The sequence below is a fragment of the Pseudophryne corroboree genome, chromosome 6 (genome assembly GCF_028390025.1).
Source record: "Pseudophryne corroboree isolate aPseCor3 chromosome 6, aPseCor3.hap2, whole genome shotgun sequence".
NCBI lineage: Eukaryota > Metazoa > Chordata > Amphibia > Anura > Myobatrachidae > Pseudophryne > Pseudophryne corroboree.
This window is the reverse complement of record NC_086449.1, coordinates 513,864,179-513,936,267: the sequence shown is the minus strand read 5'-3', so window position 1 is coordinate 513,936,267 and position 72,089 is coordinate 513,864,179.

The window sequence follows — 72,089 nt, the reverse complement described above, 5'->3', positions numbered from 1 at the left end:
ATAACCATAGTGACCAACAAGGCACTATCATCAGGGATTTCATCAATGCACTATATTTTGTCAATAGTGTCCCTAACGTAATTAGGATCACTACTTAGGACTTTTTGTAAGAGGTTGTCCACAAAATTGGCAAAGAGTTGTAACAGCGAGCCCCTAGCCAATATGATAATGCACCTGGGCATGTTATTCAGACACTTATGCACCTTGGACAATGTGTATAAAATTGGACACACAATAATGAAGCTCGCCACAGAGTTAGTCACCCATCCACTACAGACTGCATTGGTCATACTGTAGTTGGGTCAATTAGTCTTTTGATATGACTAATTGGGATGGAGGGTAGTTTAATATAGGTGTTGGTGTCAGCAAGTGGACAACAAATGTAATCTTAATCTAAGACCACAACAGCCTCTCTGAGTAGGTGATATATTGTCAAATCGTGACTTCTTACGGACCAATGACATATCATATTCTGACATATAAGCAATAATAATTACTGATATAGAGAGCACAAAAAATTTTTATTTAATGAATTAAGTATTAAAATTAGCAGTTTGATAAAAATGTATATACAGTACCATATAAACAAAATTATTATCTCTAAAAGAGTCCACAGTAGTTTATAACACAAATGGTACACAATTTAACAAAGTCCAGACTCTACCGTGCTTTATATCGGAACTCTGTTTTTGTGTTGGTTATTATTAGCAGGTACTGTATCAAATAGCCAAGTTCTTTAAATGAGCTTTAAACATGTAACATGTATTTGTAAAAGGCTGCGGTGGACCACAATCTGCAGCGCTCAGCCAGCACTGTGCTCGACTTCCCCCACCGCCGCACTCAATATCTCACCACTAGGTGTTCCAGCCATCCTATGCACACCGTTGTCAGCTTAGTCTCAGGCTTGGTGAATATGTGCTGTACAGACCCGTCACAATTAACGGGTCTGCACAGCACATACAGTATTTAACAAGCCAGAGACTAAGCTGGGTTCAAACTGACTGGGTTTCCTGAAAACAGAACAGGACACATTATCAGTTGTGGACAAACTTTTAGTGGTCAATTGACCAATTAAAATCATCACCCCTGCATGTGTTAGCAGTGTTCTAGATAGGCTAAGACTGCTTTTTAGTTTTGGTCCTTCACCTCCTGTCCCTTATTTTTGTGGCCACCTCTCCTTGTATGGGGCCTGTGCCTTTTCCTCCTGTGGGATCTTACTGTGACCTGGTGACAGCACCTAGTTGGAAATGATTCAGCTTGGACATTGTCAGATGTGGATTGGGAGGATCCTATGTCAACACTCGGTGAAGCATGTCATCTAGAGAATATATATGACCTCTGTTTAGATTATCCTGTATCATCTGTTAAACATGTATACACACAGTGGCTCTTATAGAAATTAGTTACAGTGTTATTTTTTTTATTTATTAAAGGCGATTAGTTTAGTTCTATAGTCATTGCACTGAGTGGAACAGTGTAAATAGATTCTATGGCATGAGAAATCATGCTTCCTTATGTAAAGTTTGATGGATTAATTTGGGTATGACGGATGCCAGGAGAATACTTCCTGCACAAATGCATGCTGCCCACGCTAAAGTTTGATGGAGGAGGAATAATAATAGTCTTGCTCTGTTTTTCATGGTTTGACCTCAGTCTCTAGTTTAAGTAGAGATGTGCAGCCGGCACTTTTCGTGTTTTGTGTTTTGGTTCTAATTACACGCTCGTGTTTTGGTTTTGGATCTGGATGCTTTTTGAAAAAAACATAAAAACAGCTAAAATCACAGAATTTGGGGGTAATTTTGATCCTACGGTATTATTAACCTCAATAACATTCATTACCACTCATTTCCAGTCTATTCTGAACACCTCACAATATTGTTTTTAGGCATAAATGTTGCACAGAGGTGGCTGTATGACTAAGCTAAGCAACACAAGTGTGCGGCACAAACACCTGGCCCATCTAGGAGTGGCACTGCAGTGGCAGACAGGATGGCAGATTTAAAAAATAGGCCCCAAACAGCACATAATGCAAAGAAGAAAAAGAGGTGCAATGAGGTAGCTGGATGACTAAGCTAAGCGACACAAGTGTGCGACACAAACAACATGGGACGTGCTGGAATTTGCCCAGATGTAATACATTCTCAATATTGGTGACACAGGATAGCGTACCCTTAAACCAAACACACACACACGGCAAATCCTGTAAAATTAATTTGGATAATAATAACCTTTTTATTTGAAGCTATTATAATAATATGCAGCACAGGCGAGCATACCTCTACACCACACTGGGCAAACCCTGTAAAAATTATTTGGATAATTATATAAGTAATGTATATAACCCTTTTATTTGGAGTAAATAATATAAAGCACAGGACACCACCACTGGACTTATGGCAGCACAAGACACCACCACTGGACTGATGCAGCACAAGACAGCACCACTGGACTGGACTTATACGGCAGTACCCCATGACTTATACGGCAGTGCCCTGGAGTTTTACGGCAGTGTCAGACAGGATGGCACTTTAAAAAACTAGTCCCCTAACAGCACATGACGCAAAGTAGAAAAAAAGGTGCAAGATGGAATTGTCCTTGGGCCCTCCAACCCACCCTTATGTTGTATAAACAGGACATGCACACTTTAACAAACCAATCGTTTCAGCGACAGGGTCTGCCACATGACTGTGGCTGAAATGACTGGTTTGTTTGTGCCCCCACCAAAAAAGAAGCAATCAATCCCTCCTTGCACAAACTGGCTCTACAGAGGCAAGATGTCGACCTCATCCCCATGCTCTGATACCTTGCCCCTTTCAATGTGTACATCCTCCTCCTCACAGAGTAATAATTCGTCCTCACTGGAATCCACCATCACAGGTCCCTGGAGGCAATTGCTGGTACAGGTCTTCCTGGAGGAATTTATAATTAATTTTGATGAACATCATCTTCTCCACATTTTGTGGAAATAACCTCCTACGCCGATCGCTGACAAGGTTACTGGCTGCACTAAACACTCTTTCTGGAGGGGCGCAACTTAAGTGAAATAAAGCCAGTTTGTGCAAGGGCATCCAAATTGCCTCTTTTTCCTGCCAGTATACATACGGACTGTCTGACATGCCTACTTGGATGCTGTCACTCATATAATCCTCCACCATTCCTTTAATGGTGACAGAATCATATGCAGTGACAGTAGACATGTCAGTAATCGTTGGCAGGTCCTTCAGTCCGGACCAGATGTCAGCACTCGCTCCTGACTGCCCTGCATCACCGCCTGCAGGTGGGCTCGGAAATCTTATCCTTTTCCTCGCAGCCCCAGTTGCGGGAGAAAGTGAAGGAGGAGCTGTTGACGGGTCACATTCCACTTGAGTTGACAATTTTCTCACCAGCAGGTCTTTGAACCTCTGCAGACTTGTGTCTGCCGGAAAGAGAGATACAATGTAGGCTTTAAGCCTATGATTGAGCACGGTGGCCATAATGTAGTGCTCTGATTTCAACAGATTGACCACCCTTGAATCCTGGTAAAGCGAATGAAGAGCTCCATCCACAAGTCCCACATACTTTGCGGAATCGCTCAGTCTTAGCTCCTCCTTCAATTTCTCCAGTTGCTTCTGCAAAAGCCTGATGAGGGGAATGACCTGACTCAAGCTGGCAGTGTCTGAACTGACTTCACGTGTGCCAAGTTCGAAGGGTTGGAGAACCTTGCACAAGACGGAAATAATGCTCCACTGTGTGGTTGAGTCAGGTGCATTCCCCCTCCTTTGCCTATATCGTAGGTGGATGTATAGGCTTGAATGGCCTTTTGCTGCTCCTCCATCCTCTGAAGTATATAGAGTGTTGAATTCCTCCTCGTTACCACCTCTTGTTTCAGGTGATGGCAGGGCATGTTCATGTGTGTTTGATGGCGCTCCAGTCTTTGGCACATGATGGCTTAATTACGAAAGTGGCCCGCAATTTTTTGGGCCACCGACAGCATCTCCTGCATGCCCGTCATTTAAAAAAAAATTCTGCACCACCAAATTAATTGTATGTGCAAAACATGAAACATGCTGGAATTTGCCCAGATGTAATGCACGCACAATATTGGTGGTGTTGTCTGATATCACAAATCCCTAGGAGAGTCTAATTGGGGTAAGCCATTGTGCAATGATGTTTCCGTAAGAGGTTGTCAGCGGTGTGCCTCTTACGGAAAGCGGTGATACATAGCGTAGCCTGCCTAGGAACGAGTTGGCGTTTGCGAGATGCTGCTACTGGTGCCGCTGCTGTTGTTGCTGCGGGAGGCCATACATCTACCCAGTGGGCTGTCACAGTCATATAGTCCTTAGTCTGCCCTGTTCTACTTGTCCACATGACCGTGGTTAAGTGGACAGTGGGTACAACTGCATTTTGTAGGACACTGAGGACACTTTTACTGATGTCTCTGTACATTCTCGGTATCGCCTGCTTAGAGACGTGGAACCTAGATAGGATTTGATACTGGGGACACAGTAACTCAAACAATTCTCTGAGTCCCACTGAACTAATGGCGGATACTGGACGCACGTCTAACACCAACATAGCTTTCAAGGCCTCAGTTATCCGCTTTGCAAAAGGATGACTGCTGTTATATTTCATCTTCCTCACTAAGGACTGTTGGACAGTCAATTGCTTAGTTGAAGTAGTACAAGTGGTCTTCTGACTTCCCCTCTGGGATGACGATTGACTCCCAGCAGCAACAACAGCAGTGGCAGCAACAGGTGTACCACTCAAGGATCCTCTGGAGGAATCCCAGTTTGGAGAGGACTTCTCAGTCTTGCCAGTGACATGGCCTGCAGGACTACTGACGTTCCGGACTGAGGAGGAAGTTGACGTTGAGTGAGTTGGTGGTGTGGCTTGCAGGAGCTTGGGTACAAGAGGAAGAAGGGATTTAGGTGTTAGTGGACTGCTTACGCTCTTACCCAAAGGTTCACAACTTGACACTGACTTCTGATGAATGTCCTGCAGGTGACGTATAAGGGAGGATGTTCCTAGGTGGTTAACATTCTTACCCCTACTTATTACAGATTGATAGAGGCAACACACGGCTTGACACCTGTTGTCCGGATTTGTGGAGAAATAATTCCACACCGAAGAGGTGGCTTTTTTGGTGTTTTGCCCAGGCATCACAATGGGCTTCTTCATCCCATGGACAACAGGTGTCTCCCCCGGTGCCTCATTTAAACAAACCACATCACCAACAGAATCCTCCTCGTCAACTTCCTCCTCAGCGCCAGCAACACTCATATCCTCATCCTGGTGTACTTCAATAGTGACATCTTCAATTTGAATATCAGAAACTGGACTGTGGGTGCTACTTCCAGCACTTGCAGGGGGTGTGCAAATGGTGGAAGGAGCCACCTCTTCCCGTCCAGTGTTGGGAAGGTCAGGCATCGCAACCGCCGACACACTTGGACTCTCCTTGTGGATTTGTGATACCATATCAGAATGCACAGTTCTTTTCTGTGCTTTTTCAAGCTTAACTCTTTTCATTTTTCCAGCGGGAGGATGAAGGCTTCCATCGTCATGTGAAGCTGAACCACTAGTCATGAACATAGGCCAGCCTTAGCCGCTCCTTGCCACTCTGTGTCGTAAATGTGATATTGGCAAGTTTACATTTCTCCTCAGACCATTTCAATTTTTTGGGGGGGTCTTTTTACTGAACTTTGGCTTTTTGGATTTTGCATGCCCTCTACTATCATATTGGGCATCGGCCTTGGCAGACGACATTGATGGCATTTCATCATCTATGTCATGACTAATGGCTGCAGCTTCAGAACTAGGAGGAAGTGGTTCTTGATCTTTCCCTATTTTATCCTCCAAAGTTTTGTTCTCCATTATTTTTGTGGCGTTATATAACAATATGCAGTACAGGAGAGCGTACACCACACAGGGCAAACACTGTGAAAATTATTTGAATTGAATAGTAATAAACCCTTTGTTTGGAGTAAATAATACACAGCACAGGACAGCACCACTGAACTTATTTATATGGCAGCAACAATGGACTGGATTTATACGGAATTATATGTATTTATATGGGATTATACGGCAGGATCACTGGCTTTATATGCCAGTACCACTAGATTTATATGCCAGTACCACTGGACTGGACATATATGCCAGTACCACTGGAATTATATGACAATATCACTGGAATTATACGGCAATATCACTGGAATTATACCCCAGTATCACAGGAATTATACAGCAATATCACTGGAATTATACGGCAAAATCACAGGAGTTATACGCCAGTATCCCGAGAAGTATATGGCTATATCACTGTAATTATACGCCAGTATCATGGGAATTATACGGCAATATCACAGGAATTATACGACAATATCACTGTAATTATACGGCAAATAACTGTAATTATACACCAGTAACCCGAGAATTATATGGCAATATCACTGTAATTATACGCCAGTATCACAGGAATTATATGGCAATATCACTAGAATTATATGCCAGTATCCCAAGAATTATACGGCAATATCACTGTAATTATACGTCAATATCACGGAAATTATACGGCAATATCATTGTAATTATACGGCAATATCATAGGTATTATACACCAGTATCCCGAGAATTATACGGCAATATCACTGTAATTATACGCCAGTATCACGGGAATTATACGGCAATATCACAGGAATTATACGCCAGTAACACTGGATATATGGCAGCAGAGGACACTACCACTGTGACTGGTCACTGGACTGATGCTGCACAAGAGAGACACTACCCCTGGTCTGATGCAAGACAACACAGCAAAACTGCAAGGGATTTATACAGCAGCCAGCAGCACTGGGGACATATAGCGGCAGAGGACACCAATACTGTGACTGGCTGGACTGATGCAGCATAAGACACAGACTACACTGGGCTGAGCAGCACAAGACCGCACTAGAATCGCCACCCCACTTTCTTGCCCACACAGACACTGAGGACGGAGACACGTCCTCTCACTACACTCTCCTTGATACTGGAGTGAAAATGTCCACGACGCGCGGCTCCTTATATGGAATCCAAATCCCGCGAGAATCCGACAGCGGGATGATGATGTTTTGCCTCATTCTGGTTTCTGAGTCAGGCGGGAGAACCTGAGCCGTGCTCGGATCCATGCTCGTGACGTGAAGTCCGGTAGGGTTCGGTTCTCTGAGATCCGAGCCCGCTCATCTCTAAGTTTAAGGAAGGGAAATCTTAATTCTAGAGCATAGAACTTTGTGGTAATAATTGGGAGAAGGTCCTTTCCTGTTTCAGAAAGACGATGCTCCTGAACACAGTGTGAAAGCCATCAAAAATAGCTTATCAAGCCCAAGTTTTTTAAGGAAAACTTAAAAGCCCTGCACTGAACCTTGACCTCAGGCTCAAGCCTATCAAACACCTTTCAGAGCCAGGCCTTACCGCCCAACATCTGTGCCCAACCTCACTAAAGCACTGGTGGATGAATGGATGGGAATCCCTGAACAATGTTCCAAGGTCTATTGGAAAAGTTTCCCAAGAAAAAGAAGGCTTTTATACCAGAAAAGAAGGAACCAGATCCATATTAATGCCTATGTCTTCGAACCAAGTTCTACATTGCTACAGCTGAATGACTATAATTTAGATTGAATTGTATGCCTATATAAAAGTATAATTTAAGAACAAACAGTGCTATATTTAAAAAAAAATAATATTGCACAGCAAAATCTATGTTTACAGTTAAAAATACTGTTATTAATACTAATGCAGAGAATATTTGACTGTTTGTACATCCTTTTTTTCAGAAGAAAAGGGAAACATCAGTTATGATTAATAATACATCCTGTCTTGAGGATCTAACACTTTATGGATCCCTGTGAAGATGCAAAGTAGGTTACAGAAGTCCTCAGATTGAACTCACACTGCAGTGTGATAGAAGCATGATGTTCTTACCAATCTTTGTCTTAGATGTAAATGACTTAGAAATGACAGTAAAAGATGCTTGGGCATGCAGTCCTTATAGTAGTTAGATGGAAACTGCTTTAAGATACTTCTGGGGCTGGTGAGTGGTTTCAGTATTTGGGAATATTATCACCTTATGCCATATGGCAGATATTAACACTTTTTATGGTGTATACTGCGGTATTTAAAATCTTTTCTTAACGATTGATGTAAGCATATAAATTTAAGGTTACCAATTTATCGATTAGATCGGCAATTTCCGAAATTAAAAAAGTGTTCTATAGTTTAAAAATGTATTACTTATATTGATTATGTAACAGAAGGGATATCATAACATCACAGCGCAATAGTTTTCTAAAACAGTGAAATACCAAACAAAAATTAAACACAGAACTGATAATACAGTTTTAGAAGTATACCATAGTGTATCTAAAACCATGTGTACTGTATCTTATAGTTATGACAAACAAAAAATATGAATAAAACTATATATATATATATATATATATATATATATATATATATAGGTTGAGTATCCCTTATCCAAAATGCATGGGGCCAGAAGTATTTTGGATATTGGATTTTTCTGTATTTTTGAATAATTGCATACTATAATGAGATATCATGGTGATGGGACCCAAGTCTAAGCACAGAATGCATTTATGTTTCATATACACCTCATACACACAGCCTGATGGTAATTATAGCCAATATTTTTAGTAACTTTGTGTATTAAACAAAGTGTGTGTACATTCACACAATTCATTTATGTTTCATATACACCTTATACACATAGCCTGAAGGTCATTTAATATAATATTTTTAATAACTTTTTGTATTAAACAAAGTTTGTGTACTTTAAGCCATCAGAAAAAAAAGGTTTACCTATCTCACTCTCACTCAAAAAATGCCGTATTTCGGAATATTCCCTATTTCAGAATATTTGGATATGCGATACTCAACCTGTATATATATATATATATATATATATACACATACAGGTTGAGTATCTCATATCCATATATTTCCGAAATACGGAATATTCCAAAATACAGAATTTTTTGAGTGAGGGTGAGATAGTGATACCTTTGTTTTCTGATGGCTCAATGTACACAAACTTTGTTTAATACACAAAGTTATTAAAAATATTGCATTAAATGACCTTCAGGCTGTGTGTATAAGGTGTATATGAAACATAAATGAATTGTGTGAATGTACACACACTTTGTTTAATGCACAAAGTTATTAAAAATATTGGCTAAAATGACCTTCAGGCTGTGTGTATAAGGTGTATCTGAAACATATATGCATTCTGTGCTTAGACTTAGGTCCCATCGCCATCATATCTCCTTATGGTATGCAATTATTCCAAAATACAGAAAATCGGATATCCAAAATACTCCTGGTCCCAAGCATTTTGGATAAGGGATACTCAACCCGTATATATATCTAAAAATAATAATAATAATAATAATAATAATAATAATAATAATAATAATAATAATTAAAATATATATATAACATAGTATTATACCAAGGAAAGTGTAACTAAAATATCAATTGTATTTAGAAGTTTAAAATAATTGTCCATGTTGCAGTAGTGAAAAGGTATATTCTAGTAATAACTGCAATAGGGATTATAACAGGTTCTATTCCCACTCTATGGGGTATATTCAATTAAAGTCGGATCCATTACGACATGTATTTGTCGGAATGGATCCGACAACCCCTATTCAATCCCCATCTTAATTCGACTTTTTCAAGTCGAATTTAAGATGGGACGCAGAGGAGGAGAGGGGGGGCGAGCCGCGGGGGGAAAGCCAGCGGGCATACAGGAGACATCAGCACTACAGTAGCGCTGCAGCAGGATGCCACTCAGCCGCCCGACCTCATGGCAGCTTCCACCCTCTCCAGCAGCATGCTGGAGCCAGGTGGAAGCTGCCGTGAGGTCGGGCGGGTGAGTGACATCCAGCTGCAGCGCTACTGTAGCACTGATGTCTCCTGTATGCCCGCCGGCTGTCCCCCCATCTCCCTGCAACTCCCCCCCTCCTCGCCTCCTCCGGGTCCGCATCTCAGTCTGACATCATTTTGATGTCGGACTGAGATGGTCGAAAAGGGGGCCAAAACCTGTCGGATTTGGCCCTGTTTTCGACATTAACACGTGGATCGGCAGCTACTCTGATCCATGTGCTTTTGAAAAATATTGAATAGGTCGAATCTGGATTCCACCAAAAAAAGTCGAATACTGCCGTCTTTTTGACAGTTTTAGACCTCAATTGAATATACCCCTATGGGTGTCGTGGACACCCACAAGTGGGAATAGTCCCTTTTAGTTGGCATGCCGTCTGTTGGTCTTGTTAGTGTTCAGGATGTAGGGGGAGGTTATGTGACCGTCTGTCTCCTGACCATCGGTCACATAACTACATCCCTTATAAACACATAAAGCAAGAAAAAAAAGGATTAAATAAACATACAGAAATGACAAAAACATACTGTATACACATACTGTATGTGTCTGAATATTATAAAAAAAATTAAATTACATGACTATTAAAAGAACATATTAAAGATCGAGTTGAAGATATACATATGGTTTAACAGATATAATAAATGTATTGTCTCTTATAAGTACCAGAGATAATTTATTTAAATGCAAACATTTCTATTCCAGCATTCAAATCCTGTGGCGCTAGTAAGATAGGGAGATATAAATCAACTTACTTTCTCTGCAAGACAAGGATTCTATACTGTTACCTCCTCTCCAATTATGTTTAACCATTGTGAAAATGTTTGACTACTGTAAAAGAAGAAGATCTCCAGGATTGTTAAGAGAATTTGTTTTTTGTAGCCTGAAAATTGCATACAGTAAATGCTCAGAAAGGCATTTTCTAAGGCTCTTTTCTACTGCCAATGTATTGTTTTAAACACTTGCATTGTATTAAATATATATATATATATATATAAAAGAAATAGCTTTTTTTAGTAATACCTACTGACTTTGCGTTGTCATATATAAACAAGTACAAACGGTATGTAGATTATTATATTAATACTCTGCATTTGAACATGAGTTTATAATGCAGTTAATAGGTGATATAACCAGATTTCCAGTGGATGAGTTACATGCATTTGTCACTAAGTGGCACAGAGTTTTTCCCATGTCATTAAAAACAAGCATTCATTTCAGTGCAGTTTGCAGCATGTTCAAACCCACAAAAATTAAAAGGATATTAAAATTAATTGGAAAATCTTTGCTAAGTGAATTGTGAATAATAGAAAAAGTTTGTCTCTCCCCTCTGATATCATGAATCAGTGGGGTCTCCTGACTAATGCTACTTCTATGGGATGCATCTGCTAAAAGGCCCAGTGGGGAACAGGGTGGCCGGCAAGGCATACTTGCCTACCTGACCCTCTCCATGAGGGAGAAAATGCTCTGTTCCTGGACTTTCCTGGTAATGTATGATTGCCATCACCTGTGGTGAAACACCTTTCTTATCAATTAACTAGCTCACCACAGGTGATGACATTCATACATTACCAGGAAAGTCCAGGAACAGAGCATTTTCTCCCTCATGGAGAGGGTCAGGTAGGCAAGTATGCGGCAAGGTGATGTCAGGTAACCCTCCTGAGGCCCTCGGCCTTGCTTTCATCATTTTCCTTCAGGTTAAAACATATACTTTATGACAAAAAATAAGTGTCAACATTAGACAGGTTTCTGTAAGAAGCTGACAGTAACATTGGATCTTTGCTAAAGATGAATTTGGGCCATATGTGTAAAAGCTTGGAGAGAGATAAAGTGGAGAGATCTAAAGTATCAACCAATCAGCTCTTGACATTTTGCAGACACAGCCTGATGGCAGTTAGAAGCTGATACTTTCTCTCTCTCCAAACTTTGAAACACGTGCCCCTTTGTGTTTTACTTAGTCATTTTTCTTTGTTTACATTCATGTTTTTTTCCCCTTCTTAAATAGCCAGAAATGGCATATAATAAGGAAAATAACAAAACAAATAGATTTTCCCCAAAATAATCTACATATAGAGGATAGGCTTATAATTTGGGACATTGATTTGCACATAAAAGGCCAATAGAACAGTCAGAAATATAAGTGTTGATATTTTACTGTACCTCTCTCTTGTAAAATATATTCTTATATTTGGAAGGTAACGATATAATACTTATATTTACTGTGTATTGAGTCTCCTGTCTGTAGATAGATATAATATGGGCCTTATATTGTCGTCCATGATTGGCACAAAGAGGCAATTTATTTGTAAGCAATTTATTTTCCACATATCCTGTTTCCTATTAAGAAATACTGGTTGTGTTTACTTATTCCATATTTTTATTGTTTATATATATTTACCTATTACTGGGGAGCAATATGCATTCAAATGATTATGTAGGCTTTATGCCAACAACACACAGCAGGCTGGAGAATTCTAGCATTCATTAAGAAGCAGGATACATATATTCCAAACTCCACTTTAAGTGCTGGCATTAAATAACAAGAATTATTATTGCCGCCAATGTGAACTCTGTACTTAAAATACAAATGCTGTGAGAATGAATAAATTGAATTTACAAAAATTCTAATTTTTTTTGCTCTTCACATTGTGGAAGTGCCAGCTAGATGTAGGGAATTGGAATATTATGCATTGGTAATGAAACGTTCTTTTCATCTTTGTAGCTAATTGACTGAACAAAAAGTGAACAATTTGTTTCATATCATGATTTACTATCACTTTTACTGATAAGATTCCTATTTTCCAGTCTTGTTTCTTATTCAAGTTCATGTTTAGCAGTATACTGGTGTACGTAGCACTGAGTCATAGCACTTACATTTTAGCAACAGGGTTGACTGAAGCACACCAGGATAAAGATAACGTTGCTAATACTCTGTCATAGGAGAAGGACTGTGAAATGCACAGCCGCAAGCTGGCTTCCTACTATTTCATATGTGAGAGATCTAGCTATATTATGCAGCAACCCAGAACAGAGTCATTGCTGATGCTGAAAAAGAATTCTGAGGCCCAATCTCGCCAATTAAATCACCAAAGTCTAAAGGAAGTTCTGCTTCATTTAATGAAAGTTCTCTGTGACATGTTATAGGTATGCAGCAATTGTATCTGTATACACACCTTCTCCACTACCATGTTCTATCAATGTCATGAACAACAATATCCATATAAAATAGATACCATATTGATAGTATAAGTAACATTTATTTAAACCTATTGATGAAATATATACATATTCAGTGTATTTGTTTAAAAAATATGTTATATTTCAATTGCAGTTATTAATGTGAGCAAGAACAGCCATAAAGTGTTCTTTGTAGTGTAAAAACATCAGTCATAGATATCAATAACTTAATGTATCATAGAAAATGGTACAATACTAGCAGCCATCATCAGCATTGCGTGAAATATGTAAATAAAGTTTTAAGGTGGAACAGGTTCTATTTCTAGTAATAACATCTTTTAGCTCCACTTTTGCCTGTCATTTAATTGAATGCTGTTACACAGTATGGGGCTAATTCGGATTCCTTAGAAGCAGCAGTGATCGCTGTACAGTAATGCAGCAGGAGGTCTATTACAAGCAGATGCCTCCTGCTGCAGTAGTGATTCAACTTGTGTCCCAAGATGCAGCATCAGATCACTCTCTCACCGTTGGGTGGCTTGCAGCACCCATGGAGCCACGCAAAGCCACCCGTTGCAGAGGAGAGGTCAGGAAATCTTTGTGCAACCATGGAGATCCTTAGCCTCTTCCCTTCCCCTAAACAGTGGCGACACGCCTCAGTTTTCACAAATGGAGGCCGTCGTCACCATCTTCCTCTCCCCGAAATGGCACTAGGCTGTCAGTCAGTGACAGTCATAGGCGGATCTGTGGGGTGGTCCGGGGGTGCATGGACCACCCATTAGCAAAAATAATATTTTAAAATTCATTATTTTTAATAATTTGTCCTCCCAGTCAGAAACGCATTTGCTGACCGGGAGGACACTCACGCTGCAGCAGCTCCCAGGCTCCGTTCCCCCTCCGTTTGTGATTTGCCTATAGCATTTGAGTGCGACGTGACGTAATGACGTCACATCGCACACAGCGCTCACCAGCTCCGCTACTCACCAGTCTGAGGGGAGCGCCGAGCCAAGGCACAGACTCCGGATGCTTCCTTCAGCTCTCGCCGCCTGCAGCCTGCTTCACCACTGTCACGGGCGGCCACCCGCCCGCCCGCTCTGAGTCTGACTCCCCGCCCAGCAGCCCGCCCGCAGCCTGCGTGGAAACCCAGACACTGTCAGTCACAGTCACTACAGTGAGTGATCTGACTTTTACTGTGTCCTGTCACTGAGTCTGCCACTCAGTGCTCTACCTGGTGAAATGTGTCTCAGTGCAATACTTGGCACAATGTGTCTCAGTGCTTACCTGGTGCATTGTGTCTCAGTTCTCTACCTGGTGCATTGTGTCTCAGTTCTCTACCTGGTGCATTGTGTCTCAGTTCTCTACCTGGTGCATTGTGTCTCAGTTCTCTACCTGGTGCAATGTGTTACAGTTCTCTACCTGGTGCATTGTGTCTCAGTTCTCTACCTGGTGCAATGTGTCACAGTTCTCTACCTGGTGCAGTGTGTCTCAGTTCTCTACCTGGTGCAATGTGTCACAGTTCTCTACCTGGTGCAATGTGTCTCAGTTCTCTACCTGGTGCAGTGTGTCTCAATTCTCTACCTGGTGCATTGTGTCCCAGTTCTCTACCTGGTGCAGTGTGTCTCAGTTCTCTACCTGGTACAGTGTGTCTCAGTTCTCTACCTGGTGCATTGTGTCTCAGTTCTCTACCTGGTGCATTGTGTCTCAGTTCTCTACCTGGTGTAGTGTGTCTCGGTTCTCTACCTGGCGCAGTGTGTCTCAGTTCTCTACCTGGCGCAGTGTGTCTCAGTTCTCTACCTGGCGCAATGTATCTCAGTTCTCTACTTGGCGCAAGGTGTCTCAGTGCAATTCCTGGCGCAATGTGTCTCAGTGCAATACCTGGCGCAATGTGTCTCAGTGCTGTACCTGGTGCAATGTGTCACAGTTCTCTACCTGGTGCAGTGTGTCTCAGTTCTCTACCTGGTGCAGTGTGTCTCAGTTCTCTACCTGGTACAGTGTGTCTCAGTTCTCTACCTGGTACAGTGTGTCTCAGTTCTCTACCTGGTACAGTGTGTCTCAGTTCTCTACCTGGTGCATTGTGTCTCAGTTCTCTACCTGGTGCATTGTGTCTCAGTTCTCTACCTGGTGTAGTGTGTCTCAGTTCTCTACCTGGCGCAGTGTGTCTCAGTTCTCTACCTGGCGCAGTGTGTTTCAGTTCTCTACCTGGCGCAATGTGTCTCAGTTCTCTACTTGGCGCAATGTGTCTCAGTGCAATTCCTGGCGCAATGTGTCTCAGTGCAATACCTGGCACAATGTGTCTCAGTGCTGTACCTGGCGCAATGTGTCTCAGTGCAATACCTGGCGCAATATGTCTCAGTGCAATACCTGGCGCAATGTGTCTCAGTGCTCTACCTGGCGCAATGTGTCTCAGTGCTCTACCTGGCGCAATGTGTCTCAGTGCTCTGCCTGGCGCAATGTGTCTCAGTTCTCTACTTGGCGCAATGTGTCTCAGTGCAATTCCTGGCGCAATGTGTCTCAGTGCAATTCCTGGCGCAATGTGTCTCAGTGCTGTACCTGGCACAATGTGTCTCAGTGCAATACCTGGCGCAATGTGTCTCAGTGCAATACCTGGTGCAATGTGTCTCAGTGCTCTACCTGGCGCAATGTGTCTCAGTTCTCTACTTGGCGCAATGTGTCTCAGTGTAATTCCTGGCGCAATGTGTCTCAGTGCAATTCCTGGCGCAATGTGTCTCAGTGCTGTACCTGGCGCAATGTGTCTCAGTGCAATACCTGGCGCAATGTGTCTCAGTGCTCTACCTGGCGCAATGTGTCTCAGTGCTCTACCTGGCGCAATGTGTCTCAGTGCTCTGCCTGGCACAATGTGTCTCAGCGCTCTGCCTGGTGCAAAGTGTAGAACGTGCTCTGCCTGGCGCAAAGTATAGAACGTGCTCTGCCTGGCGCAAAGTGTAGAACATGCTCTGCCTGGTGCAAAGTGTAGAACGTGCTCTGCCTGGTGCAAAGTGTAGAACGTGCTCTCCTGGCGCAAAGTGTAGAATGTGCTCTATCTGGTGCAATATGTATAATGTGCTCTACCTGTCGCAGTGTGTGTATAGGAGGTTCTACCTGGTGCAATGCGTATTAGCTGCACTACTGTGTGGTGTAATGTGAATTGCCACTATTATGTTGCTACACCCCTTCCCCACAAAGCAACGCCCCTAAATTTTTGCTGTGCACCTCCGGCGCGCACTGTCCATGCTTTCCATATAGAAAGGGGAGCACCAAGCATTACAATATGTACAGAAATTTTGCCCTTCTAACTTAATAATCTGCCACCCCGAATGAAAAATGTACCCTCCCTGTGATCAGCACCCTGCCCTGAAAAACTCCTAGAGTGAACACTAAGATATGAATGTTCCCAGAGTGACGAGAAATGGGACACGCCCCCATTTTCATTGACCACGCCCCTTGTGATACATGGCCATGCCCATTTTTCTGCACGCATCTCCGGCGCACACACCCAGTGCCGGTAAGAAATTTTTTCTACTTGGGACCACCCATTACCAGATCTCTAGTTTTGCCTATGGTGACAGTCTGCTGCTATCCTTCTTCATACATCACAGGACCCTTTTGCGCATTTGCAGATTGGGCCCTGCACATGCGCAAAGTACAGATAAATCAGTATTTTGCGACACAAAAAGCAACTACAGCCATATCTGAATAACCCCCTGTATTTGTAAATTCCCTTTTGTGGACTAGACATAGCTGGGATGAAAAGTGTTCATGCATTTGGATGCATTGTGTGTTTAGTGGTCTGGCAAGTTCATGTTCAGACAGTGAAATGTGCAAAATTTCTTGGCAAATACAGAATGAGAATGAAAATGTTGCAAAAAGTGTTCCAGAGACTGCCCTCAAGGTGGTTAAAGTACAGCTCTATTGCCATACCTGTAAGTTGTATTATGTGAACAAAAACAGATCTGATAATGTTATTGGACAGTTCAACCTCTCAGCATAAAATGGAGACCAGATCATTTCTGAGAACATATATAGAAGCTTATGCACAAAACAGTACATTTCTATGAGACATTAATAGGGGTATATTTTCCCTATCAAGCGATTAGGGAACAATTTGATTGTTTTTAACACAATTTCATCCTTATGTAAAATAAGATATTCTCATATATAACATTAAGTGACAACTATAATAAAAAGTCTCTGGGGTTGATGCAGAGTGAGTCCTACGCTATCTTGTGTAGTGTATGTTGTGTGAAATTGCTTTATGCATGTTCAGAAAAAGACAGTTGAGATGATCCGCAACAAGAAAACCCTTTATTACCATAAATATTGTTGAAGAATAAGTAAGTATACATAAAAGGGTCTACAAACCAGATACCTAAACTTGCTGTGGAAATCCGTCACAGGCAAAGGTTGGTGTTGCTCCCCAGAGTTAGAAAGTCGAAATAGAAGTAGAAAGAAAAGAAGACTCTATTTTGGGGGCACTCTTTGAAATACAAGACAGGGCTATTATTATCCTAGTTGTCTTAAAATATAACCTTTATTGATCCATTAAAATATAACAATGTAACGAACATAAACATAAAGAACTACACATTGATCTTCATAAAAGTACTACAACACAACTATTCATGTGTGTTGATTAAATAACCAATATTGTTTCTCACTGTTAATAAATCAATCAATACCCCCTGTAGGTATGCCACTTCCATATAATTTGTTGTGAACTTCACAAGTGTGGCTACACCCAGGATTAACGATAATGATAAAGGGTTATCCCCCACTAAGACTGAAAATTGTATTAAAGGTTTACCGTCTCAGCATACATAGACATCATAAATCTTCCATCCGTGTTTAGACTTTAGTCAAAAAGACTTTGCTGTATTTTCCTTTAGGTTTCATTGTAGGTTTACTCAACACCATAATTGTAACACTCCTTAATAATACTGTTACCAAAAGTGGTGACAATTTTAAAGAGCTTAAAAAACCTGTACCCAAGTAGCCATAAGTAGTTAAACATGAAAGAAAGTCACTGTGTATCACATTCCGTTTGTAAAACCATGGGTGGGCAGCAGGACCCGGGACCCTCCAACAGTCCTGGGCCCAGGTAAAGAGTAACCAGCCCTCCCTCCCCCTTCAGCGCCACTGGGCAGCTGCATAAAGGAGCAGCCACCTGGCCAATATAATTTAGCCCCCCCTCGACCCCCTAGTGTGTACCTGGCGGCTCCACAGATAAGCAGACATTGGGGAAATCAAAGTCACAGTGGTCCGATGTTCACAATGTTCAGATGGTGATGTTCTGATGTTTTCAAAAAAGTAAAATAGATATATATTTATAAACAAACATTCCATGACATGGTGGTCGCCCTTAATGCCCTGAACAGTCTGATACACATTACCGCCTCAATTGATCACAAAGATAATAGGTTGACGCACACTTTATTCTGTAAAACTACTGACCGCAACACCCCTTTGGATGACCCATCGAGCTTTCATACGGATGTCCTTAAGAATAAACTGCCTGTATTAAAATTCCTACGGGTTCTAAGGAATAGTTTGGAAAATGATTTGGCAGAGATACAACTGAAAGAGACCAGGCAGATGTTCCTATCGGGAGGGTATAAGAGAAGGGTTTTTGATGGTTGCCTCACCAGGGCTCGAAGATTGTTTGAGTCCAGGGCAAAAAAGCACAGTGGGTTGCAGAACCCGGAGAGGATAATCTTGGGAGTGAGATGTGACACAAGTCTACGAACAGTGCAGCGGTCGATTAAGCAGCATTGGCTGATTGTGGCATCTGATGTAAACATGGGTAACATTGGGACAGTGTTAGATGTGATTGAAATTTAAATGAGCTCCTGTATAAAACCAGTGGGAAAGCTATGCCATCAAAGAGAGAGACTTGGCTAACCACCATTAACGGCTGCTTTCAGTGCCTTGGGTGCACAACTTGCAGGGCACTGATTGTAGGTTCCTTCCCACATCCACAGACTGGAAAGAGGATGTTCTTACCGTATCATTTGGCATGCCAGTTGGATCATGTTATTTACTACTTGTTATGTCCATGTGGACTGATGTATATGGGCAAGACCATGAAGACTTTCAGAGTGAGAATGACCCAACATCGGTCCGACATACTGTAAAACTAGCCTATAAAAAAGGTGTGACTGATAAGCCATTCACAGCACATTCTTTACAGGCTGGTCTCCAGCTTGCCACCCTAAAATATATGATAACTGATTGGCTACCCCAGCTCAGAAGAGGCGGTGACAGGGGACTGCTACTATTGAAAAAAGGGGCTAGGTGGATTCACTGTTTAGAGACCGTGGCCCCTAGGGGCATGAATGTATAACCATTTGAATAGATTTTTGTGAATGAAATTGAGTAATCACATTAATTTTTCCCCATTGACAGCAGCATGATGTACTTTTTGAAATTCATTTTTTGTGGCTCCAGGTGTCCATTGGGTGTATATATTTATCTTTAATTTTCTTTCTATTGTGTTTTTCATATGTTGTTTTTATGTGAAATCTTTTTTTGTGTTTTACACTGGTTGCTGCCCATTCTCTCCTCGTAACCCTGCACTTGATATTTGGGTGTGTTTAATAGTGTTGGAATGCAGTTTATTTCCTATTTGCGTTCCAGCTACTTAATGGTTGGTTTAGTGGTATTTATAGAAAAGAATTGGACAGAATCCTATAGTGGCGCAAATTAACATAATATTTCTAATATTACCCATTAGGGTCAAAGTTCATCGGTATTCTAGAGAATACCGATGAACTTTGACCCTAACGGGTAATAGTAGAAATATTCTGGTAATTTGCGCCACTATAGGATTCTGTCCAATTCTTTTCTATATGTATGTTTTTTGATGTGTGTGGTGACACATTAGGATAGAATCTTGTGTTTGGCTGCATTGAGAGTGTGCAGGGGGATATTTTGAACCTCTATTTTTATTTTTAGGTTTAGTAGTATTTCCTGCTGCATGGGATGCTGTGGGTATGCTCTGACCAATACTTCGGCAGATGGAACGCATGCGTTGGTTACTTCTGGTTGCTGTGAAATGCATACCAGAAGTCGAGCGGCGATTAGCGCTAATTAGATTTTTGTGAACTGGGCTGGTTTTTAGAGATGAGACGGCTGGTTACATCCACTCAGTAAATGCTTTGTATGTGGGGTAATGGCTATTAACTTCCCTAGTGAAGCTGTTAGTGGGTGGAGCCCATATCTGTGTATAAAGATAGTTCTAGGGCAGCAGCCAGTATATCTCTGTCTCTTCTACTGGTGGGATATCTTGAGAAAGGTTACATTCTGTAGCTGAAACGTCAACTCAATTTTGTCTTCACTGGTGATGTGAGTAAATTAAATTGGCTGAAAAAGTCCCTGGTGAGTGCACCTTTTCATTGGAATGGATACACACACATATATATATATATATATATATATATATATATAGAGAGAGATCCATCAGTGCAGCACTCAGCAAACAAAAGGCCAAGAAGTCAGAGGGGTATATATGGTCACATCCTGTTTAAAACACTTCCATCAGGCAGGCGTTACAGGTCCATTCTCGCCAAGTTGACCAGAACCGAAAAAAGCTTATTTCCGCTAGCTAAATTATGCCTTACATGTCTGGTGCAATGAACTGCTATGTAATTGTAAACAGTATTTTATACTAATGTATGTTATGTGTTTATGTGTGTTATGATATGCCTTTTCCTTTTATGTTGTTATTTGGCGAAGCATTGTAAACCGCAAACAATTCCTAGTATACGTGAGTAAACGTGGCCAATAAAGTCAATTCTGATTCTGATTCTGATATTTCAACGTTTCAGTGTTATTTACACTATCGTCAGGATAAATCAGATAATACATACGTTCTTACCTTTATACCAAACACCCTGTGACCGGCCACACCGAGATCTGCTTTTGCTCGCCCATTCAGTATCCCTAGCCAATGACGTCACCCTGCACGACGCAGCACTGGGTAGTGACGGAGTGAAGAAACCCATCACGATGGAGACAGAGACGCTGAAGGAGTAGAAAGAGCTCAGGCATAAGAAATACAATTAAGAAATCGAGGCATATCTTCCTACACTGAACACTGATGTTAGTATATAGAACCTCTTTAAACTATTTAGAGCCTAATTAACATTATTAGACACATTGATATTTAGTTGCTTTTATCATCCTGTGCATTGTTGCATTTATTATTATCCATTGATATTCAGTTGCTTATATCATCTTGTGCATTGTTGCATTTATAATCAATAGATATTCAGTTGCTTATATCACCCTGTGGATTGTTGCATTCATATACTGTACAGTTTATATTTAGTTGCTTATACCACCTTGTGCATCGTTGCATTCATATACTGTACAGTTTATATTTAGTTGCTTATACCACCTTGTGCATTGTTGCACTCACATACATTCAATTGCTTATTTTAGTTTGTGCATAGTGCAGCTTGATCCAGTATTACCTGTCCAACTTCTCATCCAGTGAGCTTCTATCTTTAGTTCTATTTTTGCCCTTGCCCAGCCTCCTATAGTCGCCTTGTCCTTCTATAAGACCTGGGGGCATCTAAGTACTGGGTGGACCTAAGTCACCTGGGAAAGCCGGCTGCTATAGGTGAAGCCTAGTTTTGCAGGAGGCTAGAAGACTGCTGGGCAAGTGTAACAAGTATTAAATTGGTTCGGGCTTTGGAAAATCAGTGGAAACCAAACCAGATTCTTGGTCAATATAGCTCTTGTGGCAGTTATATATACTGTTTTCTATCATCCTAGTTAATTATGATAATCAAAGTGCTTCTTTCGCTCTTGCTTAATTATCTGGTATTATAAAAGTTTGTATCTATTTTAATTTTTACCATATACACATATGCGATCACATAGTATAATCATAAAGTATATGACATTAATATGATTACAGCTTTTGTACATTATATTTCTGTAATATAAATTTAAATTAGTATAACAATATGACTTACTGACATACTGTTTTCATCTTAAGATTTGGCCACATTACTAAATGTCCTTTCTACCTTAATACATGCTATTGTGCCCTCCTTATTGCTTGTCCACAAGATTAAATAAATGTATAGGATTAAAGAATATAACTTGCAAGATTGCAAAAATGCAATTGTTCATGGTTTATTATGCAAACACATTTCTATAGCTTGCACTGGGTGTTTTACTATATCTAGATTTAGCTGCTGGTAGTTAAATGCAGGCCACTTCTTGAAAATCTCCTTTATTAAATCTGGCAGTGAATAAAATCTCAAGTTCCTTCATAAATATAAGTAAGCCAAAAATGTATTCCAGTGTTGAAGGAACTATTAATTATATGAGCAATTAGCAATAAAACATTACCTTACGGATTTGGATGCTCCATTCTAATTTTGCCATTCACGAACATAGTCATAACCGACATCTCAAGTTCCTACATAAAAAGCACCTAGAGAGCCATAACCAATTAATTTCGTTTGCAAAAAAATGGTGATTTTATAGGGCTTGAAAAATTCTTGGAAACCACTTTTAGGAATATTTCACCTGTCATGATTTCTTGTACCACTTTGCATCTATTAGGCAGTTTATAGCTGTACAGACACAAAGCTTCTTTGTTCTTTTTCTCCTCTCAGTGGTGGAGGATACTGATGTGCCATTTCTGCTGTTGAATCCTCGAAATGTCCAAAGTCATTCATATCCATGTTAGTCAAAAGCATTTATCATTATAAATATAAATTATGTGAAAATGCACTGCTGCTAATTGGTAGACTCATATAATTAATACTAAACTCAAAAAATGATCTGATAATGTAGAAATTATAAAGTTGAGATATAGTGTTTATGTTATTTATCATTGTGATTTTAACTTACATCTGTGAAAAGTGTGTACTGTATTAAGGTTTTATGTGAATTGCAGATTTATACATTTAAAAAATATTTAGGGGTATATGCAATTAGCGGCGAATCGCGGCAATTTTTCGCTCGTTTTTTTAATTCGACACAATTCGACCGTCGAATTCCGGCAAGTGGGTGCCGAAATTCACCATATTCAATAAAAAATGGATTCGACAGTCCCGCTGTCGAAAAACGGGCGATTTGATGGATTTTGATCCGATTTTTAAAAAACGGGAAAAAACCCGAAAAAAAATTGCGTGGGGTCCCCCCTCCAAAGCATAACCAGCCTCGGGCTCTTCGAGCCGGTCCTGGTTCTAAAAATCCGGGGGGGGGGGGGGAAATTACAGGGGATCCCCCGTATTTTTAAAACCAGCACCAGGCTCTGCGCCTGGTGCTGGTGCAAAAAATATGGGGGACAAAAACAGTAGGGGTCCCCCGTATTTTTTACACCAGCATCGGGCTCCACTAGCTGGACAGATAATGCCACAGCCAGGGGTCACTATTATACAGCGCCCTGCGGCCGTGGCATTAAAAATCCAACTAGTCACCCCTGGCCGGGGTACCCTGGAGGAGTGGGGACCCCTTCAATCAAGGGGTCCCCCCCAGCCACCCGAGGGCCAGGGGTGAAGCCCGAGGCTGTCCCCCCCATCCAAGGGCTGCGGATGGGGGGCTGATAGCCTTGGGAAAATGTAAAGAATATTGTTTTTTCCAGTAGTACTACAAGTCCCAGCAAGCCTCCCCCGCAAGCTGGTACTTGGAGAACCACAAGTTCCAGCATGCGGGAGAAAAACGGGCCTGCTGGTACCTGTAGTTCTACTGAAAAAAAATACCCAAATAAAAACAGGAGACACACACCGTGAAAGTAAAACTTTATTTCACACCTGCCGACACACACATACTTACCTATGTTGACCCGCCGACTGCCACGCCCCCCCTCGTCACTGAAGAATCCTGGGTACCTGTGAAGAAAATTATACTCACCTGATCCAGGGTCCAGATTATAATCCACGTACTTGGCAAAAAAAAAAAAACCGAACACCCGGACCAGGCGGACTGAAAGGGGTCCCATGTTTACACATAGGACCCCTTTCCCCGAATGCTGGGACCCCACGTGACTGCTGTCACAGAAGGTCCCTTCTGCCAATCAGGAAGCGCTACTTCATGGCACTCACCTGATTGGCTGTATGCGCGTCTGCTGGCAGACAGCGCATCGCACAGCTCCCTCCATTAGTTTCAATGGTGGGAACTTTGCCGTCAGCGGTGGGGCTAACCGCGGGTGACCTCACCGCTGACCGCAAAGTTCCCACCATTGAATATAATGGAGAGGCTTTGCGATGCGCTGTCTGACAGCTCAAACGCGCATAGCCAATCAGCAGAGTGCCAGGACGTTGCGCTCGCTGATTGGCTGAAGAGACCTTTCTGTGACAGCAGTCACGGGGGGTCTCTGCATTCGGGGAAAGGGGTCCCATGTGTAAACATGGGACCCCTTTCAGTCCGTTTGATCCGGGTGTTCGGTTTTGTTTTGTGCCAAGTACGAGGATTATAATCTGGACACTGGATCAGGTGAGTATAATTTTATTCACAGGTACACGTGGATTCTACTTGGACAAGTGGACCGAACGTCGTGTCAACATAGGTAAGTATGTGTGTGTGTTGACATGTATGTAATAAAGTTTTACTTTCAAGGTGTGCGTGTCCTGTTTTTATTTGGGGCTTTTTTTCCCAGTAGAACTACAGGTACCAGTGGGCCCGTTTTTCTCCCGCATGCTGGTACTTGTGGTTCTCAAAGTACCAGCTTGCGGGAGAGGCTTGCTGGGACTTGTAGTACTACTGGAAAAAACAATATTCTTTACATTTTCTCAAGGCTATCAGCCCCCCATCCGCAGCCCTTGGATGGGGGGGACAGCCTTGGGCTTCACCCCTGGCCCTTGGGTGGCTGGGGGGTGGGACCCCTTGATTGAAGGGGTCCCCACTCCCCCAGGGTACCCCGGCCAGGGGTGACTAGTTGGATATTTAATGCCACGGCCGCAGGGCGCTGTATAAAAGTGACCCCCGGCTGTGGCATTATCTGTCCAGCTAGTGGAGCCCGATGCTGGTGTAAAAAATACGGGGGATCCCTACTGTTTTTGTCCCCCGTATTTCTTGCACCAGCACCAGGCGCAGAGCCCGGTGCTGGTTTTAAAAATACGGGGGATCCCCTGTCATTTCCCCCCCCGGATTTTTAGAACCAGGACCGTCTCGAAGAGCCCGAGGCTGGTTATGCTTAGGAGGGGGGACCCCACGCAATTTTTTTTCGGGTTTTTACCATTCCATTAAAAAAAAATAAAAAAATATTTTTTAAAATATATAAATAATACTTGTGCCTCCAAAAAAGACAAACCAAGTACCTAATCCCTTCTAATTTAAATAGATATGCTATTACCAATAAAAAAACACCAAAAAAAACATGTTTTAAATTTTTTTTATTAGAGTCCGCCACCAAAGTGTGGCGGATTGAAAATGACGAATTTAGTGTCTAAAAGCACTGTTGTCGAATTTCCAAACTTCAATTGAATATACTTTTGGCGAATTGCCGCATTTGTACCATTGCAGAAATGTCGAATTTCACAAAAGTCGAATTTCAAAAAGTCGAATTTGGAAAGTCCGTTTTTTTGACGAAAAGTACTGAATTGCATTGTCGAATTTTTTTTTTTGGCGAAAAAGTCCAGTTTTTCGACAATTTCGGGAATTCGACCGCAATTGCATATACCCCTTAGAAAGAAATGTACTGTATAATTTTACAAGTCACCACACACTAGAAGAGGTTTTCAGATCCAAACCATAGGATTTATGAACAGGGGCATTATTAATTTAATTCCTATTGGGTGCATACTGTATATTATTTATGATCAGAGGCAGTGTTTATTTGATTAATATTGGGGCAATCATTCCGTTTTATTTACTCATGGATGCAAAATATGTAATCATGCTCTTGCAATGATATGCATGCAAAGTATGCATGTACTGTATGTACGTGCAATGATGTGGATCCTGGTACTGTACTTGTAGTTCTATCAGTGCCAACATGCAAAGTCATGGCCTGTTCCACAAGAGCTTGCATTATATTTTTCAGTATTATACTGGTAACCAACTTCCAGATGTATGATGATGGTCCCAGTGCCAATCAGCATTGGGACCAGTACTCTCTGGATGCAGATCATTTTTATGGCCCTCCCTAACTCTTGAACCTAGTGGCAAATCCATTAATCAATGGAGTAACTAGGGTCTCCGGCACCGAGGGCAAGATGAAGAATTACACCCCCTCCCTTACAGAAAACTATGTGCGTTCATAAAAAAAATGGTTAGGCCACTTGCCAGAAGGGGCATTGAAGGTGATAATGGTGTGTGTCAACATGACACGCCACTCATTTCTCATCACTCTGAGAACATTCCTTCCCATTCCATATAATCTTACCTACAGTATATTACAAGTTCTGACAATATGGAACCTCTGAACAAATGTATCCTCCCTGAGAAGACTACATCTTCAGTCAGTATTCACTGTTCATGTAGGAGATAACATTTTCTGGAAGATGCCTGTTTGTGTAGGAATATTCATACAATAGCGGTTCAACCAGACTCGTGTCTCCTGTGTCACCTCCTGCCCATTGCATCTCTCAGATACACCATCATCTCCCACTGCATCTTTTAGCCACATCATCTCTCCCTGCATCTCTCAGCTACACCATCTCCTCCTTGCATCTCTCATGTCACAACATCTCCCCCTTGTGTCTCTCAGCCACACCATCATCTCCTCCCTGCGTTGCATCTCAGCCACACCATCTCAACACTGCGTCTCTCAACCACAACATCATTTCCTCCCTGCATCTCTCAGACACACCATCTCCACCTGCGCCTCTCAGCCACACCATCATCTCTCCCCTGCGTCTCTCAGCCATACCATCATCTCTCAGTAAAAAAGGGGGGATTTGGAATGAGCTCCTGAAATACAAGTGAAAAAATGAGAAGAAACGAGAAGACGTCCTTTTAATAACAACTTATTCTGCACAAAGCAACACACTTGAAAACATCATTAAAAAACACTGGCATCTACTCAAACCCTCGAGAACATCTTACCAAAGAGACCAAAATTTGTGTATAAGAGAGCACCAACCATAAGATCCGCTGTCGTCAAAAGCCATCAAAACCCTACAATCAATAAGATAAAGAAAAGGCTTCTCCAGATTGGTATATATACTGCGTGTAGAAAAACCAGAGCAAATTCTACAAAAGTCACAAAGTTAGTCCACTCACACTCGAATGGAATGGAATACAAGATTAAAGAACATATTAATTGCAACACCACAGGGGCTATATACCTCCCACATTGTCCATGTGGCCTATAAATTATATATAGGCCAAACCAAACGCAAATTACATATAAGAGTACAGGAACACCTCTGCAATATAAAGAATAAGAAGAAGAACCACAGTGTACCAGTACACTATCAAGAACACCATTGCAGCAACCAGCATGTCCTACAGTTTATAGGATTGAAAAAGATCCAAATCCCCTGGCGAGGAGGGATCTTAGAAGAACAACTTACGAAAGTAGAGACTAAAATGATCTACCACATGTGGACTCTAACCCCAAAAGGACTTAACGTCGATTTTAATTTAGCACCATTCCTTAAGTAAATAATGAGAAGACGGAAATCCCCCCATTAAGATCGCGTATGTAGGAATGGAGATATACCAATTCTATATTATATATTAATATTCTCCCTTCAGAAACCAAACCCATTTTTGGGGGTCCTATAAGTGTCAATACAAACAACAAGATTACCAACTCCCCACTATCCAAGAGAGCCCTGTACCTCTATTTGTAACCTAACACCACAGACATAGACTAACCTTTCAAAATTCTAACTAGAAAGAAATAAATACTATAAGAAATATTCAGTAAATCAATCCATTATCGATAGACCAACTCACCCAGATGATACCATAGACCTAAATTATAGCACCTCCCCCATAGTTATCCTTCAAATACATAATTTTCATTTAGGAGGTACGAGGCACCATGTACCTCGTCTAGAACAGACAATGTAGAATAAAGTATATAGATTATCATCTCCCTTATCGTCATCCTTCTAATATACAATTTTCATTGAGGGGGCACAAGGCAACATGCACCTCATTTGGGTTAGACCACAAGGTGCTGATTTACATTTTTGCTGGTGGGTGCTCGACAGGAGGCGGCAGCGGGAATGAATGGGCAGCGCAGCAGTGACTAATGACCATTACACATTATGCAACACACCGTAATGCCCATTACACGTTATGCAACACACAGTAATGCCCAATACACATTATGCCACACACCGTAATGCCCATTACACAATATGCTACACACCGTAATGCCCATTACACAATATGCAACACTCTGTAATGCCTATTACACAATATGCCATAAACCATAATGCCCATTACACAATAAGCCACACACCGTAATGCTTATTACACAATATGCCACACACCGTAATGTCTATTAAACATTATGCTACACACCGTAATACCCATTACACAATACTGTATGCCACACACTGTAATGCCAATTACATATTATGATACACACAGTTATAGCCCTGACACCATTTTGTGCCCACACACAAAAATGCCACTTACATTGCTAGGGCTCTCCTGTGCATTGCCAGGGGTTTCATGCACATTGCTAGGGGTCTCCTGTGCATTGCCAGGGGTTTCATATGCATTGATAGGGGTCTCCTGTGCATTGCCAGGGGTTTCCTGCATGTTGCCAGGTATCTTAGGGTGGGTGGGTGCGGGCATCGGTGGTTACTGCTAGCCCCCGCAGCTCCCACAGTAGAATGAGATGCGCTGGGGGCTGCGGAAGCGCTTCTGTACCATAGCAGTGTAAAAAAACACCCTCTTAAAATGCCCGCCGCCGAGGAAACAGGCGCTAGAGGTCAAATGTGACCTCTAGCGTCTGTCTTCTCCTTGGCGGTGGCCATTTTTGGTTGTTTTTTTACATTGCCATGGTACAGAAGTGCTTCGACGGAACCAGCCGCTGCCACAGTAGAGCTAGCCGCCGCTGCCCCCCGCAGCCCGCGCAGTAGATTGAGACGTGCTGGGGGCAGCGGAGGCTAGCTCTACTGTGGCAGCGGCTGGTTCTGTCGGTGTTCCTCACGGTCCATGGGAGCTTGGGCCCGGAAGCACCCACGGAATCGGCGCCTATGGGTTAGGCAAAGTAAAATAAATAAAATACAGCCCATCTAACAACATCACCTGAGAAGAATTGCTATTTGAAATAAATATCACCTCCCCCATTGTTATCCTTTAAATATATCATTTTCATTTAGGAGGCACGAGGCACCATGTACACCATTCAGAATAGACTAAGCAGGACAGTAGTATAAAGATTACCACCTACTGCAAATGTATTGGCAGCATAGTGCCACAGCGCAGCACGACTAACAACATCACCTGAGAAGATTTGTACTTTTAAATAGACTCCCCACCGTTATATGTTAGAAAGATGTAATGTATGTCTGCTTGTCTCTTTTACCTATGAGCATGATAAAATATATAAGGAATCCATTCAGCTATGTCTTTTACATCAATGTATGAAGTTTAATGTATAAAGCATCTGTTGGTTATTTTAAATAACGCTGGGGCAGATGTATTAACCTGGAGAAGGCATAAGAAAGTGATAAACAAGTGATATGTGCAAGGTGATAAAGGCACCAGTCAATCAGCTCCAATATGTAAATTAACAGTTAGGATCTGATTGGCTGGTGCGTTTATCACCTTGCACATATCACTGGTTTATCACTTCCTTATGCCTTCTCCAGGTTAATACATCTGCCCCAGAGTAACTTAACACAGCTGTAACAATCTGGAACACATAGATACAAGAAATTAACTGGCCATGGAATGCACACAGCATATTTAAGGACGGGGAATGACTGGGGATCTTAACATCTGCAATCCTGACGAAGCCTGCACAAGGCAAAACTAGTCGATTACAGAGATACTGATCCCAAACAGAACCATATCAGTGCACTCAGCAGACTGCTCAGTAAGCTCCGCCGGCGGACACCAAGCAAGCCCGACCGTATTTATCAGCACCCACCTCCACACAATCCACCCAACATCCATTCACTGGCAGTGTGTATTATCTATGAATATTTACTTTCCGGCATGAGGGTCTCACATTGCAGAACAATCACAAAGACCACTTAATAGGCTTTGGGGCAACGAACTACAACCAGGAAACGTACAAATAAAGTTTTCATTACACTCAGTGATGGAGTGGGTAAGACGCAAACAGCACATCACCCTCACATACGTACCTTAATAACTGTTAACTGAATTATTCTGATACACCTCAAGTGATCACACTTAATTGATTTTTATTACTGCACACTAGGGGTCAAGAAACAACAAGAAAAACAAGGTTTGTTGGCGCTGGGCAGATCTGTGATGGTATACACCTTAGGATTAGCAGCCACCTGGAGAGGAGGTAGCCGGCCTCCTCAAACAGAGAGACAAATGTGAAAAATACCAGGTAGGCGCTCTATCCGAATGATGCAACCAAGAAATACTTAAAAACACGATTTATTACACACAAGAAAATAAAAACAATATGAACAGTAATATAGACCAAAACATATACTAATAGATGTTAACCTGAGGTATATGATATCTCTGGTATATATAATATGCACAATGTATATAAACAAAGGTATCACTGGTAAAATCAGTTTAAAAGGAAAACGCTGATCTTTCTACATAGGAGACTCTCAAAAGGTTTTGTCAGTCCCTAGTATTAAATTAGCAGGCCACAGTGTGAGTGAGAATAAATCCTCCAGCTGATATCTGCCTCTTGAAAAAGCCACTCGGTGTGCGGAGAAACGCATTGAGGGCACAGAGAGAGGGAACACTGATAGTGTTTTTAAGTATTTCTTGGTTTGCATCATTTGGATAGAGCGCCTACCTGGTATTTTTCACATTTGACACTAGAGGTCAAGCTTTGGAGTAAGGAGAACTTTGTGATTCCAATAACAGGCATCCAGACCTCCAAAGTATAATTTTTACTGTAATTTTTTACCTTTCTATATATGTTTGTTTGTTTGTGGATTAGTTTGTCTACCGGTACTAGGAACACTCTCCGCAAATAGCAATTATCCCTAGGAATTATTTCTAAAAACCAATAATAATAACATTAGTTTGGTCTAGGCTCGTATCATTTACTTGCTTCTGAATAGGCCTTAGAAATTCCACAAATGTCTCATTATTTTAGCTATTTTGTGATTATGTACAATAAATACACCCTATTTTAAAACTAGTATTGTGTGTTTTATCCACGGTAGCGTTAGGAGTACACCCCCCTTTTATGTATCCTGACACCATCATCTCTCCACTGCATCTCTCAGCCACACCATCATCTCTCCCCTGCATCTCTCAGCCACACCATCATCTCCTCTCTGCATTGCCTCTCAGCACACCATCACTCCCCCTTCATTCTATGTTTTTCTGTGCCACATATTCATTCCATGTCTCTCTGTGTCTCTTTACCCCCCTTCATTCTAAGTCTCTCTGTGTCCCTCACCCTTTTCATTTTGTGTCTCTCTGTTCCCCCACCTCTTCATTTTATGTCTCCCTGTGTCCCCCACCCCTTTCATTCTGCAGCTCAGATTCATCAAGCCTTGGAGAGTGATAAATTGGACTGTGATAAAGTACCAACCAATCAGCTCCTTGTTGTCATTTTTCAAACCAGCTTGTAACATGGCTGTTAGGAGCTGGTTAGTTGGTACCTTACTGTCTTGCAATTTATCACTCTCCAAGGCTTGATAAATCTGGGCCTATGTCTCTCTGTGTCTCTTTTCCCCCTTCATTCTATGTCTCTCCCTCCATCATTCTATGTCTCTCTGTGTCTTTTTTCTCCCCCCTTTCATTCTATACCTCCTTGAGTACTCCACCCCCTTCATTCTGTTTCTCTGTGTCTCTCCCCCCTTCATTCTGTGTCTCTCTGTGTCTCTTTTCACCCCCCCCCCCTACTTCTTTCTATGGCTGGGTTGTAATGGGAGCTGAATATGAACCGAGATTGTAAAATGGTCTATTTTGTTACAAACATTGGACATTTTGCAAACCCGTACAATGTAATAGCATCTGAGTACATGCAAAGTAGGATGTTTTCTACTCTTAAAGAGAGCACCCAGTAAAAAAGTTGGATCCAGATGTTTCCCCCATGTTAAACATACATCTCGGCCGATGTAATGTAGTCCGAGTTTGAAAATCTCACAAAACAGCTCTACAAAGTCGGACATAAATAGAGCTGGTTTTTGGGGGGGCGAGTTGTATTTATCAATGTTGAAAAACAATTAAAAGTACATAATTACAGCACATTTACAACAAATAAACATTTCAGAAATTATATCTAACATTAAAATAAAACAAAAAAATCTTGATCTCTCATAATAGTCTGTGTACTGTCCATGTCATTTTTGCACATTTGCAAACAGAATGCACAAGCAGCTCCTGCTGTTTAAAATGATATGCGGCATACCTATATTATGTGTGTATTTGTGGCTATATCTGCATATGAAAGGTTATGCTACAGTATTTTCCTGCCAAACACTGTAATATAATTTGGTGTGCCGATAAATCCGCTATTACTCACAGAATATTGGCCTGCTGCATATAATTTTAATGAGTAGGAGCTGCTTGTACATCCTGAAGGACTGGGGTTTATATACGGATAGTGTAGTGCAATGGTGGGCGGGTAGCGGGCAGAGCGGCGCAATGGTGGTGGGTGGGCAGTGTGAGTATGATGCCATGGCCAGCGGCACCCCCCTCTGCTGGGCCTGCCTTGGCACCCAAGGCATGTACCCTGCTTGCCCCGTCAAGGTTACTCCACTGCCAGTCATATGCTGCCAGACTGAAACTACTGGCACAGAAACATGTTTATGGAGCATATCATTTGGAGAAATACTCCTAGAGATGCACTTAGCTCTCCTGCTCAACTCCTTGTGTCCAAACAAACCCGCACCATCATTCCCATCACCAAGTTCACATTTAGATCACAGTTGAGAACAACATGCAAGATGCTCAGCAGAACTCCAGGTTGTGGCTCAAAGCCACTCATTGTAAAATATCTCATTGCTTAAAACTATTTTCCCCTGGGCACACTGTCTGCATCCAGACCCCTGTCTGGTTTGACAAAGACTGTGCAGGTATCTTCCATCAGACTCAAAAGCTATGTGGTGCAATCTGATGGTGCCTTGTATGAGTGCAACAGGTGAAAACTCCTAGAGGTGTGTGAGCCAACAACTCCACCTCACCTAAAACTGATTGAGGATGTTAGAACACCTATCATGGACAATAAGTGATGCGCCTATTGGGATTCAGGGCAGTTGCCCTTTCAGACACCTGCTACACCACTAGCCCCCTTCTTGGTCACCAGGTCTGGGACAATTTCCAGACCTAAACTAAAATTCCAGGATTATGTCAATTACTATCTTATCTTCTTCAGTTTATGTTATTTGTTACACCTCCCCCCCCCTCCCCAATCCATCACCTGTCACAGTAATGTGTATGGTGGAAGTTGCATCATTGCCATTCACTTAATATTCAGTATGTGCCCCTGTGGCCATTGTTCAGCATGCATGTAGATAGTAAAGACACACTCTGTAGCTCTTCAGTGTCCTATGGTGATTTGCACACAGACCCCTTTACAAGAACCATGCAGTCTTACCTGTCAGAACCATTATACTGATGTGTACTCATACATCTAGCCTCAATATGCCACATAGTGGGAGATGTCTGGCACGAGTGAGCCGCCAGGTCCCGTGTGGCTCTGCTAGCGTTGGGAATCATTGTTTTTGCCGAAAATGCGTCTTAGATATGTGACACTTGTATATCTGTGTGTTACTTAGTCTGTATATGAAGCTTAACAGATCTTGTCATGGGAAAAAGCTGCATCCACTGCATCATAGCACTTCATATACAGATTCAGAGACTGAGTTGCACACAGATATACAAGTGTTGCATACTGTATGAAATTAATCATTGCAGTCCTAGTTGCATCACATTACAACAACTAAGATGCATTTTCGGCACAAAAATGCATAAAAGACATCCAACGCTAGCAGAGTCTCAAGGGACCAGGCACGCTGAGAGTGGCATGAATGCAGCAATGATGTATAAGAACACATTTGTATCTCTCCTGTAAGAGCCATGGGCTGGTTTATATTCCAGCAAGGCATCCAAACCTCATATGTGGTTTTAAAACGTGCAGTTTTCTTTCATATGCTTTTATGTGAAGTTTGGCCTTTAGTAAATTAGACAATTTCAAGCCTTTATAAATTCCCCCATCATTTTAAAGAGCAAAAAGAAATAGTGCCTAATTCAGACCTGGTTGCAGCAGTTCTCTAATGGGCAAAACCATGTGCACTGCAGGGGGGCAGATATAAAATGTGCAGAGAAATTTAGATTTGGGTTATATTGTTTCTGTGCAGAGTAAATACTGGCTGCTTTATTTTTACAGTGCAATTTAGATTTCAGTTTGAACACACCCCGCCCAAATCTAACTCTCTCTGCACATGTTATATTTGCTCCCCCTGCAGTGCACATGGGGGTAATTCAGACCTGATCGCTAGCAAGCGATTTTTGCACTGCTGCGATCAGAGAGTCGCTGCCTACAGGAGTGTATTTTAGCTGTGCAAGTGTGCGAACGCATGTGTAGCAGAGATGTACAAACTGATTTTGTGCAGTCTCTGCGCAGCCCAGGACTTACTCAACCGCTGCGATCACATCAGCCTGTCCAAGACCGGAATTGACATCAGGAACCCTCCCTGCAAACGCATGGACACGCCTGCGTTTTTCCAAACACTCCCTGAAAACGGTCAGTTGACACCCATAAAACGCCTTCTTCCTGTCAATCTCCTTGCGATCGCCCGTGCGAATGGATCCGTCGCACAAACCCATCGCTGAGCAGCGATCCACTTTGTACCCGTGTGACATGCCTGCGCATTGCGGTGCAAATGCATGCGCAGTTTGGACCTCATTGCTCGCTGTGAGAAAACGCACAGCAGCGATCAGGTCTTAATTACCCTAATGGTTTTGCCCTTTAGAGAACAATTTTGCTGCTGCGATCAGGTCTGAATTAGGCTCATAATTAGAGTGAGAACAAAAAGAAAGTAAGGATTGCACAAGAACAACCACACCGTAGATAAACTTCATCTTCCCATGAACAATAAGAGAATAACCATGCTCATTAATCTATGTTTTAATGGGTTCAGTATATTAGGTTGACAGTGACCATGTTGGCATTCATAATGTTGACACAGTCATATCGACACACAACATGTCAACACTGACCATGCTACCATTTAGCATGTCGAAACTGATTCAATGTAGACATGGTCGGAATGTCGATAATCCATTTTTTAATAATGTCCAAACCTAACCGGTAGCCTTTAACCCTAACCTCTAAATTTAACACTGAACCTGATGCTAATGCCGACATTTTCAATGTCAATATGTCATATGTCGACATGTTATAAATGACCGCATTTTCCAGATGTCTGTATGTTAGATGTTGACATTCTAACCATGCTAACATCAGAACTGTTGGCATTCTGGTGTCAACAATATGAATGTCAACATGGTGATAGGCGACATACGTACTGACTGCATATAGGGGGTCATTCTGAGTTGATCGCTCGCTGCCGATTTTCACAGCGCAGCGATCAGGTAAAAAAATGGCAAAACTGCGCATGCGTATGCACTGCAATACGCAGGCGCGTCGTATGGGTACAAAAAGGATCGGTGCTGGGTGATGGATTAAGCAGAGATTCCATTTGCAAGGTGATTGAAAAGAAAGAGCGTTTATGGGTGGCAACTGACCATTTTCTGGGAGTGTTTGGGAAAACGCAGGCGTGTCCAGGCGTTTTCAGGGCGGGTGTCTGACGTCATTTCCGGCACCAAAAAGACTGAAGTGATCGCAAGGACTGAGTAAGTCCAGAGCTACTCTGAAACTGCACAAAATGTTTTTCTGCGCTCGGCTGCAGAGGCGTTCACACACTTGCAAAGCGAAAATACACTCCCCCGTGGGCGGCGACTATGCGTTTGCATGGCTGCTAAAAGTAGCTAGCGACCGATCAACTTGGAATGACCCCCATAGTTTTAATTTGGCTGCCAGTAGTGACTTGGGAAAGAATCTGTCCCCTCTTAATATACTGCTGCAGTGACTTGAGGTCACCTGTTTGGGAGAAGGCAGAGCGCGTTTGGCAAAATATACTGTTTTTGAAATCACACTGTAGTACAGCAAAAATAACAAAGTATAAAAACATTAAAGAACGTGGTAAAAGTTATCCCTTAAATACAACGTTTAACGTTATTTTCTTTATAAATGAATTGGAAAGCATCTAAGAAAAGACAGTAACTAAACATCTTCCATGAAGACAGTGAATAATAATCATCATTGTAATTAGGTATTTACATTTTGGCACATTTTATTTTTAGACACATGCACAGGAGATCAAATACATCTGTCTGAAGACATAACAGAATAAAATACTGAGATAGACAAGCAATGTTTACAGTATATGCATATTCTAGTCCCTCAGAAATGTAACTGCTATTTAACTACTGTGTTCATACTGCTACAGCTTAACTGGAATCTGTGCTTCTATTAAGATCTCTTTGGTTGGCTGCGTAGCTTTCTGCTTCATTAAGGAGCACATGATATTACTAAGAAATCTTGGGAATAAACACTCTGAGCAAGACTATCTGCCCAAGCTTGTTATAATTCCATAGAGAGACTCAAACAGATATCACAGTTGCTTTGTAACTGGCTGAATGTGTAAAAGGTCTTTAGCCTTTGAGATGAGTACATATAAATTCTTGTCAGATTACCATAGGGAAACTGTAAGTATAATTCATAAATCCAAACTGTTTTACACCCAGACAAAATAAACTTTGCAAGTAACATTACATTGCATTGCTGGCTTCATTTACCAAACTGTGAAGATTTTTTGGCACTAGTATTTGTCACTATAACAGCAGATTATGAATGTGATGTTTATTGTTCTTGTGATGGCTATGTGAACCTTGGGATCTATTCTCTCCAGGCCACAGCTCTAAAAGTCATCAATAGTGCTAGCACAATTAGATTAAAGGACATCTGGTAAAAAAAGAAGGAAAAAACATGTTTTTTTTAAATTTGGGAGAACTCAGGCGCAATCTGTTGACATGTACAGTAGCTAAATGGTATAACTCTACAAGCTGTCTCTTAACTGGGTGTTATTGTTCATGTCTCATCAGCCACAATATCATCACAGCTTTGTTATTGTGCATGACTCATCAGCACAATAACATCAGATGTCTGAGTCACCAGATTTATAGGTCAAGCATATTAGACTGCAGATGCATGTTCTTTACGTGGCTCTATTAGAGGGTCTGCATATGCCAAGCCTGTCACTGTGTTATTGGAGTTTCACAGTGTGGTACGGCTGTAAAGTAGTTAGACCAGGAGAGATTGATACATTATCATATTGACCGCTGTTTATCTTTTATCACCTAAATTCTGTTATCTTCAATAAAACCTACCCTGATTTGGAATCAACTTGTGGACTAACCTCATTGCTCTCAACCACTACTTACCTACCAACTTGTAGGCATCTGTCAATACACTCACTGTACCATTGTTGTAAACATGAAGAGTGAACCAGCAGGGGCACTGAGACAGTAAGGAAGTGGGTAATTATTACCTAAGCCAGGCTTGTTTGAGGGGCCCACAGGGCCAGAACCAGCTGCTGAGGGGTAAAAGGATCCCTTTGCAGTGCAGCATGGTATTTATCCTTTTTTTTTTCTTCTTTAGGATGAGACGTGGCCTTATTTGGTCAGGACCTTCCTTATCACCCGAACCCCAAATAAGTCTCAACAGCACTGCAAACCAGTTCAGAAATATTTGAGATTTCCTGAATTTCAAAGATGTTTAACAAATGTTTGTATGATTGTCCAAAATCAATGCAGAAAAATCCCCATACAAAAATGGAAGGCTTTATCATGTGGACTTAGTTTCCCATTTTTTATTACCTAGACATATGGATTACTTTTAACCATAAACAATGTAATACATCTAAAGGCTGTTTTAGACACAACAGACACAAAAGTAGGGGGAGGAGCAAGGGACAGAGCAAAAAGTACTGAAGTGTTGGAAGGGCTGCTGATTACTTGAATGCTTAATCCTAAATATAGGATCAGTGATCCTTTTAACTAATTTCAATTTTATATACTGTATATGTAATATATATATATATATATATATATATATATAAAAACACACACACCCATTCTACCCATTCTTCGCACCAGAGTTTCTGATTTTCACGATTATAAATATGAGTGTTGAAAATTTGGTATATTTATAGTGGTGTAAATATGGGACATTTAAGTAAATATTAATCCGTGGTTTTTCACGTTACCCGAGGAGCACCCATAGTAGATATGGTAAAAAGTGACAGGACCATTGTTGTAGTTTGTTAAATTATACACACTGGAGGTGCAATCCAAATTTTGATCTGGTTATCCGTTTGGGTGTTTTCGTTCACAAGAAACGCATTGGTAATGATGTCATAATGTGAACTCCGTTTTCACCCCCTTAGAGGAAGTTTATTAAAATTCTAATTAAGTAGTTTTCTTTATCCCACCTGAAGAATACCTATGTTAAATTTCAGCTTCCTAAAATATTGGGAGGTAAGAGAATTAGTGATGAATTAGTGAGTGAGTGAGAGCTTTTGCATATATATATTCTGAAAACTCCTACACACATGGTTGCAGCCTGAGAAATCCTCTGGATACAATTGTGGGTCCTATGTGGGAGTTCCAGTGCTTTTAGCATTTACTGACTCTGTTTCTGGATATACCAATGTCATGACTGAGGTTTTGTGAACCCGGTGTTAGTGAAGTCTGTGCGGGCGACTGGAGGATTATATGAATACTACCACTGACCTGGTTTGGGAGTGTTGTGGAATCTGGGTTTCTTCCGGTGACTGGGAAGAGGAAACGCAGCAGAGATGGCCGAATCTAGGTTCTCCTCATGCAGGATTAGGTCGGCAGACAGGAGGCACGTGTGGACGCTGAAGGTCTCCTGAAAGACAGAACTGGAAAGGCGCTGATGAATCAGTGAAGATACCAGGTACAACTGCGCTAAAGTGCACTGGGTGCTTGGAGACACTGAGATGCTTGGAGACACTAAGGTGCTAGGAGGCGCGGAGGCGCTTGGAGACACTGAGGTACTAGGAGGCACGGAAGTGCTTGGACGCACTGAGGTGCTTGGAGGTACTGAGGTGCGAATAGACACTGGGGTGCGTAGAGACACTGGGGTGCTGGAAGCACGGAGGTGCTGAGGCACAGGGGTGCTGGAGGCACAGGGGTGCTGGAGGCACAAGTTGTTGGAGGCACGGAGATACTGGAGGCACAGAGATGCCGGAGATGCTGGAGGCACGGAGATGCTGGAGGCACGAAGGTGCTGAGGCACGGGGTGCTGAAAGCATGGAGGTACTGGAGGCACGGAAGTGCTTGGACGCACTGAGGTGCTTGGAGGTACTGAGGTGCGAATAGACACTGGGGTGCGTAGAGACACTGGGGTGCGTAGAGACACTGGGGTGCTGGAAGCACGGAGGTGCTGGAGGCATGAGGTGCTGAGGTACAGGGGTGCTGGAGGCACAGGGGTGCTGGAGGCACGGAGATGCTGGAGGCACGAGGTGCTGAGGCATGGGGTGCTGAAAGCACGGAGGTACTGGAGGCACGAGGTGCTGAGTCACGGAGATGCTGGAAGCACGGAGATGCTGGAAGCATGGAGGTGCTGAGGCACAGAGGTACTGGAGGCACGAGGTGCTGAGTCACGGAGATGCTGGAAGCACGAGGTGCTGGAGGCACGGAGGTGCAGAGGCATGGGGATGCTGAGGCACGGAGGTGCAGAGGCACGGGGTGCTGAGTCACGGAGATGCTGGAAGCACGAGGTGCTGAGGCACGGAGGTACTGAGGCACGGAGGTACTGAGACACGGAGGTACTGAGGCCACAGGGATACGGGAGCTCTGGAGATCACAACTTTAGGGAGCTCAGCTTTAAGGCCCACACATAGCTGTGTGTGACACAAGGAACTGGCCCAGTTTCTAACTCAGCCTCCCGATTTATACTTCCTGGTTCTTGGTGATTGGTGAGCAGGATTAGGTGATGCAGAGAGTCCCAGGCTGGCAGAGGATTGGACAACTCTGGGTCAGGTGAACAGTCACTGTCATGTGACTACTCCAGACTAGGCTGTGATGTAGAATGAGGCCTAGCAGGCCGAGAGAACACTGAAGCCTGAACTTCAGATTACTGAATTCAGCCTCACACAGGAGATCACCACAGGTGGAGCTAATTAACTATTACCTTTCAGGCAGAGAACTCAGGAAAACTCATAGTGCTGACAAGCTGTTTAACTCAGTGAGTAAAAAGACACAGGATCCGGGACAGATGGCAGGGGTAAGTCACCAAATATGAAACCTACAGTCAGGATTGTGACAACCAATTGATACACTATTGCACTTTTAAAAAATAGGTATTTTAACCGAGTGTACCGAACTAATCTATATGTTCAGGCGGACATAGTAAAGTCTGACCATGAAGTCAATTTTTAAAGGAATATTACCTCTTTTTTATGCAATGAGTTTAATTATCTAAAGGTTGATCATAATATTCTGTATGCAGAATTATACAGTGTATAGGTGCTCCAATACAAAAATATATTTCTGTTACCCCTGATGAAGTCAAACTGACGAAACGCGTTGGGTTTATCAGTCATTAGTCAGTATTCCAGTTAGGAAAATTACTCCCTTCGCCAAGCGCACACCTTGCTAAGGTGAGGGAGTGTTTACATCTACCTACTGGATTCTGTTGTCAGAGTTATCAAAATCCATGTATAACCTGCTGTAAAAAAATTCTCATGTCAAAGACTTTTATGAATTCTTTTTGTATTAAATATTTTATTCTAATTGGCCTTGGGCCATTTGTTTGGGTGACTTTCTGGTGAGGGGTTATCCACTGCAGGAACCCAAGAAATCCAATTATCCATAGTATAAGATACACCTACTTGGAAGGACTTCCGCTATATCTATACATCAAACAGAGCGCGCTCAGGATTTGTGTTTTATATATATATATATATATATATATATATATATGTTTAAAGTGATAGACTCAATCACTTCTTATGATATGCTTTACATAAAATAAATACATAACAGCACATCAGCACTTGATGTAAATTTCAGTACTAAATACTGTATACAGATAATGGTTTCACTCTTTGGTGCAGAGATTTCTTTCATGGTTTTAGTGCAGTCATTCCCCTAGAAGGCAAGTTCAATAATATTTAATTTCTTCTGGCACTTCCATCTACAGAGAATGTGTGGTCATCCAATGGATACTGATGGTTGGTCTGATGCCATTTGCAGGCACACTGGACATGTGTTCAAGCCAAACTTATTTCGAGGCATACTTATTTCAGTCACTTCTCCTTTTGCAGTTAAATTTGTGTAACTGGGCAGCAACTTGCATGTATTTCTTTTTTTTAAACATTAAATTTTTATTGAAAAGTTTACACACAGAAATGGGGAACAGAAAAAAGAGATAAGAGAAACACAGGGGAAGTCCGGAATGGTTACCATATGCAAATACAAACAACGCACAGTCGGAGGAAAATACAATTGGCTACATTAGGCGTACAGATACAAGAAAAAGAGAAAGCAATGAGAGAAGACATGGGGCAATATTTACTAATATTCGTGTTCGAGTCGGTTTGTGTAGTGTTTAAACTCGTTTTGTATCGGGTGCATTTTCATGCAACTTTTTGAATCCATATACACAAAGTTACGAAGCAGTCGACTTTATGATTGTCGTGTTTTCCGATGTCGATGCCAGTAATTTTTTTTTGCACATTTACGGCCGTCATTGTCGTTTGCGTACGTGTTTTTGTTGTATTTGCTGTTTTTTTTTCCTAAGTTAAACGCGGCAGGGTTTTTTTTCCCCCCGCGGCTGCATTTTTACTTTCAGTTTCGATTTTCATCCCCGTTCGTGATTGGTTGTGTTTCAGATGGTAGGAGTGTCTGTGCGCAACCATATAAATACGCCCCAAACCGTCCGCACCTCGTGGGTTTAGTTAGTGGTGAGGAGGAGGGAGGTTGTGCTGTGGAGGTAGGTGAATTTGTGGTTTGGTGAGGAGTGTTGGTAGCGATTTCTGAGTGTGGTATTGTGTTTGAAAGTCGTCTTGTCATTCTTCTTGTCTTGTATTTTGTGGTTTTGTCTCATTTTTAGTCCAAGTTATTTTTCTTTATAGTCCCTTGTCAGTGTTTGTGTGTGTGTGTGTGGGTGTGTGTGTGTGAGTTGTGTAGTGGTAGTGGAGGAGTGTGTTGTTTGTCTTTTTTTTCCCCTGTGTTAACTGTTTAGACACACAATTATGTGTGATTTAGAGGTGGAGGGTGTGAGTGAGGGGGAGGAGGTTGGTCAGGTGGAGGAGGTGAGTGTTAGTGAGGTGGAGGAGGTGGGTGAGGTTGCTGCAGCAGCCTCAAGTGATAGTGACAGTCAGAGTGCTCCGCAGCCACGCACCACTACTAAGACTGGGCGGAATGTAAAGTTTAGTTTTGCTGAAAATGTGGCATTGGTGCGTGAGCTGATGAAGTATCAGAGGCAGCTATTTGGGCCTGAGTCCACCAAGGTGCCAACACGGAGGAAGACGGTGTTGTGGGCGAAAGTTGTTGCTGCTGTCAGTAGTGAGGGGGTTGTCAAGCGGACGGAGGACACGTGCCGCAAACGGTACTATGACATAAAGCGACGTGTCAAGTCCAAAATGGCCAAGGAGGCCAAGTTGGCTCGGAAAACCGGTGGTGGGCAGCCCTATATTGCAAGTTATCTGGAGTATGAGGAGCCCATGCGGAGTGTAATCCCTCCAGAAGTTGTCTCTGCAACCCATGTCCGGGATTCAGATAGGCCCAGGAAGAATGGTGAGCATGTGTATTTGCATTTACATTCTATGTTTTTTTTTTTTGTAATGTGTGTCATGTGACGTTGCATATTACTCCCATCTTCAAGTGTGTGTCAGCAAATACATTGTTTTGGTTAATGTTTTATACAAAAGCCAATGTAACATCTTACTTTATTGTATGTCATGTGTTTTTCAGACAGATATTTTGCATGTGTAGTTTGGACTTGGTGTGTCTCTGAATTGTCCTGCAATAATGTTTTCCTTTTGGGCGTTTTTTTTTTTAAATTGTGACTATGTTTTATATTTAAGTGATCCATGTGCAATTTTTTAAAAATAGTGGTTGTCATGTTAGAGGCTGGAGTACTGGAAAGTGGTTTGGAAACCACTTACATGTGTAATGTCATCTTTAGATAATGTTAATTATTTAATTTAAAAAACAATATTTTTTTTAGCTTGTATTTGTACCGTGACACCACACTGCAGTGTAATTTTTATATAAATTGCTGCATTTTGTTTTTGCTCATATAGTGGTAATGTGTCTTTGGAGTGCCACATCACAGAGCAAATTATATATTGCATCTGTAATATTTTTCCTTTCAATACAAAATTAAGTTGTGTGTGTGTGGTTTTTTTTTAAATCTTTTCTTGAACTTGTGACCTATGTCAGTGTCCTGTACATGTTTTCCTGTGTTGATGTTGCCATAGTGCATATGTGTTTTGGTCATTGTTTTTTCTTTTCTTTTTCTTTATTTCTGGTCCTTATGTTTGTTTTAAATAAAAACCAAGCATTTCTAAAAGAATAAATGTTTATAAGCATAATGGGTGGATGTATACACAATAGCATGATTTTTTTTATATAATTTATTTTATACAGTGTCTGAAAAAAGCAGTACTACTCGTCGGCCAGTAATTCCTATCACATCTGATGATGATGACGTTGCGGAAGCAGGTAAAGTGTCCATTGTAGTATAGGGTATGCTTGTAAAGGAATGGGCATAACAAAATTGCACTTTCATTAAAAGGTCCATCAAAAGAAGTATGGAGCAGCAGAAGTGGCACTTCTGTAAGACATCACCACAAAAAACCTGTGGCCAAAAAGAAAGCAAGGTCGTATGTCCCGGCACAAACACAGCAGGCTACCCCGCCACAAAGATTATCGTCCGTATGTTCTGTACCCCCACTCCAAATTTTGGACACACCTCCAAGACATCATCCACACTCCCCTCATCTTAATTGTGAGTATCAAACTGAAAAAAAATGTGTAAAATGTCAGAACATAATCAAAATCAGTCATAACCGCATTAAGTCAAAACACATCAAAAACTAAAATACTTACCGCAGTAAGTAAAAGCTGAAATGGAATCCAAGCTAAATGGCCTTGTCCACATCCAGTAAAGATATGTATGTCCACTTGAGCCATACAGTATGACATTGGGTGTAAGATGCTGCAACAAAAAAGCATGTTGGTTTGTTTGCAAAAAGTAAGGCTGTTTTTCCAAATTTCACATGTGTGCTTGAGGTAACATTGCAAAATACATATAAAAACATTACTATGTTTGTTTGAACAAAGCTATAAGGTAACACATTATGTATTTCAATGTGTTTTTATGGTGGAGTATGTGTGAGCTACAATAAAACTAAAGTGTTTGCTTTCACAATTAAGTAACCAGACACATTTGCCTCAAACAGGCATATGTATGTATTTAAGCTATGAGTGATGATGTTGCTAGCCAGAATAGTTTAAAGCAACAGTGAATGACATGTGTTCCATGTGTAGTGATTTTTTAACATTTCACAAACATATGGAGAGCTAACGGAGATTTGTTTAACATTTCAGCTTTGAGTCCTGGGAACAGCATCCCTCCGCAACAACACCAACACAGTGACATGGAGGAGACAAACACCTTAGAAATGCAGCCATTAATGCAAGGAATGAGCCCCCCAGCACCTGTGAGTACACCACCACAGCAAAGCACACCACCACCACAACACAGCCCAACAACACCAGGAACACAAGGCCCTGATCAGGTGTTTTGGACTATTTGGGCTAGACAGCAGGCCACTAATGAAGATTGCCTGCGTAAGCAGACACAAATGTTTGCAAGCCTACCATCTCACCTCAGAAGAATATCAAGAAATCTGAGTAGACAAAATGAACAAACAACCAGAATAGGCAATACCATGGAACTCATGCGTACAGACATTACACAGGTCATGGGCAATTTACAGCGCATAATGGAAGAACAGCACAGACAACAGCAAAGTTATATGAGCATTTTTCAAAACAATCAAAAGATTAATGAAAGTTTATTCCGAATAGTAGACAATCAAAATGCTGCTACACGTGAACTCAATGCCACCCTCACTAACCTGAATGAAACACTCAGATGCATGCGCCAACAGCAAACAAGCAGCAGTTCTGGTACGACTACTCCAAATATCACGCCAGTCTCATCACCACAAAGACGGTCCACCAGAGCACGACAACATGACAGTGCTAAAGGCAAAGGGCAGGACAAGCAGCCACCCAAAAAGATGTGAAAAAAACAAGTTAGACATTTGTGATAAGTAACTCAAAATAGTTAGCAAGTGTTTTTGTTGCTAAAAAAATATAACACTTAGCTCCTTGACACTTTTTTCGACATCATTAATTATAAGTGGGCCAAACAAAAACATAAAATTAGTACGCACATTTATTCATTACCATTTTTTTTGGTATTGGAGGAGGGAAATGTTGATGGAGCCACACATACATGTTAGCAGGAAGTAAACTGACCACTTGATTTTTTCTAATTATTACTCTTTCTAGATTCCAATCATTCTTTTTGCCTGCAGATACAATAATTGCCAGCCATGCAGAATGTCTTTAGCAGGAAGTAAACTGACCACTTGATTTTTTTCTAATCATTACTCTTTCTAGATTCCAATCATTCTCTTTGCCTGCAGATACAATAATTGCCAGCCAGGCAGAATGTCTTTAGCAGGAAGTAAACTGACCACTTGATTTTTTTCTAATCATTACTCTTTCTAGATTCCAATCATTCTCTTTGCCTGCAGACAATCCAAATTAGAATGTTAGTGATACATATCTTAGCTTTCTTATCTATACAACATTACAAAAAGAACACAATTGAGTTGCGTAAAAAGCTTGTAATATGTTGCCTTTGTTTTGTTTGAAAAACATTGTCCAAATGAATGTCAGTATTGTTGGGACATGTTTGTGTGTGTAAAAAATTATTAAGAATGTTTTTACACAAGATGCTGAAACAAACAAATATGTACTTTTACAACAAAAAACAAAAACTGTGTAAAATAATGTATATGTGTGGCAAACTGTGTATTTACTTACACATCATCAAGTTTACAGCATCAAACATTAGGAAATAAATTATTCCTGATTACAGTAAGTTTGTGAGTCTTAAATATGATGGTGCATCACACATAGGGACACATGTATTCCTCAAGGCTAACATATTATATGTTGAGGAGTGTTTTTTGGGAACACAGGTTCGCAAACTCGGCCCTCAGGAACCCACACAGTGCATGTTTTGCAGGTCTACTCACAGAATCACAAGTGACATAATTAGCTCCACCTGTGAACCTTTTAACATATGTCTGTGAGTAATTCATACACCTGTGCTTCTACTGGGTTACGTGAAAAACATGCACTGTGTGTGGTCCTGAGGGCCGAGTTTGTGAACCTGTGCATTAGGATGTTACACACAATGATAAAGTGAAATACTAAATGGATGATGTGGGCTTGTAAGAAATTAGCACTGCAAGTTTTCGATCACTTATCCAGACTTAATGCATGCCACTCATAATCTGTTGTTTTGAGATTAAAAATACACACAATACACATGCGACATTTGTTTTTCATATAGCGAGGGTATGTTTGTATGTGTCAAGGAGACAGACACATTCTGAGTAATGGTTTTTGGTAAAAAAGGCAAAACATCTATTTATGATTACACAACAAATGAAATAAGCAAACCAAGCTTACCTTAGAAATAGCGATTGATGATCTGTTGCCTAACCTGCCTCCCTACATCAGTACTCCAAGTATCACCAGATGTCTCTAATTCCTCTGCTTGCTGGCTGCTTTCTTCCTCCTCCTCCTCCTCCTCAACATGTGGCAGATGTTGTTGCAAACACATGTTATGAAGAAAGCAGCAGCAGAACACAATTTGAGTCACCTTGGAGGGACTATACAACAAAAGGCCACCAGACTTATCCCGACACCGAAACCTAGATTTCAGCACACCAAAACATCTTTCTATCACATTCCGCGTGGACTTATGTGCATGATTGTAATTGTGTTCAGCAGGGGTATCAGGTCGGGACAATGGAGTTAGAAGCCAAGAGAAACAGCCATATCCTCCATCACCTAAAAGACAGATATAGTAACGTGATTCATATTAAGATACAGCAACACATAAGTAACACACTGTGGGGCAGATGTATTAACCTGTAGAAGGCAAAAGGAAGTGATAAACCAGTGATATGTGCAAGGTAATAAAGGCAGCAGACAATCTGTTCCTAAATGTTCATTTACATATTGGAGCTGATTGGCTGGTGCCTTTATCACCTTGCACAGATCACTGGTTTCTCACTTCCTTATGCCTTCTACAGGTTAATACATCTGCACCTGTATTTGGACAAAGTATACGCAGGCCTACACATATCAAATTACATACCCAGCAGCCATCCATCTGGCATTTGTCCATCCTCAAACTTATCAAAGAGGGATGACTGACTGAGGATGAAGGAGTCATGGCAGCCCCCAGGGTAACCAGCAACAACACTCATTATTTTGAGATTTGCATCACAAACCACCTGCACATTTGTGGAGTGTACGAAATGGCGGTTTGTATATATGTGCTGCCTGCCCCTAGGTGGTCTCAGCTGAATGTGTGTGCAATCTATGGCTCCAAGCACATTGGGCATGCCAGCCAGCTCATAGAAATCTACCCTGATGGCATGCCACTGAGACTCCTGGGTAGGGAAGCAGATTGAGGCCTCGATGTGGGGCTGCAAAACAGCCAACACCTGTGTGTACATTTTAAAGAACAATAAACATGAGATTTTAGGACAGAACTGGCCACCGAGAAATTAAAACAAACACAAAACAGAAGAGGTCGTTAGGTATACATCACCTGTGTTAAGATTCTGGAAAATGAGGGCTGTGAGATTCCTATGACATCCCCAGACACAGCCTGAAAGCTGCAACACAGCCAGGAGTTTGTGCAGGCCTGAGACAGGGCGAAAGAGTGCTGTCTCAGGGTCTAGGCCCAGTTTGACAAGGTCATACAGACGGAAAATGTTGTTACAATTTAGACGGAACATCTGTATGACCTTATCATCGGACAATGCGTTCAAGTTTAAATGCCCCCTAAAAAAACGAGGCCTGCGCAGCCTCCGCGGAACCTGTACAACCTGCTGACCATGTTCAGTTTCTTGGCCCTGGGTACTTACAGGCTGATGTCTGAGTCTGAGGAATCCCACAGCACACAAAAGATCACTGGCCCACAGTCCTGCTGCCATTTCTGAGTGTAGGTGTATTGAAATGGGCCTAACATCCTTTTATAGGCATCCTAATTCAGGTGTGAGTGATTTTTATTTGCAACACATGTAAACACGACTGAAAAAAGCAGGTCTATTTTTTTGCCGCTTTTTTTTTACGAATCGCAAAAAAATACGACCGCATTTGAGCACTCAGAGACTAACACCCAAATACGAATGAATAGTGAATTCCCGTATTCTATGAAATAACAGCCGCGTTTGACCAATGGTCTATTCATTCGTATTTCGGAACGTTGCCATTCAAACCATTACGAATAGACCAGACACTGCCGAGATTGGTGCTTAGTGAATTCCCGGATTGGGACTTAGAAAAAAAAACACAAATCGGCCAAACTCGGATTTTTTAGTAAATACTGGCCATGGAGAGAAAATATCTGGCATCACAGCATTCTCGCAGAGGTCAATCTAGGAAGGGCCAAGCACAGACATATCAATTGGAGAGCTGTAAACGGTTAGCCTACCTTCCCTAATTCTATAATCGGACCATCCTAACCATTTCAAGTGGATAGAGTTAGCCGAGGAGGAATATTTAGCCTCCGCTGTTTCAAAAATGAAATGTTTGTGAATCTTATTTTGGATGAACGCTAAGGTGGGAACATTCTCAGATTTCCATAATTGTGCTATAGCCGCTTTAGCGGCTATCAAGATATGCCCCAAGACGTAGCGATCACCTGCGGAGAGTCGATCTACGTACAAGTGAAATAGCGCTAGAGCTAGGTCCATGGGGATGCTGAGCCCTATCACCATGCTAGCTATATTTTTAACTTCTCTCCAAAGGGGTTGTATACGAGGGCATGCCCAGAAGATATGAAAGATATCCCCCGTAGAGCCACATTTCCTCCAACTGTTAGGCGCCGAGGGTCCGCCCGTCAGTGCGGCCCGGCGCCTAGCAACTAGGGACGCCGCATGCGGACAGCCGCCGGCTCCCTAGCAACGCTAGACGCCGGGCGCACGGAGCCGCTCAGACCCTAGCAACGGGGACGCCACTGTCGGACCGCGTTCCCCGTTGCTGGGTCTAGATTAATCACCTCATTGGTATCCTGGCCGTGCAGCATGCAGCTGCACGGCATGATTGTTAATTACCCTGTCTGGCTCCTGATTGGAGAGCTCCCAGTTAAAAGCACTCTCTGGACTTCTCACAGACGCCGGTAATAGCTTCCTGTTTGCTGTGTCTGTTGCAGAGAGTTTTCCAGTCCTGTCTATCCGGTCGTTCCTGTCCTCAGTGGTCCAATACTCGGAAGTTGTCATCTTTTCCTGGAGTCCTGACCGAGCACCTTTAACATCCTGTGGTGTTCGTGAGTCGCGGCGTAGCCGTGTGTTGCGGCTTGACCGCTTACTATTTATTATTTGGTTATACAGGTTGAGTATCCCTTATCCAAAATGCTTGGGACCAGAGGTATTTTGGATATCGGATTTTTCCGTATTTTGGAATAATTGCATACCATAATGAGATATTATGGTGATGGGACCTAAATCTAGGCACAGAATGCATTTATGTCACATATACACCTTATACACACAGCCTGAAGGTCATTTTAGCCAATATTTTTTATAACTTTGTGCATTAAACAAAGTGTGTGTACATTCACACAATTCATTTATGTTTCATATACACCTTATGCACACAGCCTGAAGGTCATTTAATAACTTTGAGTATTAAACAAAGTTTGTGTACATTGAGCCATCAAAAAACAAAGGTTTCACTATCTCAGTCTCACTCAAAAAAGTCCGTATTTCAGAATATTCCATATTTCGGAATATTTGGATATGGGATACTCAACCTGTATTGTGTTTCGGAGCTTTTGCGGAGGATTCCGCTCCCACAAATCCACTCTGGTATCCAGCGGTGCTGGATAGGAGTAACGGATTCGTGGATTTTTGGTTGTCCTTTTCCCTGGCGGTTTGTCCGCACATACTTCTGGTTTAAGTTAGTTAGCTTGTAGCCCCTGGCCTAGTTGCTTAGTCAGAGGGCCCCTTGTTATCACCCTGTCTCGGATTTCCCTTTGTCTCCCATTAAGACCTGAGGGGGCATCGGAGTTGGGCAGACATAATCCGCCCTTCAAACGCGGCTGCCATGGGCTCAAGCAACCATAGTCTCGCAGGGGATTTCTGATAACACGGGCGAGACAACGGAGTTAGGGCGCCAGGGGTTACTAGGCTTTCCTGCTCCCGTAACCAGCATTCCATTCCAGTACTCTGACCTCCGTCATAAGATCACCTCTGGTCAGACGTACTGGTATCATAACATTATTACCGGCCAGACTAAAATTTAAAATTAAACAGGGTTTGATTTTTTCCCTTATTTCAGTTTGGAAGATTTGTCGGCCTCATGAATCCCACTGGTGTAGGGCCAAATCCTGGCCAGCTTCTAGTTAGTCAGATTCAAGAACTTACTCAGATGGTTCAGGATCTATCCCTTCGGGTGAGGTCACAGGAAGATCTGTTACGGACTTCCCCGAGGGTCGTTCCTGAACCAAAAATGCATTTGCCTGACCGTTTTTCTGGGGATAGAAAGCAGTTTTTTAATTTTAAAGAGTCTTGTAAACTTTATTTTCGTTTAAGACCAGTCTCCTCAGGTACGGAATCTCAGCGGGTCGGAATTATTATTTCTTTACTTCAGGGGGATCCCCAGACCTGGGCTTTTGGTTTAAGAACTGACGATCCGGCATTGTTGTCTGTAGACGCCTTTCTGGGGTCTTTAGGGCTATTGTATGATGACCCTGATAGAGAGGCATCCGCCGAGAGTCATTTGCGTGCTCTCAGACAGGGTAAGAATCCTGCAGAGATTTATTGTACGGAGTTTCGCCGTTGGTCGAACGACTGTGGATGGAATGACCCAGCCCTGCGCAGTCAGTTTCGCCTCGGCTTATCTGAGTCTATAAAAGACAGTCTCCTTCAGTATCCCGCTCCTGAGACTCTTGATAAACTCATGGAGCTTTCTATTAAGATTGATCGTCGTCTCAGAGAGCGGAAGGCTGAAAAAGGAGCATCTGTCGGGTCTACTCCTGGTGTTTTTTCCATTCCTGTGGACATAGAGGAGCTCATGCAAATAGGTCTCTCCAAGCTGTCTCCTGAAGAAAGAACCAGAAGGCAAAATTCTGGTCTTTGTTTGTACTGTGGGAGTAAGGGACATTTTGCCCGTAATTGTCCGAACAAGTCGGGAAACGCCTCGACCAAGTGAATTGTGAGGGGGTTCACTTTGGTCTGCAGCTTATCTCCTCAAATAATTCACTGTTAGTCCCAGCTAAAGTTTCCTTTGGCAGCCTCTGTTCCTCGGTGTCGGCTTTTGTTGACAGTGGAGCTTCAGGGAACTTTATGGACTTAACGTGGGCCAAGGCCTTAGGTATTCCTCAGTTAGCCTTGGGTAGGTGTATCACCATGCATGGTTTAGATGGGAGTCCCTTGTCCAATGGGGTTATTTCTCTCTGTACACCTCCTGTACTATTTTCGGTAGGAGCTCTTCATTCCGAAAAAATTGAATTTTTCCTTACCCATTGCCCAGCAGTTCCAGTGGTTCTTGGTCACCCTTGGCTGGCCTTTCATAATCCCATCATTGATTGGCAGTCGGGGGAGATCTCACAGTGGGGTACCATCTGTAATAAGGAATGTATTACGCTTCCCATCAGAATAGCTGCTGTCATTCCCGCACCCATTCCTGTGGAATACAAGGATTTTGTTGATGTATTTTCCAAGGGCAATGCGGACATTCTGCCTCCCCATCGGCCTTATGATTGTGCTATTGAGCTAATTCCTGGTGCCACTTTGCCTAAGGGAAGGTTATATGCATTGTCCGGACCAGAAACTGTGGCCATGAATGAATATGTTAAAGAAAGCCTAGGGAAAGGATTTATCAGGCCGTCTAAATCCCCTTTAAGTGCAGGCTTCTTCTTTGTGGAGAAGAAGGATGGATCACTCAGACCTTGCATTGACTTTAGAGCCTTGAATAAAATCTCAGTAAAAAATACTTACCCTTTGCCGCTGATTTCTGTCCTCTTTGATCAGCTACGTTCGGCTGTGATTTTTTCTAAGATTGACCTGAGAGGAGCATATAACCTCATCCGAATCAAGTCAGGGGATGAGTGGAAAACGGCATTCAGTACTCCGTCGGGTCACTATGAGTATCTGGTTATGCCATTCGGCCTGTCTAACGCTCCGGCAGTTTTCCAGGATCTCATTAACGATGTGCTCCGTGATTTTCTTGGAAGATTCGTAGTAGTCTATTTAGACGATATCTTGATATATTCTGACTCTATTGAACAACACGTTACCCAGGTGCGTCAGGTTCTAAAAAAATTACGTGAAAATCACCTATATGCCAAGCTGGAGAAGTGTGAATTTCATGTCACGGAGGTATCCTTTTTAGGGTACATTATTTCCCCTCGGGGATTTTGTATGGAACCGAAGAAGCTCCAAGCCATCCTTAGTTGGGCGCAACCCACCAACTTAAAAGCAATTCAGCGCTTTTTAGGGTTTGCGAATTATTATAGAAGATTTATTCACTCTTTCTCCGACCTAGTTGCTCCCATTGTGGCACTGACTAAGAAGGGAGCGGATCCAACCAACTGGTCACGTGAAGCTGAGTTATCTTTTCAGGCCTTGAAACAAGCCTTTGTCTCAGCCCCGGTCCTCAGACATCCCAACCCAGAATTGCCTTTCATTGTTGAGGTTGATGCCTCGGAGGTTGGAGTAGGGGCTATCCTATCTCAGAAGGATCCGGATTCTCTAGAATTACATCCTTGTGCCTTTATGTCCAGGAAATTCTCATCTGCTGAATCCAACTACGATGTTGGTAACCGGGAATTACTGGCTATTAAATGGGCTTTCGAGGAGTGGAGGCATTGGCTTGAGGGAGCAACACATACCATTTCAGTTTTGACTGATCACAAAAATCTTCAGTACATTGAATCAGCTAAACGGCTGAATGCCCGGCAAGCTCGTTGGGCTTTATTTTTTACTCGTTTCAAGTTTATTATCACCTTCAGGCCAGGTTCCAAGAATGCCAAGGCGGATGCCCTGTCACGCAGTTTTCTTCCAGTTCATGATAACAGTCCTGTTACTCCCATACTTCCGTCTTCAGTCATTCGGGCAGGCCTCACACAAGATTTATTTACCCAGTTAAAGCAGCTTCAACATCAAGCTCCTGGAAATACTCCTGCTGGTCGTCTTTATGTCCCTGAGTTTTTGAGAGCAACTGTTTTGACGGAGTTTCATGATAGCAAAGTTGCCGGGCATCCGGGGATCGCTAAGACTTTGGAATTAGTCTCCCGCTCAGTATGGTGGCCTGGTCTTTCCAAAGACATTAAGGAGTTTGTTTTTTCATGTCAGGTCTGTGCACAGCATAAAGTTCCCCGTTCCTTGCCTATCGGTCAACTTATGCCCTTGAATGTTCCTCTCAGGCCATGGTCTCATATTTCCATGGATTTTGTGGTGGACCTCCCTCTGTCAGCCGGATGCCGAGTCATATGGGTGGTAGTTGACCGTTTTAGCAAGATGGCCCATTTCATTGCTCTTCCCCGATTGCCATCTGCCCAGGGATTGGCAGTTTTGTTCCTCCGCCATGTTTTCAGACTCCATGGGTTACCCACTGATATTGTTTCTGATCGGGGTCCACAATTCATTGCACAATTTTGGAAGTCTTTTTGTGCCTCTTTAAAGATGAAATTGTCTTTAACGTCTGGCTACCATCCCCAATCCAACGGGCAGACTGAGCGAGTTAATCAATCATTAAAACAATATTTGCGTTTGTACTCGGCCAAACTCCAAAATGACTGGTCCGAGTTTCTTCCGTTGGCGGAGTTTGCTTACAACAATGCCTGTCATTCCTCCACCAATGTGTCTCCATTTTTTACAGTTTTTGGTTTTCACCCCAGAGCTAATTCCTTTTTTCAACATTCCCCTGTCTCCTCACTGACCTTGACCGCTCATCTCAGACTCATTTGGAGAAAAGTGCACCTTGCTCTCAGAAAAGCGGCATTTCGGGAGAAAAATTTTTCTGACAGGCTCCGGCGGCCGTGCACTTTTAAAGTTGGAGATAGGGTGTGGTTGTCGACTCGCAACATTAGACTTCGACAAACCTCAGCCAGATTGGGCCCTAAATTTATTGGACCATTTCATATTATAAAAAAAATCAATCCAGTTGCTTTCCGGTTACGTTTACCAAGAACTCTCCGGATCGGAAATACTTTCCATTGCTCCCTGTTGAAACCATACGTTTCTTCCAGTAGATTTCCTCGGAAGATCTCTCAGGGGAAATCACCAATAGATGTACAGGGTCAGCAGGAGTTCTTGGTGGAGAAGGTTCTCGATTCCAAGTTGTCCCGGGGTCGGCTTTATTTTTTGGTACATTGGAGAGGTTATGGTCCAGAAGAAAGGTCTTGGGTCCTGGATGAGGATCTACATGCCCCGAGGCTCAAAAAGGCATTTTTTTGAGAATTTCCTCAGAAACCTGGCCTTAGGGGTTCCTTGACCCCTCCTCAAGGGGGGGGTACTGTTAGGCGCCGAGGGTCCGCCCGTCAGTGCGGCCCGGCGCCTAGCAACTAGGGACGCCGCATGCGGACAGCCGCCGGCTCCCTAGCAACGCTAGACGCCGGGCGCACGGAGCCGCTCAGACCCTAGCAACGGGGACGCCACTGTCGGACCGCGTTCCCCGTTGCTGGGTCTAGATTAATCACCTCATTGGTATTCTGGCCGTGCAGCATGCAGCTGCACGGCATGATTGTTAATTACCCTGTCTGGCTCCTGATTGGAGAGCTCCCAGTTAAAAGCACTCTCTGGACTTCTCACAGACGCCGGTAATAGCTTCCTGTTTGCTGTGTCTGTTGCAGAGAGTTTTCCAGTCCTGTCTATCCGGTCGTTCCTGTCCTCAGTGGTCCAATACTCGGAAGTTGTCATCTTTTCCTGGAGTCCTGACCGAGCACCTTTAACATCCTGTGGTGTTCGTGAGTCGCGACGTAGCCGTGTGTTGCGGCTTGACCGCTTACTATTTATTATTTGGTTATATTGTGTTTCGGAGCATTTGCGGAGGATTCCGCTCCCACAAATCCACTCTGGTATCCAGCGGTGCTGGATAGGAGTAACGGATTCGTGGATTTTTGGTTGTCCTTTTCCCTGGCGGTTTGTCCGCACATACTTCTGGTTTAAGTTAGTTAGCTTGTAGCCCCTGGCCTGGTTGCTTAGTCAGAGGGCCCCTTGTTATCACCCTGTCTCGGATTTCCCTTTGTCTCCCATTAAGACCTGAGGGGGCATCGGAGTTGGGCAGACATAATCCGCCCTTCAAACGCGGCTGCCATGGGCTCAAGCAACCATAGTCTCGCAGGGGATTTCCGATAACACGGGCGAGACAACGGAGTTAGGGCGCCAGGGGTTACTAGGCTTTCCTGCTCCCGTAACCAGCATTCCATTCCAGTACTCTGACCTCCGTCATAAGATCACCTCTGGTCAGACGTACTGGTATCATAACACCAACATGATTTAGATTGTGAAGGCCAGATTCTATTCTGTCTTTCAGGGGTGAAGTAGGCCCTCTGTATAAGCTTGTAGAACATTTCGGAGTGGTTAACACATTTGGAGACTTTAAAACAAGATCTAAATATACTGTCCCAATCTGCATCAGTAAAGGACTTATTCAAATCTCTTTCCCATAAAGTCTGAGCTTTTAATTTTGTCTGTGGGCCATTAGTCAATTGAAATTGATACCACCACGTAATCCCATATTTATGTGAGGACGTCTCCAATCGGCTTATAATATAAGTATAGAGTAATAGGATGCAAAGACATTTGCAATTTCGTCAGGATCGTAGACTCTTTTACCCCTATCCGAATGGACAATATGAATTTTTTCTTTAGCCTTCTTACCCCTCAGCTTCCTCGCCAGTAGTCTACCAGCCCTATTACCATAAACATTACATTTTTGGTTCAGTCTATGTAGGTTGCGTTGGACCTCTGCTAGATAGAAAACATTCACCGCCTCCCTTGCTTCTCTCAATGACTTAAAGAGGGCTTTATCGTGTGGATGTGCCTTGTGAGAACTCTCCAGGGAAGCGACTGTAAGCTCAGCTTGTTCAAATTTTTTGCGATATGCCCTATTAAGTTTAGCCGCTGTTTGAATCGCCGTCCCTCGTGTCACTGCTTTGAGGGCGCACCAGAATGTGAAGGTAGACGTCTCCTGAGGAGAAATAAGACAATAATATCAATAAAAGATATTAATCAGGCGCTACAAAAATCAATAAACCACACTAATAAAATATTACAACCTATATTATGTGCAATTAGCAGCTCTCATAAGGTATTCTGATATACCCAATAGAATAAACTAAAAACTAATATAATCCATATAATTAGACCATATAAGAGAGCGCATTTAATGAATGACAATTTATTCCAACTTTAAAAAAGGATATATAATATCCAAACATAAATAAAAATAATTGTGTCATATAATAAAACCACAATGATAAGTCCTTGATGATCACATATATAAACCACCAGAAATGTATAGACAATTGAGTCCCTACTGGAGCATGCTGATAATGTCCAAAGTTCCAACAAAGTACAGATGTATATATATTTCAGCGTAACTCCTGCTGACAGGGGGACTTCAGAAATTGTGCATATTTAATAGCAATGATGGAACATAGTTCTCCTTGGTAGCAAATCACAATTTGTGTGACAATTAGTATCAAATTGTCCGCCTAGAGGTGGTAGGACGTCACCTCCTGGTCAGCGTTGTGCTACGACCCCCCCGCCGCCAAGGCAGCGTTGCTCACCGTAGATGTTACTTGGCTGCCGTGTCCCCCTGCAGCGGGACGAAGCGGCAGTAACGGGAGCGGCGGTGACCGTTGATGCAGGTCTCGGGGAGGGAGGATGCGGCCGATGGCGGTGGTGATGTTTCAGCGTTGCAGCTGTCCCAATGCTGTGGATAATCACCAGGGTTATCAAGAATGTGGTTGAACCCTTAACGCGTTTCTCCGACGTCTATCCTATCGGTTTCCTCAGAAGATATTCCCAGTCCATGGGAATAATGGTATTTAAACAAGCAACAGCCAATGGGTGTGCGTCATCCACATAATAAGCAAATTCCCAACAGATGTGAATTAATAAGAAATAGTGTGGTTTCCAATGAGCTTTTTTGCTGCTCTGCACATTAGCTTATTCCAATCTTAAAACTTATTCGAATATTATACTAAACATACACACTATTACATATCAAAATATTAAAATATTAAAGCATAATCATATATATAATTAATTATAATAATTGATTAGGCATCACGGAGATGCGCGTTAAGGGTTCAACCACATTCTTGATAAGCCTGGTGATTATCCACAGCATTGGGACAGCTGCAACGCTGAAACATCACCACCGCCATCGGCCGCATCCTCCCTCCCCGAGACCTGCATCAACGGTCACCGCCGCTCCTGTTACTGCCGCTTCATCCCGCTGCAGGGGGACACGGCAGCCAAGTTACATCTACGGTGAGCAACGCTGCCTTGGCGGCAGGGGGGGTCGTAGCACAACGCTGACCAGGAGGTGACGTCCTACCACCTCTAGGCGGACAATTTGATACTAATTGTCACACAAATTGTGATTTACTACCAAGGAGAACTATGTTCCATCATTGCTATTAAATATGCACAATTTCTGAAGTCCCCCTGTCAGCAGGAGTTACGCTGAAATATATATACATCTGTACTTTGTTGGAACTTTGGACATTATCAGCATGCTCCAGTAGGGACTCAATTGTCTATACATTTCTGGTGGTTTATATATGTGATCATCAAGGACTTATCATTGTGGTTTTATTATATGACACAATTATTTTTATTTATGTTTGGATATTATATATCCTTTTTTCAAGTTGGAATAAATTGTCATTCTTAAATGCGCTCTCTTATATGGTCTAATTATATGGATTATATTAGTTTTTAGTCTCCTGAGGAGAGTTCTCAGAAAGATTATAATCCAAGGTGGATTGGATCGCCTGCGTGGTCTCCGGCTGAAGAAGACTGAGTTTACCTAAACGCCAGGGGGCCGGGGTAACCTTTCTACTATTTATATCCCATTCGATGAATAGTGGGGAGTGATCCGACCAGGACATGGGGAGAATGGAGATTTTACGGATGGACTGTAGAGTCCACTTATCTGCTAATGCTAGATCTATTCTAGAATAGGATGCATGCACCGGGGAGTAAAATGTGTAATCTCTATCCATTGGATGCTTAACGCGCCAGAGGTCTAAAAGATCATATTCTGCCAGTAGCTGGCTAAAGCCCTTTGCATTCCTATGGAGCTGACTGGAGAGCGAGGGCCGCTTGCCAGAGTTATCAACTAAAGGGTCCAGAGTCAAATTAAAGTCCCCCATTAAGAGTAAAGCGCCCTTAGCCAATTGTTGCACCTTAGCGCAGAGTTTCCTGCAAAATGCTAGTTGCTTGGTGTTAGGAGCATAGCAAGAAACTAATGTCACCTCTTTATTTTCAAGAGTACCAACCAGAATTAGAATTCTCCCCTCAGGGTCGCAATATTGCAAAGTGAGGGAAAATGCGCAGTGCTGAGATATCAAGATTGCCACCCCCGCCTTCTTTGCTGGCCCGTTAGCCAAATAGCAATGGGGGAATCTCTGTGGAGGGGCAGATTTAATAAAATTAGTCTCTTGGACTGCTATGATTTGAGCTTTAAGTTTATGAAAATAAATAAGCGCTAATCTCCTCTTATGTGGGGAATTAAGACCTTTTGCATTTATAGAGACAATGTTAACCATATTGTAAAACTGTCGGGGATTGCGTAGCTATCAACAACCAACTGGCAGGTAGAAAGTGTGTGTAACATACCCGGACAAAAGGAGAGGAAAAGGGAAAGAAAGGACAAAAAAGAAAAAGGATAACAGGAAGAAAAAACAGAACATTAACCCCTCGCGGGGGCACATCTGGACGCCTAACCATGGCGACTCAGAGTTAAACGGTGGGGGGTAGTGGTCAATCCGCCCGCACCCGAACCAAAATTAAACTAAATGTAGTCCCTCGGCACCTCATCTCTGGGCCCCCGACAACCACCGGGATTAAAGGAAACTCAGGTAGAATTCCCAGCCAACAAAGAAATGTGTCGGGGCAGCAGAGACAGACAGTAAACAGTGAAATGGCGGTGAGGAAGCAACACTGAAAAACATTCTAATAGCACTCAAATATCACATAAACACCCTCCTCAGATAATCGCCAAGGAGCTGGTGCAACGTAGGAAATACGACATGACAAACCGATTAGAAAAACATGAAATCAATGCAAGTGTAGTAAATCAAGCAATACTCAAAGTTCTACAGCCGATGAGGCCCAGTCCCGCTGAAGGCTCCGTTTGGGAGAGGTGTGTGTAGGAGAACTTGCAGAGTTCCATGATGCTAGGATCTTTTAACCCTTCTCGACGTTCGTTATAACAACTGTGGAACCTTCTCGAGAGATGAGCAACTTAGTAGGGAATCCCCATCTGTATAGAATGTTCTCTTTACGTAGCACTGATGTGATGGGGTAAAGAGAGCGCCGTTTCGCTAAAGTAGCAGGGGACAAGTCTCCGAATATCTGAAGTGAGCCCAAAGCCTCCGACGCAGCGTCCGAGGGTCTAGCAGCTTTCAAGATTGCCTCCTTCACATGAAAATAGTGTAACCTCATAAGGACATCCCGGGGGACACCATCAGGAGCGTTCCTGGCCTTAGGAAGCCTATGGATACGATCAATTAGGAAGTTCACAGAGCGGTACGAAGGAAGGAGTTTGCTGAAGAGGTCAACTGCAAAATCATTTAAAGCGCTATTAGCGACAGCTTCCGGAACACCACGTAGCTTTATGTTATTACGTCTCATTCTGTCTTCTATTTCCGAGAGTTTGTCCCTGAGCGCCGTGACCTCATTTTGGAGCAGTTCATGTGAAGAGATCAGGTCGTTGTGCGACTACACCACTTCACCCATTTTTGTTTCTAGGTGATCGGTGCGGCCACCAATCTCGTCAATAGATCTCTGGCATTCCTTCATAGTCGCTCTAAATTCTGCCGCGACTTCATCCTTAAATTGTGTTAGGAGATGCTTCATAGCGCCCACCGTAAGCACGTAGCCATCGTCAATGGAGCTGGTGTGTGCAGTGGCAGGGGCGGACGCATCTCTAAGTGGTGAGGGCACGAGAACAGCAGGCTTAGAGGCGCCATCCCGTGTATCCTTTGCTTTAGCGGCCTGAGGAGAAGGTTTAAAGAACGCCACCTGGGAAACAGTTTTAGCGGCCTTATATTTCAGAGAAAATACTTCCATTACCTAACCTCTCCACACTATTAAAACATGTATTGCTGGTATATATTATTTTTATTCTCAGCAAGTTTCACTAAGTGTATGGTATGCGGTTAGAATACCGCTCGTCAGGATCCCGGCTGTCACAATAGTGATGCCGGGATTCCAACGGGGGCACCATACCACCACCGGTACACCGGCAAAATAGGTGATTTCCCCTCCATGGGTGTCCACGTCACCTACAGAGGGGGAATAAAACCTGTGGTGAGCGTATCTTGCCACCGAGCAAGCAGCATGGTGAGCACAGCAAGCACACAAGGGCTTTGTTGCGCATGCCGCCCTGCCGGCATTCTAGCTCTCTGAATGCCTATGTCAGGACACTGACGTTCGGCATCCCGGCAGGTGGTTATGCATACCAGGTGTATGAATAAAGTATACAGACATAGAGAAACTATATAAGAACCAAACAAATACTGTAAATGAGTACAGACTCATCAAAATGACTTTGCTACTTCATGCCATATGTTCTTTATAATTACCTTTGCCACTACATGCTATAATCCTCATCTAGTGCTCTGAAATGGCACTTAGGTTAGTCACTTTTATTACCTGGTTTTAAGGAGACTCCACTTGATAAACTAGAAGTACTTTGAGTTGAAGTACCGGCTGACACATACACGTTCCATGGAAAGTGGGCTTGCTGTAGGTGAAGTTCTCACCAAGATCGGTTCTGATAATTGATCAAGTGCAGAAGATTTGCAACAGTACCTGATCACACAAAAAACAATCCCATTTACAAACAAAGAGGGTTATCGCAGCAAAATCTGTGACGATACTACTCACATGGTGGGGGCTGCGCAGCATGTCTGGCTCCACCCTGCAATGCGATTGCAATTCAATTGTGATCACATCAAATAGAGGTAGACCCTTTCCTACGCAGCATGGCTGTTTATGCTGGAGGTCCGGTGCCATGTTTCCACTCGCAGGAAACACAGGCGATGTCATCAGGCCATCATGAAAACAGGCATGACACACCTGTATTTCCTGCTCTCCTCCCCCCCAATGCTGCATTGCTGCCCCCTGATGCCTGTCGCCTTTCAATCACCATACGATCGTGTGCGCAGACCCTCTGAATGCAGCCGCTGCGTACGTGCGCAGTGGCTGTGTTCAGGTCTGAATAAGGCCCAAAATGTAGCTGCTCTCTTCTCCCTTCTTCTCCTACACTGCTGACACATTTTTTTGTAAGAGTGCCACTGCTCAAAAAAACATCTTGCTGCCACCTGCATCTTCTTGCAGCAAGCAGACATCACAGCCATAAAGATGGGATTCAAAAAAATGGGCTCTAAAAGATTCATCCACAAGCTCACTGTTTTAAGATTCAAGATACTTTTTTTTCTAGAATTTGTAATGAAGAATATGTTGTGTGTAAGGTGATCTTCCACAAGGGATAAGATGGAAAGATAGATTTGGGTTGAAGACACTGAAAAAGTGAAATACTTTAACCATTATGAGCACTGCATTAAAGTGGTAAGAGAAAAAACAAAGTGAAGATTCATGTGTAAGTCTCACAGGTATCTGGATAAAGAAAAAAGAAAACAAACCATTTAGTTTAAAGTTAAACCAGGTTTTCAAAAAGACTGCACGAAGATATCTTTCAGAGCAGAAATATTTCTCATATTAAAATTTGATGGATATTAAGTATGTTGTGATGTGCTTACAACAGCATATGCCAACAGATGTATGCTAAAAATAACAGTCCAAAGTAACACACGGCTTGTAACGCTTCCATACTTTTGAGAGACTTAAAGAGATCATTGAAACAACACATGTCAGAAGTTATTACTATCATGTTGCTGAGCCCATCTGCTCTGACCTAAGAAGAAGACCTGCTGCATTTACTGGAGTTGTAGTTCTGATGGTGGCTGTTATAGAATTGTTCTGTCAACAATTGTGGCTATTTTTAGTAATTACACATATCTTTTCAAGGTAATACTTATAAAACATGTATTGCTTGCTTGTAATGTAAAATATATAAAGCTTTTGTATTCTGTATATCCAAAGTACAGTAAACTAAGTGCCAGATAAACGTTTCCACACTTCATCAACTGCAATTTCTTAAAGCTCACATCATTAAATCTTCCAGTTCAATGGTCCTTTTCTCATTAAATAATTATTGTATTAGAATAATAATAATAATAATAATAATAATAATAATAATAATAGTAATTACTTATATATCAATGTCCTTCATATTTGACAAATATACTGTAGTATATGCTCAATCACTAACACAATGTAACTACTTAGCATGCAAATTATTTACTAACATTTTAGATGCCAGAAGAACCATTAATGGATATGACAAATGTACAGTATCTTATAGAAGAAACAAACTTTCTCCCAAACCACAGTATGTGGGAAAACTGCTTCTTTTCTGTAGGTAGGGAATTGTACATAATAACTGTAAAGTGGTCTGTGTGCATATCACAACATGTGCACCAGAACAAAAGATATTGAGCAGGAGAAGGAAGTCTGTCTCTTGGAGTATTTCTCCAATTGAGGAGCTCCATAAACACATCAGAAACATCTCTATAACATTTGTTGAAAAGGTGCGTCACAAATTATACTACCCTTTCTGCTACAGTAGTTCATTGGACTGTGGATAGTGAGGACTGCTGGTGACATGTGAGATATCCCATTCATTGGTGTAAGTCTGGAATTTACCACTCAAGAACTGCATGGCATTATCAGTACATAACTTGCGCAGTATGCCATGTGCAGAAATGTGTCTTTTAATTTTGTTGACTGTGACACTTATGAGTTTGGAAAGATCTATCTCGAACCACCCAGAGCATGAATCCAGTAATATGTGATGCTCTTTCCCTCTCCATTCAAAGAAATCTGCAGCAATGGTAGACCAAGGGGTGTCAGGAACTTCAAGGAAAATGAGCAATTTCTTGGTGTGATTTGTAAAGCATTGCAGACAGAAACATCCTGCTCAGTGTCAGTAGCCATAGAAGTCCAATAGAGGGCATCTTTAGACTGCCATATGGTGGCCTCACGCATTGAGTGCCCCTGCTGAGCATAGAAACTTGAAGGGCATAAGGTATCAAGAAATGTGGACCACTCAAGAGGAAGTCATCTGAGAGGGTTAATTCATCACAGAAGGCAAAGAAAGACTTGAGGTTATGAGACAGATCCCTAGAGGAAACAGGACAACTATAGACAACTGTTGGCAGAGGTCATCCCTGAATGCCCATCATGTAGCTCCTCCATGTGCCTGGAGGAGTGGACATCAAACTCCATGACATCTGGATTACTATCAGAATCAGGGTCATTATCAGCATCAGAGAAACCTGAGTCCAGTAAATAGGCATGTGATAAGGCATCAGCGACATGGAGGTACTTTTCACATTTGTACACCAAATCCAGATGGTACCTTTGAAGCTTAAGCATGAAACATTACATTTGTGCTGAAGCAACGTGGAGGGTTTTGCAGAGAATAGTAAGAAGAAGTTGATGGTTTATTTTAACCAGCACTGAACGTCCATAGATACACTTTGACACTTTTGACAAGCAAAGACTAGAGCCAACAATACCTTTCCAATCTGAGCGTAACTCAGTAAGTGCCCTGAAAGCAAAGTCGATGAATATGCTACACTGCAGGCAGACAGCATCAAGATCATGCTGGGAGGCTTTGGTAGAAATCACAACAGGAAAATGCACATAAAAATTGGAGCAATGGGCTGAAAGTGAAAATAGCATTGATGCATGAAATAGCAGCAGCATGGCAGTCCAACCAATACCATTCAACTTTGTGCAAAAGCTGACAGGGTAGGGCTGTGACCTTCACTGAAGTACGGCAAAATTTTTGAATATGGTTGGTCTGCCAAGTGCTGCCAACTCCACTGTGGGTATAGGAAAATATTTCTACTCCAGCACTGGAAAAATACATAATATGTTCTAAGTAAAGTAAAATACACTGCTCAAAAAAATAAAGGGAACACTAAAATAACACATCCTAGATCTGAATGAATGAAATATTCTTATTAAATACTTTGTTCTTTACATAGTTGAATGTGCTGACAACAAAATCACACAAAAATTATCAATGGAAATCAGATTTATTAACCCATGGAGGTCTGGATTTGGAGTCACACTCAAAATTAAAGTGGAAAAACACACTACAGGCTGATCCAACTTTGATGTAATGTCCTTAAAACAAGTCAAAATGAGGCTCAGTAGTGTGTGTGGCCTCCACGTGCCTGTATGACCTCCCTACAATGCCTGGGCATGCTCCTGATGAGGTGGCGGATGGTCTCCTGAGGGATCTCCTCCCAGACCTGGACTAAAGCATCCACCAACTCCTGGACCGTCTGTGGCGTTGGTGGATGGAACGAGAAATGATGTCCCAGATGTGCTCAATTGGATGCAGGTCTGGGGAACGGGCGGGCCAGTCCATAGCATCAATGCCTTCATCTTGCAGGAACTGCTGACACACTCCAGCCACATAAGGTCTAGCATTGTCTTGCATTAGGAAGAACCCAGGGCCAACCGCACCAGCATATGGTCTCACAAGGGGTCTGAGGATCTCATCTTGGTACCTAATGGCAGTCAGGCTACCTCTGGCGAGTACATGGAGGGCTGTGCGGCCCCCCAAAGAAATGCAACCCCACACCATTACTGGAGGATGTTGCAGGCAACAGAACGTTCTCTTGGCGTCTCCAGACTCTGTCACGTATGTCACATGTGCTCAGTGAGAACCTGCTTTCATCTGTGAAGAGCACAGGGCGCCAGTGGCGAATTTGCCAATCTTGGTGTTCTCTGGCAAATGCCAAACGTCCTGCACAGTGTTGGGCTGTAAGCACAACCCCCACCTGTGGATGTCGGGCCCTCATACCACCCTCATGGAGTCTGTTTCTGATCGTTTGAGTAGACACATGTACATTTGTGGCTTGCTGGAGGTCATTTTGCAGGGCTCTGGCAGTGCTCCTCCTGTTCCTCCTTGCACAAAGGCGGAGGTAGCGGTCCTGCTGCTGGGTTGTTCCTCCTCCATGTCTCCTGATGTACTGGCCTGTCTCCTGGTAGCACCTCCATGCTCTGGACACTACGCTGACATTGCATTGATGTGCCATCCTTGATGAGCTGCACTACCTGAGCCACTTGTGTGGGTTGTAGACTCCGTCTCATGCTACCACTAGAGTAAAAGCACCGCCAGGTTTCAAAAGTGACCAAAACATCAGCCAGAAAGCATAGGAGCTGAGAAGTGGTCTGTGGTCACCACCTGTAGAACAACTCCTTCATTGAGGGTGTCTTGCTAATTGCCTATAATTTCCACCTGTTGTCTATTCCATTTGCACAACATCATGTGAAATTGATTGTCAATCAATGTTGCTTCCTAAGTGGACAGTTTAATTTCACAGAGGTGTGATTGACTTGGCGTTACATTGTGTTGTTTAAGTGTTCCCTTTATTTTTTTGAGCAGTGTATATCCCTATTTTGCGAGCCCTAGCTCTAATTAGGGGTGATGAATTAATATAGTCTCGTTTTGTGTAGAAGTGTAAATATTTGAGATTGACCAAGACATAAGATAAAGAATATATAAAAGTTTATTTAAAAAGTACTGCAAACTCTGCAGAGGCGTCACCGGGTGTGGTGACACCCGGTGCGCGCCCCTGATCTCCTGCCGCGATCGCGGCAAAAAAGGGGGCGTTGCCTTGTATTTAGGGGCGTGGCTTCGCGGCGATCCCAGAATCGTCACTCTGGGGGCGTGCCCAGCATCTCCGAAGATGCTGGGCTTCCCCCAGAGCCAGTCTCCATCCGCTGTCGGCTCCTCTTCTGTGACAGGAGCCGGGTGCTGTAGGAGACTTTCTCACTGCAGCACCTGGTTCCTGTCAGTGCGGAGGAGCTGACATTTGGTGTCACCCTCCTCCAGGCGTCACACCCGGGTGCGGGCCGCACCCCCCGCACCCGCCTTGTGATGCCACTGAAACTCTGGATGTTCAATCCTTCGCTTCAGAACAATTGGTATAATACTTTGTCTGCTGAGTGTTCATTTCCTCACTTAAACCATGTTTCACTGCAGGTGGGGCATATGTAACATGTGCAGAGAGATTTATATTTGGGTGGGGTATATTTTACTGTGCAGGGTAAATACTGGCTGCTTTATTTTTACAGATTTCAGTTTGAGCACACCTCTAGGTTAACTAGATTGTAATGGGGCACTGCCCATAGGATAAGTTTAGTGAGGGCATGTCAAGGCCATACAGGCAGAAGTTTGAAAATAAAATCTGCAGAGTTGTGTGTACGCTGATTTCGGTGGGATCTCTTGCACCAAGGATGGTGCAAGAGTGGGATATCTTGCGCCAAGTGGGTGCAGCTAATGTTGACAGCTATTAAACCAAGCACATGGATGGGGCGGTGCAGTTGTATAGACACGAACAGCTCAGTATAAGGGCAATTACCCACACTTTGGGGGTCATTCTGAGTTGATCGCTAGCTGCCGATGTTCCCTGCGTAGCGATCATTTAAAAAAACTGCAAAACTACGCATGTGTATGGGGCGCAATGCACACGCACGGCGTACGGGTACAAAGAGCATCTGTCACGATCCGGGTATCTGGACGCCATTTCTTACCCATCAGATGCCTCCTAAGGCTGGCTCAGCGCTCCAGGACCGGATCCCATCTGTTATCCTGATGTGTACATTCCTGTATCCTCTCCTGTCACTCTGGGACGCTGTCACAGTAAACGCCATATTACACCTGGCATGGCGTCTCCCGCGGCCTCCGCCGCCGTCCCTGAACTTCTGCATGCAGAGTGTCTGAGTGGCGATTACGTCAGCCGCGGCCTCCGCTGTGTCCGCGTGGTTGGATGTGCATCTGTCAGCCTGGCGCCTCCTGTCTCCGGTGGCCGGCGCCGCCATTACTGTTTTCATTACCACATGGATTACAAACCAAACTTCCCTCCAAGTGTCTGCATGGGCGCAGCCATCTTGGATTCTGTCAGCTGATCATTTCCACCAATCTGTTCTCAGTATTGATAATCTGCATAATTGCCTAGCCAATCCCTTCCTTGCTGCAGGTATAAATACACTGTGCCTGAGCAAGGAAGGCGTCAGTGCTTTGGTTGTCAAACCTAGTTCCTGTTTTTCTCTCTCCTGTGATTGTCTTCCAGGTTCCAGCTCCTGTCTCAAGACTTCCACCATAGAGACCCGCACCAGCATTCCACCTGCGGTGTAGCCTGACTCTCCAATCCATTGTGGATTCATCTGTTTCCAGCTACAACATTACCTGCTTCCAGCTCAGCTTCCAGCAGAGTACAGCTTCCCTTAAAGGGCCGGTGTCCTTTCTACACTTTACCACTCTCCACCGGTATTATTATTTCTCCGCTCTCAAGTTCTACATTTCAGTTCGTATTTCATCGCTCCCAAGTTCATTTATTATTTAACTGGTTCCAGCCAGTATCCACTCCGTGCTAACAACAGTCTGGTTCCAGCCAGTATCCACAGCAGCTGTTTTATCTTCAGCAACCCAGCTTTTCCTGGAACACCAGCTGGCACAATCCTGGGTTATCTCCATTGCTACAGTCGGGCCTGGTAAGGACTTTCCATCTAGAAGATCATAAGAACTATCTCACACTACCAGTGCCCTGTGGCTCCTGCCATCCTGTAGTACCCAGGAACTGTATTTATTCTTTGCTGACTTTTACGTTTTCTTTTACTGCTGCTGTGTTGCGGAGTTGTCATAATAAACATCATTGACTTTTATCCAAATTGTCGTGGTCACGCCTTCGGGCAGTTATTATTCATGTTACTTACATGTCCAGGGGTCTGATACAACCTCCCAGGTTCCGGTACATCTCAGCCCCTACAACTGAGGCTGCCTCCCGTCAGCTCAGGCCCTCAGTTGTGACAGCATCATTGTTTTGCACTGCTTCTAGTGACGATTCCATTCGCACAGCCGATTGCAAGGAGATTGACAGGAAGTGGGAGCTTATGGGTGTCAACTGACCGTTTTCTGGGAGTGTATGGAAAAACGCAGGCGTGTCCAGGCGTTTGCAGGACGGGTACCTGACGTCAATTCCGGGACCTTCGTCACTGCAATTATCACACAGAATAAGTAACTACAGGGCTGGTCTTGTTCTGCACAAAATGTGTCTGTACCCGCTCGGCTGCACAAGTGTTCGCACACTTGCAAAGCGAAAATACACTTGCCCATGGGCGGCGACTATGTGTTTGCACGGCTGCTAAAAGTAGCTAGCGAGCGATCAACTCAGAATGACTCCCTTTGTTCCATGGGGTGGTATTCATGTGACCGGCAGTCTGCTGACCGACGGTCACATGACCTCCTCCTCCATCCCGCCGGCTCAGTATCCCGATGGTCGGCATGACGACCAACAGGGACTATTTCCACTCGTGGGTGTCCACGACACCCATAGAGTGGGAATAGAACCCGCAAGGGGCTTGCTGCACTCGCCCCTCCCCGCCGAGATCCCAGCGTCGGTATGCTGCCGGGATCCTGGCGTCGGTAAGCTGACCGGCGGTCAGCCATACTACACCCGTTCCATGAACCCAATGCAAGTTTACAATAATTCCGGCTGGCTTGCTTACAACTCTGCTACATAGAGAAAAACTGATTATAGTGAAGGTCTTAATTATAACTGTGGCCAAACATCTTGTCTTTCTATTTTAAAAACCAGCTCTGTTTTTGACCGGGCTCAGATTCTGGTTAGTTTGTTCAATATCTTACCTTTCAATGTTCTTTCCAATACCTTCCCATTTTGCAACCAATTTCATTGTGTATCAGCAATTGTGTCATATTGTACCATAGACTCTGGCACATAAATACCAAATCAGCCACAATTATAGCAGAAATAGGCAATCATATTCTGCTGCCCCGTATCCATCGTAACTACACACACTGCAGGTAACGTAAATATCTATTATTTTATTATTTGATTGTGTGGCATCTGATGGAGTAAATTTCACTGGTTAAATTTCTGCATATTAATGTCAAACTTTGGGCCAGATGTACTAAGCCTTGGAAAGTGATAAATTGCATGGTGATAGAGTACCAGCCAATCAGCTCTTATCTGTCATTAATCAAACCCAGCCTGTGTCAAGGCAGTTTGGTGTTGATTAGCTGATACTTTAGCACCGTGATATGTAAACTACACATCCCAGCATGCCCTGATACAGCTTTAGCATTCTCTGACAGCAAAACTGTGTCCGGGCATGCTGGGATATGTAGTTTCACAACAGCTGGAGGGCCGCAGTTTGGACATGCCTGGCTTAGTATATCCCTCCCTAAACATTGGATCCAGGTGGTTAAAAGGGAGGCATTCATATTGCCAGCTGTTGGGATTCAGGCTGTCAGGATATCGCCGCCGGAATCCTGACACCCGGTGAAATACCGACCGCCGACTGGAATCCCCACTTGGGTGGTGGTCCACGCCACCACCCGAGTGGGGATATAGTGACCCTGTGGCAACCTAAAGTTGGCACCATTCCTGAACTGTGGTGAGCGCAGTGAGCTCGATAGGGGACACACTGCGCTCGCCGCTTGTATTCTGGCTGTCGGGATCCCGGAGTCGATCTCCCGACAGCCGGGATATCATACTGAATCTGATTAAAACACAGCTATTGGCATTACTGATAGAAGTTAAAGGCTTCATGTTTTAAAGCTCAAGAAAATCATCATACAGTAGCAGTGTTCTGTGTAATGCAATTTTTTAAGGTGGACGGTTACTCAACTGTATTTATGAGGACATTTAAATTATAGATGAGCGGGTTCGATTCCCTGAGAACCGAACCCACCCGAACTTCACTACCCGAGCTCGGATCCGAGTCAGGCTCGGGTTTTCCCACCTGACTTGGAAATAAGAACGAGGCAAAACATCATCATCCCGCTGTCGGATTCTCGTGGGATTTTGACTCCATATAAGGAGCCGCGTGTCGCCGACATTTTCACTCCGGCATTGGAGAGTGTAGAAAGAGAACGTGTCTCCGTCATCGGTGTCCTTTATCAGTTCAGTGGTGGTGTCTTGTGCTGCATCAGTCCAGTCACAGTGGTGGTGTCCTCTGCTGCCATATGTCCAGTGCTGCTGTATAAGTCCAGTCCAGTGGTGATGTGTTGTGCTGCATCAGTCCAGTGGTAGTGTCTTGTGCTGCTTCAGTCCAGTCACAGTGGTTTTGTCCTCTGCTGCATATATCCAGTGCTGCTGTATAAGTCCAGTCCAGTGGTGATGTGTTGTGCTGCATCAGTCCAGTGGTAGTGTCTTGTGCTGCTTCAGTCCAGTCACAGTGGTTTTGTCCTCTGCTGCATATGTCCAGTGCTGCTGTATAAGTCCAGTCCAGTGGTGCTGTGTTGTGCTGCATCAGTGCAGTGGTGGTGTATTGTGCTGCATCAGTCCAGTCACAGTGGTTGTGTCCTCTGCTGCCAGATGTTCAGTGCTGCTGTATAAGTCCAGTCCAGTGGTGCTGTGTTGTGCTGCATCAGTTCAGTTGTGGTGTATTGTGCTGCATCAGTCCAGTCACAGTGGTGGTGTCCTCTGCTGCCATGTGTCCAGTCCTACTGTATAAGTCCAGTCCATTGCAGTGGTGCTGTGTTATCCTGCATCAGTCCAGTGGTGGTGTCCCTGTGCTGCTGTATATGTCCAGTGGTACTGCCGTATATATCCAGTTATACTGCCATATATGTCCAGTGATACTGCCGTATATGTCCAGTGATACTGCTGTATATGTCCAGCAGTACTGCCGTATAAATCCAGTGATAATGCCATATATGTCTAGTGGTACTGCCATATAATTCCAGTGGTACTGGCGTATAAATCCAGTCCAGTGATACTGCCGTATATGTCCAGTGGTACTGCCATATAATTCCAGTGTTACTGTTGTATAATTCCAGTTATACTGCCATATAATTCCAGTGATACTGCCATATAATTCCAGCGGTACTGGCGTATAAATCCAGTCCAGTGATGCTGCCATATAATTCCAGTGGTACGGCCGTATATGTCCAGTGGTCATGCCGTATAAATCCAATGGTAATGGAGTCTAAATCCAGTCCAGTGTTACTGCCGTATATGTCCAGTGGTACTGCTGTATAAATCCAGTGGTACTGTCGTATAAATCCAGTCCAGTGATACTGCCGTATATGTCCAGTGGTACTGCTGTATCATTCCAGTGATACTGGCGTATATTTCCAGTGGTACTGGTGTATAAATCCAGTGGTACTGGTG